Genomic DNA, 72,089 nt, shown 5'->3' on the forward strand with positions numbered 1-72,089 from the left:
GGAAAGAAGAAAAGCAAAAGGCAAGGGAGGAAGGGAAAGATATACCAACTGAATGCAGATTTCCAGAGAATAGCCTGGAGATAGGGGAGATAAGAAAGCCTTCTTCAATGAATAATGCAAAGAAATAAAGGAACACAATAGAATGGGAAAGACTAGCAATCTCTTCAAAAAAGTTGGAGATATCAAAGGAATATTTCTTGAAAGGATGGACACGATAAAGAACAGAAATGGTAAGTACCCAACAGAGTCAGAAGAGATTAAGAAGAGGTAGCAAGAATACACAGAAGAGCTATACAAGAAAGATCCTAATGACCCAGGTGACCATGATGGTATGCTCATTCACATAGAGCCAGACATCCTGGAGAATGAAGTGGGCCTTAGGAAGCATTACTGTTAATAAAGCTAGTGAAGGTGACAGAATTCCAACTGAGCTATTTCAAATCCTAAAAGATGATGCTGTTGAAGTGCTGCACTCAGTATGTCAGCAAATTTGGAAAAGTTAGCAGTGCCCACAGGACTGGAAAAAGTCAGTTTTCATTTCAATCCCAAGGAAAGGCAATGCCAAAGAATGTTCAAACTACTGAGCAGTTGTACTCATTTTACATGCTAGCAAGGTAATGCTCAGAATGCTTCAAGCTAGACTTTATCAGTACATAAACTGAGAACTTCCAGATGTACAAGCTTGGTTTTGAAGAGACAGAGGAACCAGAGATCAAATTACCAACATTCCTTGGATCATGGAGAAAGCAAAGGAGTGCCAGAAAAAACATCTACCTCATTGACTATGCTAAAGCCTTTGACTATGTGGATCACAACAGACTGGAAAATTCTTAAAGAGATGGGAATACCAGACCACCTTACCTGCCTCCTGAGAAATCTGTATGCAGGTCAAGAATCAACAGCTAGAATCCAACATGGAACAACTATCTGACTCAAAATTGGGAAAGGAGTACCACTATGCTGTATATTGTCACCCTAATTATTTATATGCAGAGTACATCATGCAAAATACAAGGCTGGATGAATCACAAACTGGAATTAAGATTGCCGGGGAAGATATCAACCACCTCAGATATGCAGATGATACCACTCTAATGGCAGAAAGCGAAGAGGAACTAAAGAGCAACTAATTGATGAAAGTGAAAGAAGAGAGCAGAAAACCTGGCTTGAAAGTCAACATTCAGAAAAACTAACATCATGGCATCCAGTCACATCACTTCATGGCAAAGACAAGGGAAAAAGTGGAAGTGGTGACAGATTTTACTTTTTTGGGCTCCAAAGTCACCACCGACAGTGACTGCAGCCATGAAATTAAAAGACTCTTGCTCCTTGGAAGAAAGCTTAGACAAATCTAGTCAGGATGTTAAAAAGCAGAGACATCACTTTACCAACAAAGGTCCGTATGTCAAAGCTGTAGTTTTTCTGGTAGTCATGTACAGATGTGAGAGTTGAACCATAAAGAAGGCTGAGCACTGAAGAACTGATGCTTTTGAATTGTGGTGCTGGGGAAGACTCTTGACAGTCCTGTGGACTGTAAGGACCTCAAACCAGTCAGTCCTAAAAGGAAATCAACCCTGAGTATTCACTGGAAGGACTGATGTTGAAGCTGAAGCTCCAATACTTTGGCCACCTGATTTGAAGAACTGACTCACTGGAAAAGACCCTGATGCTGGGAAATATAGAAGGTAAAAGAAGAAGGGGGTGACAAAGATTAAGATGACTAGATAGCCTCAGGGATCCCAAGGATATGAATTTGAGCAAACAGAGGTTGTGGAAGACAGGAGCCTGGTGTGCTGCAGTCCACGGGGTTGCAGATACAACATAACTTAGCAACTGAAAAACAACAACGACCACCTGTCTGAACTTTGATCTGAAAGGAGATATTATATTTACATGTGTGTGTGCATATGCTCAGACACAGCTGTGTCTGACTCTTTGATACACCATTGACTGTAGTCCACCAGGCTCCTCTGTCCATGGGATTCTCCAGGCAAGAACTGCAACTGGAATGGGTTGCCATTTCCTCCTCCAGGGGATCTTCCCGACCCAGGGATCCAAACTGTATCTCTTGCATCTCCTGCGCTGGCAGTTTATTATACTGGACAGTAAACAAACCTTCGCTTTATTCCAGGAAGATGCTATTTTTACCTTTCAAGGATAATTACTATACAGACATCCTTGTAAGGATCATGTACAAAAAAGGCTGTCAGTACATCTGGTTCACAAGATGTGCAGAAATTTAAAGAACTTATGAGTAATTGTCTATCAAGATAGGGAGGCAGATACAGCTAAAACCTAGCCTCATTGTGATCCCAAGGGACTTGGCCTTTTACACTTTCATATCATTCAACCTTTGGCTGCCATTCACCCTGATATGAAATTACAAACTTGGGATTATTTTCAAGGGAAGCCACTTCTTTTAATTCTCAGAATGAGGGTGCAGCTGTGAGCTGTTAGTAACCGTCACTTATAGTAGCTGACTAAGCACAAATGGGAGAAGGCAATGGCACCCCACTCCAGTACTCTTGCCTGGAAAATCCCATGGATGGAGGAGCCTGGTGGGCTGCAGTCCCTGGGGTCACTAAGAGTCAGACACGACTGAGCGACTTCACTCACTCTTCACTTTCATGCATTGGAAAAGGAAATGGCAACCCACTCCAGTGTTCTTGCCTGGAGAATCCCAGGGACGGGGGAGCCTGGTGGGCTGCCGTCTCTGGGGTCGCACAGAGTCAGACACGACTGAAGCGACTTAGCAGTAACAGCAAGTACAAATAGCAGCTGAGCAAAGGATACACTAAATAAAGGGGATCTGTGTGGGACACCAACAGTGTTTATTACATTGATTAATTCTCACAAAGTTAATATACTCCAGTAACCACAACACAGAATAAGAAACACAGCATTGCCAACCCCTAGGCATCACCTTTTATGCCTCTTCCAGGTTAAAACCAACCCGTGTCTCCCTAAATATAACTACTATCCCAACTTCTGACAACATTGATTGGTGCCTGTGCTTGAACTTTATACAACTATACAGCTGAACAATGTGTGCCCCTTTATGTCTGGTGTTTTTCACTCAACATTATTTTTGTAAGATTCATGAAAGCTGATGCATGCAGTTGTAGTTTATTTTCTTTGCTGTATAATATTCCACTTTGTGCATATATCACATTTTATCCTTTCTTCTGTTTATAAGCATTTAGTTCATTGTGGTTTTTTTCTATTATGACTAAAGTTCTGTGATATTAACTTTACGTTCACATTTCTGTTGAATGTATATTTTGTTAGAGTGGACTTGTTGATTCATAAACTGTGCATGTGCTTAGCTTTTGTCCCTGCTGTCAACCACTTTCCCTAATTTACACCGCCAGCCAGCAGTGTAGGAAAGTTTCATTTACTTTATGGCTTTGCCAACCTTTGGTCTTTGTTGTTTACATTTGTGCCATCTTGGTAGGCAAGTATGTAGTTGTCTCTCACTGTGTTTATAATTGGTATTCCTCTGATGATTCACAAAGCTGACCATTTTTTATACACTCGTTGGTCATTTATATACCCTCTTTTTAAGTGTTTGTTCCAAATGTATTGCTCTTTTTTCTGTGTTGTCTTTTATTAGAGTTTTTTTGGAGCCTATCTTAAAATTGCAACATGTGTCCTCAACTTATAAATTTTAACACAAATTATATTTTTTACATTTCCTGAAAAAGAAAAGATCTTAGAATGCTTTAACTCCATTAACCTATCCTATCTTGTGTGATTCTAATATGGTATCATATTTTTGTGTGTGTGAAGAACTCTCCTTTTTTCTAAAGAACTTTTTTTATATATTTCTTTTAATGTGGGGTTTGATAGTGATAAATAATTTCAGTTTTGGTCTTATTTATTTTAATTTTATTTCAGCTTTTTCAACAATGTTTATGAGATGAATTGGTGAATAAAATTCACCAATTTTAAGTATGTAATTTAGTAAAATTTGACAGATGTGAGTTTGTGTAACCACTACAATGATCACAATATAAAACATTTCCATTTCCCTTGTGTCTTTCTGTAGTCAAGCCTCTGCTTACAACCCCACTCCCTAGCAACCATTGATCTCCTTTCTGTTCCTTAACTTTGCCTTTTGTAGGATTTCATATTTATAGAATCATATCATATATAGTCTAGTATCTGCCTTCTTTCACTTAGCATAATGCTTTTGAGAGTCATCCATGTTATTGTATGTATCAATAGTATGTTCCCTTTTTGTATTGCTATGTATGAATAATTAATTAAAAACTATAATATGTATATCATTAGTTTATTTTGTTTATTATTTTATATACAATAATTTATGTATCCATATACCAACTGATAGACATTTGGATTATTTCTGAGTTTTGGCTATTATGAATGAAATTGCTATGACTTTCACCCGCAAGGTTTTTTTTTTCCTTTTCAAAAAAATGAACACATGCTTTTATCCCTCTTGGGTAAGAAAAACACAGGAATGTAATTGTTGAGTTATATACCTGTTACGTTTAAAAAACTGCCAAACTACTCTCCAAAATGGCTGTACAATTTTGTTCTCCTATCAGCAGTATATGAGAGCTCCAGTTATTTTATATCCTTGCTCACACCTCACATTTTCAATCTTAAATTTTTAGCATTCTAGTGAGTATGTAGTAGCACATCATTGTGATTTTAAATTCATTTCCCTAATGACTAATGAAGCCAAGAATCTTTTCATGTGTTTATTTGCCATTAGTATATCTTCTCGGTTAATGTATCTGTTCAAGTTATTTGCCCATTTAAAAAATTGGGTTATTTCTCATTATTATGGCATTGTAAGAGTTTTTTTCTTAATGTATTCCAAATATAAGCTCTTTATCAGGTGTGAGTTTTGCAGATACATTCTCCAAGTCTGAGCTGCTTTTGCATTTTTCTAACAGTGTCATCTGAGAGCAAAAATTTCAACTTTTTATGAAGCTCAATTTATTTTTCTTATTGTTTATATTTTGTTTCTTATTTAAGAAATTTCTGACCTTTGATTCAAGGACATCTGGATCTATAGATAGATAGACTCTGTGTCTATGAGTCTGTTGAGTTTTGTTTTTGTTTTTTAGATTCCACATATAAACAAAATCACAAGGTATTTGTCCCTCTCTGTCTGACTTATTTCACTTAGCATAATACCCTGTAGACCCATTTGTGTTACTGTAAATGCAAGATTTCATAGTTTTTTTTTTTTTTTTTTGTAGATGAATAGTAGTCCAGTGGGTGTATGTTTGTGTGTGTGTGTATACACTTAGGTCACTTCCATATCTTGGCTATTGTAATGATGCTACAATGAACATAGGGGAGTATATTTCTTTTCGAATTAGTATTTTTGTTTTCTTAAATACTAGAAGTAGAATGGTTGGACAGTATGGTAATTCTACTTTTTAAAAATTATAGTTGATTTACAATATCATATTTATTTCAGGTGTAGGGCAAAGTGATTAAGTTAAATATTATATATATATTCTTTTTTGCTGATAGAGTCCATTTCTGTTTTATATATAAGTTCATTTGTGTCACTTTTTGGTAGTTTTATTTTTAAATTTTTGAGAAATCTCCATACTGTTTTCCATAGTGGTTTTATCAATTTTCATTGCTACCAACAGTGCATGAAGTTTCCCTTTTCCCCACATCCTCTCCAACACTGGTTCAGTCAGCCAGTCAGTTTGGTCACTCGGTCATGTCAGACTCTTTGTGACCCCATAGACTGCAGCATGGCAGGCTTCCCTGTCCATTGCCAACTCCTGGAACTTGCTCAGATTCATGTCCATCGAGTCGATGATGCCATCTAACCGTCTCATTCTCTGTCGTCCCCTTCTCCTCCTGCCTTCAGTCTTTCCCAGCATCAGCGTCTCTTCTAATGAATCAGCCCTTCCCATCATGTGGCCAAAGTTATTGGAGTTTCAGCTTCATCATCAGTCCTTCCAATGATTATTCAGGACCGATTTCCTTTCAGATTGACTGGTTTGATCTTCCTGCAGTCCAAGGGACTCTCAAGAGTCTTCTCTAACACTACAGTTCAAAAGCATCAATTCTTCGGCACTCAGCTTTCTTTATGGTCCAACTCTCACATCTGTACATAACTATTGGAAAAACCATAGCTTTAACTAGATGGACTTTTGTCAGCAAAGTAACATCTCTGCTTTAAATATGCTGTCTAGGTTGGTCATAGCTTTTCTTCCAAGGAGCAAGTTCTTTTAATTTCATGGCTTCAGTCACTGTCTGCAGTGATTTTGGAGCCCAGGAAAATAAAGTCTCTCACTGTTTCCATTGTTTCCCCATCTATATGTCATGAAGTGATGGGACCAGATGCCATGATTTTGGTTTTCTGAATGCTGAGTTTTAAGCCAGCTTTTTCACTCTCTTCTTTCACTTTCCTCAAGAGGCTCTTTAGTTCCTCTCCATTTTCTGCCATAAGGGTGTTGCCATCTGCATATCTGAGGTTATTGATATTTCTCCTGGCAAACTTCATTCCAGCTTGTGCTTCATCCAGTCTGGCATTTTGCATGATGTACTCTGCATTTAAGTTAAATATGCAGGGTGACAATATACAGCCTTGATGTACTCCTTTCCCAGCTTTGAATCAGTTCGTTATTTCATATCCAGTTCTAACTGTTTCTTCTTGACCTCCACACAGATAAGGAGGCAGGTAAGGTGGTCTGGTATTCCCATCTTTTTCAAAATTTTCCCCAGTTTGTTGTGATTCACACAGTCAAAGGCTTTGGCATATTCAATAAAGCAGAAGTAGATATACTTCTGGAATTCTCTTGTTTTTTTTTTTCTATGATCCAATGGGTGTTGGCAATTTGATCTCTGGTTCCTGTGCCTTTCCTAAATCCAGCTTGAACATCTGGAAGTTGACAGTTCACGTACTGTTGAAGCCCTGCTTGGAGAATTTTGAGCATTACTTTGCTAGCATGTGAGATTACTGCAGTTGTGTGGTAGTTTGAACATTGTTTGGCATTGCCTTTCTTTGGAATGAAAACTGACCTTTTCCAGTCCTGTGGCCACTGCTGAGTTTTCCAAATTTGCTGGCATATAGACTGCAACACTTTAACAGCATCATCTTTTAGGATATGAACAACTGGAATTCCTCCACCTCCAATAGCTTTGTTTGTTGTGATCCTTCCTAAGGTCCACTTGACTTCACATTTCAGGATGTCTGGCTTTAGGTGAGTGATCACACCACCGTGGGTATCTGGATCATGAAGATCTTTTTTGTATAGTTCTGTGTATTCTTCCCACCTCTTAATATCTTTTGTTTCTGTTAGGTCCATACCACTTCTTGTTGTCTTTTTGATGATAACCATTCTGACAGATAAGAGGTGATATCTCATTGTGGGTTTGATATGCATTTTCCAGATGATTAACAATGTTGAACATCCTTTTAAGCATCTATGTATCATTTGTATGTCCTCTTTGAAAAATATCTATTCAAGGATTCTGTTCATTTAAAAATTAGATCGTTTGTTTGCTATTGAGTTGTATATGTCCTTTATATATTTTGGATATTAACCCTTTTGAGATGTATATCATTTGCAAATATTTTCTCTCATTGAGTAGTTTACCTTTTCCTTTTGTCGATTGTTTCTTTTGTTGTACAGATTATTTTTAGTTTGATGTTGATTTTTGCTTTGCTTGCCCTAGCTCTGAAGAGAGATCCAAGGAAATAATATTAAGACTGATGTCAAAGAGTTTACTAGCTATTTCTTTTAGGACTTTAATGATTTGGGGTTTTATATTTATCTCTTTAATCAATTTTCATTTTATTTTTGTGTATGTGTAAGAAAGTGGTCAATTTCAATCTTCTTCTTGTAGTTGTCCAGTTTTCCAATACCATTTGTTGAAGAAACTATCTTTTCCCCACTGTATATTCTTGGCTTATTTATAATAAATAAACTGACCATATATGTGTGGGCTTATTTCTGGAGTCTCTATTTTTTCCATTGATCTCTATGTCTTTCTTGCCAGTACCATACTGTTTGACTATTATAGCTTTGTAATATAGTTTGAAATAAGGGCACTTTATATCTCCAACTTTATCCTTCTTTTTCAAGATTACTTTGTCTATTCAGGATCTTTTGTGGTCACATACTAATTTTAGGATTACTTGTTCTAGTTCTGTTACAAATGCCACTAGTATTTTGATAGGAATTGCACTGAATCTATAGATTGCTTTAAGTAGTACAGACATTGTAACAATGTTAATTCTTTCAATCCATGAGCACAGAATTGTTTCCCTCAGCTATTATCTTCTTACACATTCTTCTTGGGTTACAATTACATGTATATTAAATATATTCAGTAAGCCTCATATGACTCCTTTTCTCTATATTTTCTAGTAGTCATACTACTTCAAGTTGCACACTTTTTTGCTAATTTATATTTTAGATCTCTAATTTTCTCTTCAGCTAAGTTTTAAGGTCTAAAGTACCTATTTGATTCTTTTACAAGTTGATTCCATATCACTGATAAAATAGTCATCTCTTTTCAGTTATTTTAAATTCCAGATTACCTATAGCTTTGTTTTTACTTTTCTGTTTTTGCCTTTTGTTTTTATCCTTGCTATATGAGATAATTTTTGACTGAGTTGGGTATGATAAATTGTAGAGGCTATAGATGAACTTATCTTCCTCCAGAAAATTTTCTTTAGCATTTAGCAGGAATCAGAAGCATGTAACTTTAACCTATTGAATGACTGATTTGATAGGACTGAGTTTCAGTCTTTATAAGTTATGATCTATTCCTGATTCAGCCTTATTCTTAGAGTTTAATCAATGTAGGATTCCAAACAAAAGTCTAGTTTTTACCATGCCCTCTCTACTTAGGAGACCTTCACTTCTAATTTGTATATCTCCAGCACCATGAGACAATTGAGAGCCTCTTAGTTGACATTTTGTTTAGCTTTTCTATTTAATTAATAAAATTTATATTTTAGAGTAATTTTAGATTTATAGAAAAATTGAGTGGCAATTTCAAAGTTTTCATATATGTCTTCACATGTGTACATCATCCCCTATTATTAATATGCTGCACCAGTATAGTACATTTGTTATAATTGATTAGCTAATATTGACACATTATTATTAACTAACACTCATAGTTTACCTTAGGGTTCCTTCTTTATGTTTTATTATATTGATATATGGGTTTTAACAAGTGTATATTATCATATAACTGTTTTTATGATATCATACAGAATAGCTGCACTGCCTTAAAAATCCCCTGTGTTCCATTTACTCATCCTTTTACCCCTCCCCGCAAGTTCTTGTCAACCACTGATCTATTTACCATTTCATAGTTTTGCTTTTTCTAGAATATCATATAGTTGGAATCATATAGTACGAAGCCTCTTCAGCAGGCTTCTTTCATTTAATAATAGGTATTTAAGATTCTTCCACATCTTTTTCTGAGTTTATAGCTCATTTCCTTTTATTTGCTTAATATTTCATTCTATGGATGTTCCACAGTTTGTTTATACATTCACTGTTGAAGACCATCTGGTGGCTTCCATGTTTTGGCTATTAGTAATAAACTGCTATAAACATTTGTGTACTGTTGTGTGTGTGTTTATGTGTGTGTGTGTGTGTGTGTGTGTGTGTGTCTGAATAAGTTTTCAAATCTGTTGGGTACATACTAGTAAATACTATTGCTGAATTGTATAAGAGCATGTTCAGTTTTGCAAGAAACTGCCAAACTATTTTCCTAAGTAATTGAACAATGTTGCAGTCTCACCAGCGAAAAACAATAAGTTCCTATTACTTTAATCCTAGCCACCATTTGGTGTTTTCAATGTTTCTGATTTCTGCCATTTTAATAGGTGTGTAGTGGTATCTCATTGTTATTTTAATTTGCAATTCCCTCGTAACATGATATTGATTATCTTTTCATATGCTTATTTACCACCTATATATCTACCTACCTTCTTTGGTGAAGTATCTCTTCAAATAAATATCCCTTTTAAAACTAGGTAGTTTGTTTTTTTATTATAGAATTTTAAGAGTTGTTTGTGTATTTTGGGTATCAGTCCTTTATAAAATATATGTTTTGTGAGTGCCTTCTCCTAATCTTTGCTTGTTTTTTTCATTTTCTTAACTGTGTCTTTCACAAAGTAAAGTTAATAATTTCAGTGAAGTCCAGCTGATCAGTTTCATAAATCATGATTTTTTGGTATCACATCTGAAAACATTATCCCTAAACCCAAGGTCAGGTAGACTTTCTACTCTGTTATTTTCAAAAATCTTTTAGATTTGTGTTTTAAATTTAGGGCCATGTTTCTGCTTAGTTTTTAAAATTATCTACCTTCCCATCTTGTGAATCTTCAAATAACCTTGATAAGATACAATTATTTTCACCTCCCTGCCATTCCCTTCTCTCCAGAATCTTGATCTCTCAAAACTTAACTGCCTTGGTATCCTTGAACTCCGATTTTTGTCTCTCCAACACAATAAGATTCCTGAAAGCTATGCTTAATTTATTTGTCTTTCAGCATCTGTTTTTCTCTCTCTACCCAAGATATTTATGAACTGGAAGTTCCTTGAGGGAAAAAGAAATGTAGAACATTGTGTTTACCTCAATAGTTTCCCTTCTTTCTGACACTTTGGTTCTTCAAGTCCTGGTAATTCGGTAGCTCTACAGTATGTTCACAAAGTTCTTTAAAATGTTAAATCTATCCTTTCTAGTTCTTTTTTTTTAATCTTTTTTTTATTTTAAAATCTTTAATTCTTACATGCGTTCCCAAACATGAACCCCCCTCCCACGTCCCTCCCCATAACATCTCTCTGGGTCATCCCCATGCACCAGCCCCAAGCATGCTGTATCCTGCATTGGACATAGACTGGCGATTCAATTCTTACATGATAGTATACATGTTAGAATGCCATTCTCCAAAATCATCCCACCCTCTCCCTCTCCCTCTGAGTCCAAAATTCCATTATACACATCTGTGTCTTTTTTGCTGTCTTGCATACAGGGTCGTCATTGCCATCTTTCTAAATTCCATATGTATGTGTTAGTATACTGTATTGGTGTTTTTCTTTCTGGCTTACTTCACTCTGTATAATCGGCTCCAGTTTCATCCATCTCATCAGAACTGATTCAAATGAATTCTTTTTAATGGCTGAGTAATACTCCGTTGTGTATATGTACCACAGCTTTCTTATCCATTCATCTGCTGATGGACATCTAGGTTGTTTCCATGTCCTGGCTATTATAAACAGTGCTGCGATGAACATTGGGGTACATGTGTCTCTTTCAATTCTGGTATCCTCAGTGTGTATGCCCAGCAGTGGGATTGCTGGGTCATAAGGTAGTTCTATTTGCAATTTTTTAAGGAATCTCCACACTGTTCTCCATAGTGGCTGTACTAGTTTGCATTCCCACCAACAGTGTAGGAGGGTTCCCTTTTCTCCACACCCTCTCCAGCATTTATTGCTTCCAGATTTTTGGATCGCAGCCATTCTGACTGGTGTGAAGTGGTACCTCATTGTTGTTTTGATTTGCATTTCTCTGATAATGAGTGATGTTGAGCATCTTTTCATATGTTTGTTAGCCATCCGAATGTCTTCTTTGGAGAAATGTCTATTTAGTTCTTTGGCCCATTTTTTGATTGGGTCGTTTATTTTTCTGGAATTGAGCTGCATAAGTTGCTTATATATTTTTGAGATTAGTTGTTTGTCAGTTGCTTCATTTGCTATTATTTTCTCCCATTCAGAAGGCTGTCTTTTCACCTTGCGTATATTTTCCTTTGTTGTGCAGAAGCTTTTAATTTTAATTAGATCCCATTTGCTTATTTTTGCTTTTATTTCCAGAATTCTGGGAGGTGGATCATAGAGGATCCTGCTGTGATTTATGTCTGAGAGTGTTTTGCCTATGTTCTCCTCTAGGAGTTTTATAGTTTCTGGTCTTACATTTAGATCTTTAATCCATTTTGAGTTTATTTTTGTGTGCGGTGTTAGAAAGTGATCTAGTTTCGTTCTTTTACAAGTGGTTAACCGTTTTCCCAGCACCACTTGTTAAAGAGATTGTCTTTACTCCATTGTATATTCTTGCCTCCGTTGTCAAAGATAAGGTGTCCATATGTGTGTGGATTTATCTCTGGGCTTTCTATTTTGTTCCATTGATCTATATGTCTGTCTTTGTGCCAGTACCATACTGTTTTGATGACTGTGGCTTTGTAGTAGAGCCTGAAGTCAGGCAAGTTGATTCCTCCAGTTCCATTCTTCTTTCTCAAGATTGCTTTGGCAATTCGAGGTTTTTTGTATTTCCATACAAATCTTGAAATTATTTGTTCTAGTTCTGTGAAAAATATGGCTGGTAACTTGATAGGGATTGCACTGAATTTGTAAATTGCTTTGGGTAGTATACTCATGTTCACTATATTGATTCTTCCGATCCATGAACATGGTATATTTCTCCATCTATTAGTGTCCTCTATGATTTCTTTCATCAGTGTTTTATAGTTTTCTATATATAGGTCTTTAGTTTCTTTAGGTAGATATATTCCTAAGTATTTTATTCTTTTCGTTGCAATGGTGAATGGAATTGTTTCCTTAATTTCTTTTTCTACTTTCTCCTTATTAGTGTATAGGAATGCAAGGGATTTCTGTGTGTTGATTTTATATCCTGCAAATTTACTATATCCATTGATTAGCTCTAGTAATTTTCTGGTGGAATCTGTAGGGTTTTCTATGTAGAGGATCATGTCATCTGCAAACAGTGAAAGTTTTACTTCTTCTTTTCCAATCTGGATTCCTTTTATTTCTTTTTCTGTTCTGATTGCTGTGGCCAAAACTTCCAGAACTATGTTGAATAGTAGCAGTGAAAGTGGGCACCGTTGTCTTGTTCCTGACTTTAGGGGAAATGCTTTCAATTTTTCACCATTGAGGATAATGTTTGCTGTGGGTGTGTCATATATAGCTTTTATTATGTTGAGGTATGTTCCTTCTATTCCTGCTTTCTGGAGAGTTTTTATCATAAATGGATGTTGAATTTTATCAAAGGCCTTCTCTGCATCTATTGAGATAATCATATGGCTTTAATTTTTCAATTTGTTAATGTGGTGAATTACATTGATTGATTTGCAGATAATGAAGAATCCTTGCATCCCTGGGATAAAGCCCACTTGGTCATGGTGTATGATCTTTTTAATGTGTTGTTGGATTCTGATTGATAGAATTTTGTTGAGGATTTTTGCATCTATGTTCATCAGTGATATTGGCCTGTAGTTTTCTTTTTTTGTGACATCTTTGTCAGGTTTTGGTATTAGGGTGATGGTGGCCTCATAGAATGAGTTTAGAAGTTTCCCTTCCTCTGCAATTTTCTGGAAGAGTTTGAGTAGGATAGGTGTTAGCTCTTCTCGAAATTTTTGGTAGAATTCAGCTGTGAAGCCATCTGGACCTGGGCTTTTGTTTGCTAGAAGATTTCTGATTACAGTTTCAATTTCCGTGCTTGTGATGGGTCCGTTAAAATTTTCTATTTCTTCCTGGTTCAGTTTTGGAAGATTGTACTTTTCTAAGAATTTGTCCATTTCTTCCACATTGTCCATTTTATTGGCATACAACTGCTGATAGTAGTCTCTTATGATCCTTTGTATTTCTATGTTGTCTGTTGTGATCTCTCCATTTTCATTTCTAATTTTATTGATTTGATTTTTCTCTCTTTGTTTCTTGATGAGTCTGGCTAGTGGTTTGTCAATTTTATTTATCCTTTCAAAGAACCAGCTTTTGGCTTTGTTGATTTTTACTATGGTCTCTTTTGTTTCTTTTGCATTTATTTCTGCCCTAATTTTTAAGATTTCTTTCCTTCTACTAACTCTGGGGTTCTCCAATTCTTCCTTTTCTAGTTGCTTTCGGTGTAGAGTTAGGTTATTTATTTGACTTTTTTCTTGTTTCTTGAGGTATGCCTGTATGCTATGAACTTTCCTCTTAGCACTGCTTTTATAGTGTCCCACAGGTTTTGGGTTGTTGTGTTTTCATTTTCATTAGTTTCTATGCATATTTTGATTTCTTTTTTGATTTCTTCTGTGATTTGTTGGTTATTCAGAAGTGTGTTGTTCAATCTAATCTTAATGCATTATGGACAGAAAAGATGCTTGGAATGATTTCGATTTTTTTGAATTTATCAAGTTTAGATTTATGGCCCAGGATGTGATCTATCCTGGAGAAGGTTCCAAGAGCACTTGAAAAAAAGGTGAAATTCATTGTTTTGGTGTGAAATGTCCTATAGATATCAATTAGGTCTAATTGATCTAATGTATCATTTAAAGTTTGCGTTTCTTTGTTAATTTTCTGTTTAGTTATCTGTCCATAGGTGTGAGTGGGGTATTAAAGTCTCCCACTATTATTGTGTTATTGTTGATTTCCCCTTTCATACTTGTTAGCATTTGTCTTACATATTGTGGTGCTCCTATATTGGGTGCATATATATTTATAATTGTTATATCTTCTTCTTGGATTGATCCTTTGATCATTATGTAGTGGCCTTCTTTGTCTCTTTTCACAGCCTTTGTTTTAAAGTCTAGTTTATCGGATATGAGTATTGCCACTCCTGCTTTCTTTTGGTCTCTATTTGCGTGGTATAACTTTTTCCAGCCCTTCACTTTCAGTCTGTATGTGTCCCTCGTTTTGAGGTGGGTCTCTTGTAAGCAGCATATAGAGGGGTCTTGTTTTTGTATCCATTCGGCCAGTCTTTGCCTTTTGGTTGGGGCGTTCAACCCATTTACGTTTAAGGTAATTATTGATAAGTATGATCCCATTACCATTTACTTTATTGTTTTGGGTTCGGGTTTATACACCCTTTTTGTGTTTCCTGTCGAGAGAATATCCTTTAGCATTTGTTGGAGAGCTGCTTTGCTGGTGCTGAATTCTCTCAGCTTTTGCTTGTCTGTAAAGCTTTTGATTTCTCCTTCGTATTTGAATGAGATCCTTGCTGGGTACAGTAATCTGGGCTGTAGGTTATTGTCTTTCATCACTTTAAGTATGTCTTGCCATTCCCTCCTGGCCTGAAGAGTTTCTATTGAAAGATCAGCTGTTATCCTTATGGGAATCCCCTTGTGTGTTATTTGTTGTTTTTCCCTTGCTGCTTTTAATATTTGTTCTTTGTGTTTGATCTTTGTTAATTTGATTAATATGTGTCTTGGGATGTTTCACCTTGGGTTTATCCTATTTGGAACTCTCTGTGTTTCTTGGACTTGGGTGACTATTTCCTTCCCCATTTTAGGGAAGTTTTCAACTATTATCTCCTCAAGGATTTTCTCATGATCTTTCTTTCTGTCTTCTTCTTCTGGGACTCCTATAATTTGAATGTTGGAGTGTTTCATATTGTCCTGGAGGTCTCTGAGATTGTCCTCATTTCCTTTAATTCGTATTTCTTGTCTCCTCTCTGATTCATTTATTTCTACCATTCTATCTTCTATTTCACTAATCCTATCTTCTGCCTCCGTTATTCTGCTATTTGTTGCCTCCAGAGTGTTTCTGATCTCATTTATTGCATTATTCATTATATTTTGACTCTTTTTTATTTCTTCTAGGTCCTTGTTAAACCTTTCTTGCATTTTCTCAATCCTTGTCTCCAGACTATTTATCTGTGATTCCATTTTGATTTCAAGATTTTGGATCATTTTCACTATCAATATTCGGAATTCCTTCTCAGGTAGATTCCCTACTTCTTCCTCTTTTGTTTGGTTTGGTGGGCAACTCTTCTGTTCCTTTACCTGCTGAGTATTCCTCTGTCTCTTCATCTTGGTTATATTGCTGCGTTTGGGGTGGCCTTTTTATATTCTGGTAATTTGTGGAGTTCTCTTTATTATGGAGCTTCCTCACTGTGGGTGGGGTTCTATCAGTGGCTTGTCAAGGTTTCCTGGTTAGGGAGGCTTTGTTGGAGTTCTGGTGGGTGGAGCTGGGTTTCTTCTCTCTGGAGTGCAGTGGAGTGACCAGTGATGGGTTATGAGACATCAAAGGTTTTGGAATAATTTTGAGCTGCCTGTATATTGAAGCTCAGGGGAGTGTTCCTGTGTTGCTGGAGAATTTGCGTGGTATGTCTTGTTTTGGAACTTGTTGGCCCTTGGGTGGAGCTTGGTTTTGGTGTAGGTATGAAGGCATTTGATGAGCTCCTATTGCTTAATGTTCCCTGAATTCAAGAGTTCTCTAATGTTTTCAGGCTTTGGATTTAAGCCTCCTGCTTCTGGTTTTCAGTTTTATTTTTACAGTAGCCTCTAGACTTCTCCGTCTATACAGCACCGATGATAAAACATCTAGGTTAAAGATGAAAAGTTTCTCCACATTGAGGGACACTCAGAGAGGTTCACTGAGTTACAAGGAGAAGAGAAGATGGAGGGGGTAGTTAGAGGTAACTGGAATGAGATGCAGTGAGATCAAAAGAGGAGAGAGCAAGCTAGCCAGTAGTCACTTCCTTATGTGCGCTCTATAGTCTGGACCGCTCAGAGGTATTTACGGAGTTATACGGGAAGAGGAGAGGGAGGAAGTAGACAGAGGTGACCAGGAGGATAAGAGGAGGAATGAGAAGGAGAGAGACAAATCCTGCCAGTAACCAGTTCCTTAGGTGTTCTCCACCGTCTGGAACACACAGAGATTCACAGAGTTGGATAGAGAAGAGATGGGGGAGAAAAGAGACAGAGGCCACCTGGTGGAGAAAAAGGAGAGTCCAAAGGAGAAGAGAGTGGTCAAGCCAGTAATCTCGCTCTCAGGTAAACTTGGGTAGTGAAGTTTGGGTTTTTAAATGTACAAAATTGACAACAAAAACCCGAAGAGCAAAGATTAAAAATCTAGAGTAGAGGTTGGATTTTCATAAATACAATATTAAAGAAAAGAAGCAGAAGGAAAAAGGAAGAAAGAAAAAAAAAGAGAGAAAAAAAAAAACAAGAGTTATTTAAAAAAAAACCACCAACAACCATCCAAAGACTACACATGTTGTTTGCCTTAAAAAAAAAAAAGTCTTTTTTTTTTTTTTAATAGTAATAGTAGGTTATAGAAATAAAAATTAGGGGAGAAATAGAAGACTTAACAATTAAAAAAAAGTTAGAAGAAAAAAAAGGAATGATTTTAAAAATGGTAAAAATATATCTGGCCCTTCTCTGATGTTGTGGGCCGTGTGGGATCACTTCCAAGGTGGTTTCCTGTGTTTAACTTCTTCTGTTTGCTGGTTTTTTAGGCTCACTAGTTCAGTCGCGCTGTGGGGAGGGGGGATGCTGCAAACAAATGGCACTGTCGTGTGCACACAGTGACTCAGCCCCGCTTGACCTGTCCCTTCTCGCAGCGCACAAACCGCTCCGGCTCTACGATGCTCAGCCGGGAACCATTTGAGGCCAGCCCTAGGCTGCATGCACTTCCCCGGTCCAAGCCGCTCAGGTTCGGCGCTCAGGCAGCCCTCAGAGGCACAGATTCGGCTGGGACTGCGCTTTGTGCCCTTCCCAGGTCCGAGTAGCTCAGGAGTTTGGCGAGAGCAATCGCCGCGACTTGTCACCTTTTCTGCCGCTGCTGCTCAGCTTTCTGGGTGGACCGCTGGTGCCCCCCGTGAGGCAGATGGTGACTGTCCAGCACCCCCAGAAGTCTTAGCAAAGAAGCCTGCTTGCAGTTAGGTAAGTAAAGTCTCTCCGGGTCTGCAATTGCCCCTTTCCAGTCCTTACGGCTCTGGCTGCCTGTCCCCGGCGGGGGATGGTCTGCAGCCGGCTTTTTCCGCTCCGTCCTTTGTTCTGTGCTTGGTCCTGGAGGTGTCTTATGTTCGAGCTTTTCATGCGGTAGCTATCACACAGTCTGGTTTGCTAGCCCAAGTTAGATCGTTCTGGTTGCGCATGGGGCGTTCCTGCCCGATTCTTGCAAAGCACTGCAGCCTGCGCCTCCCGTGCTTCCCTGCCCTGCCCCCACTAGCTTATGGCGGATGCAGGCGTCTGTGCTGCTTTTCCGCTGGGGGAGTTACTGTTGGGCTTGTAATCTGTTGGTTTTAATTATTTATTTATTTTTCCCTTCCTGTTATGTTGCCCTCTGTGTTTCCAAGGCTCGCCACAGACTCAGCAGGGAGAGTGTTTCCTGGTGTTTGGAAACCTCTCTTCTTAAAATTCCCTTCCCGGGACAGGCTTCCCTTCCCGGGACAGGCTTCCCTTCCCGGGACGGAGCTCCCTCCCCACCTCCTTTGTCTCCTTTTTTGTCTTTTATATTTTTTCCTATCTGTTTTTGAAGACAATGGTCTGTTTTTCTGGTTGCCTGATGTCCTCTGCCAGCCTACAGAAGTTGTTTTGTGGAGTTTGCTCAGCGTTGAAATGTTCTTTTGAGGAATTTGTGAGGGAGAAAGTGGTCTTCCCGTGCTATTCCTCTGCCATCTTTACAGTTCCCCTTAGTATCTTTTCTAGTTCTTGACAAAAAGTTTGGTCTGCTGTGAGCCAGTTTTCCAAAACTGGAAAGTACTGTTTAAAAACTCAGTTCACACATATCTTCTTTGCCTAATATCCTTTGAAGGCTCCCCACTGCCCACAGATCTGGTATACATGGAATAGCATTGCCTATTATGCTCTTTATACTCTGTCTCTTGCCTGTATTTCTGGGCCCAATAACCACCTCAGGTGTGCTATTGTCAAGCAATATTATAATTCTCAATGTTTTCTTATGTTTTGTGGGCTTTGCCTGTGTTCTTCCTTTTATCCACAAGAATATTTTTCTTATGTTCGTTCAAATTACCCAATTGCTCGTCTTTCTACCGTAAATCAAATGTCACCTTTTCTGGAAAACATTATCTGACCTCTCTTTCTAGGTAGAATTAACACTTTGTTCATTCACATTCTCATTGATTATTTTACAAACCCCAATCATGGTACTTCTACATTTGTTGTTGTTTTTGTTGTTGCTGAGTTGCTAAGTTGTGTCCAACTCTGCAACTTGCTGGACTGCATGTGATTAAATGTTTGTGTCTCTATCTTTTTCTTTAGACTGTGAGGATTACTATCATTAGTGCATGGCAGGACATGAAACTGGAGGAAGAAATGGCAACATACTCCAATATTCTTGCCTTGGAAATCCCATGGACAGAGGAACCTGGTGAGCCACAGTCTGTGGGGTCACAAAACAGTCCATCACAACTTAGGAATTAAATAACTATAAGGACATGGAATATAATAGGAGTTTAACAGATAACTGTTGAATGAATAAAGTATATGAATTCTAATAAATATATTAAATCATCTGGTTTATCTCACTATAGTTCCTCACTTTCTTATGTTTTCTTCACATATTTCTCAGCAATAAAGTTACTTCATTCATCTAATTATTTTTTTCATTGACTCATTCATCATTTACTGATCACCAAGTGCGTCAGGCACTTTTCTAGGAAACTCAGTAATGAATAAGATAGAATCAATTATTGCCTTCTTGCAGCTTCTAATCTACCAGTGTTAAGCATTTCTTTTGAAAACATGCTTCTCCTGTTGTTTAGCAGAAAGTAGTTTCAGCCAGAATGCTTCTTTCTTGGGTTTTTTCTTTGCTCTTTGATCTAGATCTGTTAAACTAAATGTCGTTATTTACAGCATTCCACTCTTAACTATTATTGCATCCTATGCCATGGAAAACAGAAGGACTCACACACTGAGACTTCTCATCTCTAAGAACAATTAAAATATTTTAGGATAGCCTCTGTCAATCAAGTCACAGAGAGTGTTTCATTAATCAATATAATTATTTTTTCTTCATTTTAAGTGACTAAAATGCCAAATCTTTGATGTTAATTGATGTTGTCAATTGAAAGGTTGATAAGAAAAATCTTTCATTTGGTGACAAATAGCTATTTTGATGTTTGGACCTTTTTTCCTCATTGAATTGACTCATTTTGGAGGGCAAAGGCATGGAAGGTGTTGGATATCTGAATTCTATAGTAATTTCATTGTATGTGATAGTGGAAATAAAATCCTGAACATATTATTTCAAATACTTAAAAGTTTTTTATGTGATATTATAACTTTTTTATTGAATTTATTACATGTATCTATATCTCTGGAAATAACATTCATGGGAATAAAGATTATAGGTTATGAAAGAATTTTTAAAAATAATCTCCTAAATATTCAATTTAAAGATTACAAAATTTAAATTATGATTTTAAAATTCTTATACTTAATAATTCTTGCAATATTTTATGTGACTTATAAATCTAAATGTAATTATTGCTTTTTTCAAATCTTCATTTACCACAAGTAACACATGAAACCAACAAAGCTTGGGAAATTTGTAGTTTTGCTAGTTTTTAGTCTAAGCCAATGTTCTCACTATTTAATAAAAGTATTACTTAGGATTTTAAACATTGCTCTATAAAATAACTGAGAACTTAAAATATGTTTAGTATAAGTCATTATACAATAATCAGAAGAACCACACAGGGCATCTTTTAACAAGTTGGGGAGAAAAATCATTGACCCTAGAGTTTGTAAGTATTTCTTTACATGAAAACATTAAAGCGTTCTCTATGGGAGAACTAGAAAGTCAGACCAAAATATTTGAGGGACAGTAAATAGAGGGTATTGGAGAAGGAAAACAATTCTGAAAGGAGTGAGGAAGATGTCTCTAAAACATACACAAGTAACACCTTGCTTCAGGTTTTATACTAATAACTTTAAGTTAACATTTGATAGTCAATTTCCCCGTGATGACACTACAAAGAGGAGCGAGGAATGGAACCCGGTGATTCTGTAGTATAGGAGATGGGTTCAGAGTAAAATTGTATGTGTATCGCGGTTAGGGGGGAGGTAAAGTTCTGCACACAGATGTGTAAGAAAATGAGATGCAAGTGCAAGAAAAATATAACTTATCACAGAGCATGGCGCAGTTCGCCCCTCAGCTGCAAGACAACTGCAAAGCCTCATTTGGCCACAGGAATACTCAGTACCAAAGGGCCTGTGTAGGCCGGGGAAATTAACTAGCATGTATTGTTTAGAAGCTGCAGAAAAGATAATAGACGGTGACTTCTGAAATATTTACAGTTCACCTTGGGCTTTCCCTAAAGTATAAACTTTCCTCAGCTTGAACCTGGTGAAGGATGTGAAGAAAGCACAGTAATCCAGTGGGATATTAGTTGAGAAGGCTCCTTCTCTCTAATTAACGGGGAATAAAGAAAGCACGACTTTGGATCAGCTTTGTGCGAGGGAATCTGCATGTGGGAAAGTTTTAAAGTAAGGACAAGACACTTTACTTAGTTAAAATTCAATGCTTTATTAACCTTCACCCCAGTTCAAGCTCAAGCTCTGTGCTGGGACATCAGGACCTATGGCTTATGTTTATACTCATGTTAAGATATCTCACATTTCCCAGGGTTCTCCAGTTATAGAATTCTCCTGGTGGCCTTGCCCCTCCATCCCGAGCACCTCTGCTCCTGCCCCAAGATCTCCCTGAGGTTCCTCAAGCACAAGCCTGAGCACCTCTGGTCACACTGCTCCTTCTGCTGAGGTATTTTCTCCCTATCTCTCTGCAGTGCCACACATCACTCAGGATGGACCTCACTGCCTTGTTTTTCATATCCTTCCCACATTCCCTAGTTTCTGAGTCCTTTGGGCTCCCTGGGCAGTGATCATACTGTACATACTTCTGATTTTCCACTTAAAGTTCCTTGAGAGTCTGGACCGTGACTTGTTTATTTTTGTATCCCTCACAGACTAGCCAATAACAACATTTACAGAGGGTTCTAGAATGCATAGCACTCACATACCCTTTCTTCATTAGTGCCTCACAGCAATATTGCGAAGGCAGTACAACGGGTAGTGATTTCTCTAGTTTGAAGAAGCAGAACCTGGGGTTCAGAAAGATAAAGCAAATTATCTTCAGTCACAGAGCTATGAGCTGGAAGTTTCTAGACTTGAAGTCAAGTCATTTGACTCTGTATTCTAATTTTTCCTTGCCTTGTTCTACTTAACACCGAATTAAAGGAACCACTGGCCTACATCTTAACAAAAGAAGAAAATACACTCTAAACAACTACTTATATTTAGGTTCATGCTGGTGGAAGAGTGCATTGAGAAGACCCTTGGTTTATGATTTGGGATTTTCAGCTGCCCTGAACCTATAACTGAATTTGACTTTGGATCAGTTAAAAGGGATATTTTCAGCCTCATTTTGCTTGGGGTTTGTGTGAGCTTTGATTATATGCAACCAGTCTCTGCTCTTTCCTATTCATCTTGTCATACAAGAGGCTTTCCTTTCCTGCATGGGAGGAACACTTGAATCTTATCAAAGTAAAATAGCAGGGGTTTTACTTAACACATATGGCAAACCAAATAGAGAGGGCAGGAGATCTCCAGGAATGAATCCAGAGAAGCTCCTAACAAAGAGAACAGTCAATTTGTATATGTAGGACTAGAGGAAAAATCATCAGCAACACTGGCAATATCAGCTGAGAAAGCACTTTGAAGGAGATAAGCTTCAGCCTCTTAGTGCCTTGTAGCAGAATGACATGCACATGGAACTTGGAAAGAGGCATGCATGGGGCTCCTCCTGGATGCAGGCTGGGCAAAACCCCTCCCTCCATGTGCTTTTTTGTATGGAGTTTGTAAAGCTAGAGGAAACTTTGAGGGTATTCTTCTTAGAAACAAGTTTTAATCTCCTTTTATTGGAAACTTCTCAGACAAAAATAAGAACACATCCTCTTTTGATGTTAAACATCTGAATTCTCTAGGATGTAGATCCTAAGTTAGAATGTTTATGTCTTTTATTTGCTAATATGAGTTTCTGTTGGGCTAATACCACATCAGTGATGGCACAGTCAATGAAATATTCTCTGCCAACAGTTGGTAACAAAACAATTTTGAATATTTGCCTCACAGCTCCCTTGCCTTAGGCTTAAATCTGGTAGATGCCACATAGAAAATTTTTAGAAGTCCCAGACACAAAGTTCCCAGGAGAGTTTTGCCACATCTCAACACTATCAATAAATTTTCCCTATTATTTATACACATTTGCATATAAATAATATATATACATTTTGGGTACTGTAAGATAAACTTGGAGACCACCGGCCACTCTAGCCTAGGGTTAGAAGAGGGTCTCATGAGGAATGACAACCTTGCCTGTCACTTATTCTTGGAGGACCACCAGCAGTCAATGAAATTCTGTGTGATGATTTCCAGGAAGGCTCAGCACTGTTCATGAATAATAACAGGGCATCTGATGGGCGCTACTGACTCACGTCCTTCTGCTTTAGTGTTCCTTGTAAGGTCTGCTGTTCTATCAGCCATGCAGATGATCCTTTCTTCTGGGCTCTCCCCTCTGCCTGTGTGCTCAGTTGTGAAGTCACGTCTGACCCTTTGTGACCCCATGGACTGTAGCCCACCAGGCTCCTCTGTCTATGGGATTCTCCCCAGGCAAGAATCCTGGAGTGCGTTGCCATTTGCTCTTCTGGGCTCTTCCCTCTGCTGCTGCTGCTGCTAAGTCGCTTCAGTTGTGTCCGACTCTGTGCGACCCCATAGACAGCAACCCCCTAGGCTCCACTGCCCTTGGGATTCTCCAGGCAAGAATACTGGAGTGGGTTGCCATTTCCTTCTCCAAAGCATGAAAGTGAAAAGTGAAAGTGGAGTCACTAAGTCCTGCCGGACTCAGCAAACCCATGGACGGCAGCCTATCAGGCTCCTCCGTCCATGGGATTTTCCAGGCCAGAGTACTGGAGTGGGTTGCCATTGCCTTCTCCAGCTCTTCTCTCTGTCCACCCACAAACATTGGGCACCATGGCCCAAGTCACTGCAGCATTCTTGAGGCTCCACAGCTGTTTGCAGTTCCCTCCATGGCTGGAGCACAAAGTAGGCAGTCCATGTGCCCTCCTGTGTTACACTCTGCTAGCAGGGATCCAAAGCAACACTTCTTTTGTGCCTGCAGCTTTACGGTGGTTTTATCGAAAACAATTATTTCAATTATTTCTTTGTAGCCACCCCCCAAGAACTCCTCCCCAGGGGCCTAGATTGGGAACAAAAGCCAGTGACAAACATCATGTACACTCTTCCTCGCTTCCCCCTGCCCCCAACCCATTTGAAGTTTTGTCATGAGGCCCATCTTGCTCGCATCATTCCCTCTAATACAAGTTCCAGACATATTTCAGAATACGTTACAAAGTCATTTTTGGAGGGGTAATTTATTTTATTTATTTATTTATTTTTTATTGCTGCTGTAACAAATTACTATAAATTAAGAGGCTTAAAACAACCCAAATGTATTGACTTATAGTTCCAGAGCTCAGAAGTGTGAAATGGGTCCACGGGGTTAGAATCAAGGTGCTGGCAGGAGGCTCTGGGGAGAATCAGTTTTGTTTTCTTCTCCAGCTTCTAGAGGCTTCCAGCATTCTGTGGCTCATGGTTCTCTTCCATCTCCAAGCCAGTAATGGCTTGTCAAGTCTCTACCATCTTTCTGGTTCTTTCTCTTCTGCCTTGTTTCCACTTACAAGGACTCATGTGATTACATGGGGTCACATGGAGAATCTGAAATAACCTATCTATCTCAAGTTCAGCTGAATCCTTAATTCCATCTGCAAACTTAATTCTTCTTTTCCATGTAATATAACCTAGTCACAGGTTCTGGGAATTATGGGCATGAACACCTTGCAGTATTCTGCTTACCCCAAGTGTGTTTTTTGGAAACCATAGCTCAGTGATAGCTACTTCTGAGGGCTGTGCAAGAAACATGGGCAGGATGGGCCACATGAATGAATGTAAGTCAGTGTGACTTGGGGCTTCTCCATAGACCTGCCCTTATCCCTGAGCATATATCAACCACAGTTCAGCTACCCTAACTAGGGTGACCACTTTTTGTTCTTGTAAAACTTCACTGCTGTCATATATATGATCTCTTTCTTGAAATCTTCCATCCCTCAAACCCTCTGATCCCCTAATCTATCAGCTGTTGTAGATGTGTCCTCATTTTGACTGGCCTTTTTCAAGGTCCCCAGACCCAAAATTATACTCTCATCTACATATTAGATGGCAATAGGTGGACAAATAAGGGGCTACTGTTTTTTAATGTCTGAACAGTGTCTACCTACTAGTCAGCATGTTTTATTGTGACCTGGAACTATCACATTAGTTATACCAATTGGTCCTTAACTTGACCCAGCATAGACCTTTCTCAAAAAGTAGGCGTGAAACTTCCATGCTTTTTCTCTCCATTGATTTAAGGCTATGGACTTCCCTCTGATAGGCCACTGAGACTGACCTCAATTTACCTTCACCTCAGCAAAGGAAACTTCATGGTACAGGAGAACCAAGATGATGCTTATGAAACCATGACAGGTAAATGGGTTAAAGAAACAAATTAGTGGAATTCTTTCCCTCACACCCATCCTGCACTGGAGATCTAGGCAGGTTGTCAGTTTATTTTAGCCCCCCAAGACCATTCTTGAATCAGTGATATTTTATGAGATGTTGTGGTGCTGACATGTATAGGCTGTCCGCTCTTTGCAAGGCATTTTCATGATTGGTCAATGAGGTGATGCTACCTGGCTTTCTCTTGTACCTTTCCTGAGATCTTTCATCCTGTTTCATTTCTGTACCTGTTTTGATTTTGGTGTGTGTGCATGTGCACGCGCGCACACACACACACACACACACACACACACACACAACTCTAACATTAATTCCAGGGCTAGTTCTTGATAGCACATATTAAAACAAAACAAACTCCAGCCATACAAAACACCAGCAATTTCCCCCTGATTCTGAGATTCCAGCTCATTTTCTCTGAAAGCACATGATATTCAGAGTAAGGATCTCTAGAGAATACCAGAAATCTTGCAAAAATCCCCATCTTGGCATAATTTTGTTCTGATTTGTATAAGAAATATGAGAACTTTAACTTAATTTAAGAAGGAAATGTAACCTATTTACAATATCTGTACACCATAGATGAATAATCAGTTGTCATTCTCATGTGGTGCAAATTCATCTCCCAAGTTTGAATTTTGAGGATTTCTCATTTTGCAAATCCCTGAAGAAGGAGACTCTCAAGAGGAAAGTAAGGAGCAGTGAGAGGCAGCAAGTGGATTGTGTGCCCCACAGCTAATCTGAGCATCAGTGATACCCTAAGCAGCATCCTGCTGCCACCTGTAATGAAGAACATGCTTATTCCTAATTTGTAGCATTTCTCCCCTTCCTGATTATACAAGATGGGTTCATTCATTATTAATCTGGTTTGTCAAACAGCACAGCCCTCCAAGTGTCAGGCTTCCTTGTTTTTAGCCTGTGAGTTTGTGTAGGAGTAGTGAAATTTCAGAATGTACAGATAAGCAAGCTCTTGTCTGCACCTGATTAAAGTTAGATAGACTAACTTAACAGCCTTAAAATAATTCTACATAAAGCAGCAGGAGACCTTTCTCTGTTTGTCCTTATTATTGAAAAATAAATGGTCTAAAAATCATTTCTTTTCTTCCAAATTGTACCTGATTTGAAAGGGAGTAGGGGAAAGAAAATGATTCCTCTTTGTCTACACTGAATATCTTAGGAATCAAAAACAACAAAGGAGATACGACTCCAAACTTACTATTAAAAAAATCAGTATTTTAATACACTTACACATGTGTGCACACCCACACGAACATACACATACACACGATGATTCTTGCTTTGTGGAGCTTAGAGCAATGTTAACCAGACTGTGATATTGTGTTAGTGGAAAGAGTGCTGTACTTGCCAATGAAAGTTCATATTGATATGATTCTTAGGCAAGGGACTTGAACAAGAGATCTGTTCATGGGTCATGTGGCTGGTCTCTAAGACTCAACTGAGAGTAGAAAAAAGTTATGCATTATGGGAAATAGACACAGGTACTATGCATTCCAAAACAGTAATTATTATGTAAAAGACTGAGAAATAGATTCTAGCTGGTTTCCAAGTCATTTGAGTGAGCACTGAATTATTTTTCTTTTGTAACCACCTAATTTTTGAGAAAGTGGGTAGATAAAAGGATTGGGTGATTAAGTCTTGAGCTAAACACAATGAATACATTTCCATCTATGCCTGTTGAGAGGATTTTATTTTTTTAATAAAGGTGTCTCTTGACTTTTTCTTCTACATATCATTGGAAATCTAGGGCTTTTGTAAACCAAAAGATCTCTGGACTGGTTCTTGCCCCTGAGATAGAGATGCCTGCGTACATGGCAGGAAAATCATTTACAATTATGATTTTTGGACTAGCAATATCCCCAGAGAGTGTTTTGGAAAAGAAAAAACAACAGTGGTATGAGTCTGTTGAGGGATTGTTTATATGGGCTCATCAGCCAGAAAAAATTCGTGGACACTAGATAGAGACTGAGCTGGCATTGGGACAAAGAGGGCAGATTGCAAACTATTGGGTATATGCAAGAAGTCTCATTTGCCTAAAGAGTGTAGTGGAAAAACCTTGACACAAGCTGCCAAAAGTTCCATCCCCTGAATTTAAAGGAAAAAATAATTTCTAGTTCTACACCAGTGGTTCTCAACAGCAGGAGGGAGAGCAATTTTGCCTTGTAGGGGACGCTTGGCAATATCTGAGGACACTTTTGGTTGTCACAGTTGGGAAAGAGAGCATTGCTATGAGCCGAGAAGGAAAGAGAAAGGTGTTGGGGAAGAGTTAGACAGTCTTTACCATAATCTCATTGAGCATCAATTTTCTTATCTGTATGATGGACATCATAACAGGTACCTTATTTAGTTGTTATAAATACTGAGATAAAGTATGTAAAGTACCTTATCACAGTGCCTGGCACATAGTAATACCTTAACAAATGATCAATATTATTTGCATTATTGTGTGATTCTTGGTAATGATATTTCATTATCAAGCCAAGGGAAAACGACTTGAGAAATTGAGGAGTGGGGTGCATTTCAAAATGAATTTCCAACAAACCCTAAGCAAAGGATGCTAGTGGAAAAATTAAGTGAAGGGGGAAGTGAGTGTGGCAACAGTGGAAGCTCCTTACTGAATCCTATTCAGTAGAATTTTCACAAAACTTGGAAGGATGTATTACCAAGGAAAGCTTTTTTGAAAGAATATAAAACTGAGAGGACATTCTTGACGACTAAAGCCTAGAATAACACTGTTCAATAGAAATGCAATGTGAATCCCACACAATTTAAAATTTTGTAGTAACCACATTAAAAAATAAAAAAGAAAGAGGATGATTAACTTTAATAACATTTTATTTAACCCAACATATCAAACATATGATAATTTCAACATGTTACCAATATAAAAAATTACTAATCAGATATTTGCATTCTTTTCTTCATCAAATTCTCAAAACTGAGGGTGTATTTTAGACTTACAGCCTATCTCAGTTTGCACTTGCCATGTTTCAAGTGCCTTATAGCCAAATGTGGCTGGTTGGCTACCTTATTGAACGGCAAATATATAGAAGATGATTGTCAAAATGTCAGAGATGACGAAAATAGGTCCTTAAGCCATATCCAGAGTGAGGAGTGTAAGAAAGAAAACAGAAACCTGCTGACATGGGAAGAAAATTTAATGTTAGTGTTCCTTAATTTTTTTTTAACTTACATCCTCCCCTTTATGAAACTTATTACCCAGCAAGTATGATTAGATCTCACTTTAGTATAAGGTATTTGAAGGCAAAGTATGTAATAAACTATGAGGAGATGATTTTGAGTGCTAATAATGAATTAAAATATCTATAGTTGGACTAAATAAGTTTTAGGGAACAGAGAGACTCTTGAGTAGGTTGGAGGAATTGTGAGTGGCAACAGGGATATGAAGAGACTAAGAATTAAAAAAAATATATGTCGTCTCAGAAGGAGGAGGACTTGTGGACTTGAGTGAAAACTTGTTATACTTCTCTATTGTTTCCTGTGAGGGCCTCCCTGGTGCCTCAGGGGTAAAGAATCTGCCTGCCAGTGCAGGAGATGCAGGTTTGATCCCTGGAGAAGGAAATGTCAACCCACTGCAGTATTCTTGCATGGAGAATCCTATGGACTGAGGAGCTTGGTGGGCTACAGTCCATGGGGTCACAAAGTGTCAGACATGACTTAGGAAAAAACAATAGCAATAATTTCCCTATGAAAGCTAACCTCTGGCTCTTAGGTTTCTCAGCTATGGGCTGAGATTGAATCACATGAATTCCATGGCCACTTTATGTTTTGTATTTTTTTTTAATTTTTATTTTTACTTTATTTTACTTTACAATACTGTATTGGTTTTGCCATACATTGACATGAATCCACCACAGGTGTACATGCATTCCCAAACATGAACCCCCCTCCCACCTCCCTCCCCATAACATCTCTCGTAAGCTCATCCAGACTTGGAGTTTGAACATCGAGAAAGGGAACAGATTATCATTAGGGTCCAGCAATAGCTTATGAAAAACAAATAACAGTAGTCTAATCTCATTTTCTCTTGGAAGAGAGTCTTTAGTCTCACTTTGTCAGGGGGGCTAGGATCATAGCACATTTGGATTTTGGTGAGACGTTTGGCACTTATATTTAATTAGTACCTACTATTTGTGTGGCATTGGTGATTTAGTTGCCAAGTCATGTCTGACTCTTGCAACAGGCTGCCAGGCTCCTCTGTCCCTAGGATTTCCTAAGCAAGAATATTGGAGTGGGTTTCCATGTCCTTCTCCAGGGGATCTTCCTGACCCAGGAGTTGAACCCAGGTCTCCTGCATTGCAAGCAGTTTTTCTTTTTAACCAACGGAAACACCAGGGAAGCACAATATTATTTATTTAACATTAATTCAGCAGATGCTTATTGGTAATCTACTATGTTTAAGAAACTGAGGATGTAACAGTAGAGAAGATGTTTCTTTAGAAACTAATTACACAAACTTGATTATGGAATTATGTAGAAGTTATAAGAAAAGTATATTTGAGGAGTTACTTAACTTGGTCATGAGACATTGCAGGAGGCTTTCTCTAGGAAATGACATCTATATAGCCACCAAAATATGTTAGTCAGGAAAGATGTTGAGGTGTGAGACTAGGAAGAATATCTCAGGAAGAAGAAATAATGTTTCTGAATGGTCAAAAGTTAGACCCGAGCTAATATGTTGCAGAGTAGTGCTTCTCAAACCATATGTGCACATAAATGCATTAAAATGCAGATTCTGATTCTAAAAGTCTAGGTGGGATCTGAGATCCTGCATTTCTAATAAGCTCCCAGATAACGCTGATGCTGTCAGCCTGTGGCCCTCACTTTGAATAGCACCAGCATCAAGTACACAAAGGGAGAGGTCAGAGAGATTGCTACAGAGGTGACCACAGGTTGGATCATGAAGGACTTTGTAAGTCATGTGAAATTAAACAACATGCTGCTGAAGAACCAATAGGCCAAAGAAGAAATCAAAAGAGAATTAAAAAATACTATGAGACAAGTGAAAATGGAAATACCCCCAAATTTATTGGTTGCAACAAAAGGAGTTCTAAAAGAAAAATTCATAGTGATAAGTGTCTACCTTATGAAATAAGAAAAATCTCGAATAACCTCCAGAAACAAGAAAAAGAGGAATAAACACAGCCTAAAATTAAAGCAGAAATAAATAAAATAAAGACTAAAAAGACAATAGAAAAGACCAATGAAAGTTACAGATGATTCTTTGAAAAGATACACGAAGTTGAAAAACTTTTAGCTAGACTCACCAAGAAAAAAAAGAATTAAAATGAATGAAGTCAGGAATTAAAAAGGAGATATAAAAAGTGATAACACAGAAATACAAAGGATAACGAGTCTACTATGAACAATTATATGCCAAAACATCTATTTCTGCTTTACTGACTATGCCAAAGCCTTTGTGCGGATCAGAATAAACTGTGGAAAATTCTGAAAGAGATGGGAATACCAGACCACCTGACCTGCCTCTTGAGAAACCTGTATGCAGGTCAGGAAGCAACAGTTGGAACTGGACATGGAACAACAGATTGGTTCCAAATAGGAAAAGGAATACGTCAAGGCTGTATATTGTCACCCTACTTATTTAACTTATATGCAGAGTACATCATGAGAAACGCCAGGCTGGAGGAAGGACAAGCTGGAATCAAGATTGCCAGGAGAAACATCAATAACCTCAGATATGCAGATGACACCACCCTTATGGCAGAAAGTGAAGAGGAGCTAAAAAGCCTCTTGATGAAAGTGAAAGAGGAGAATGAAAAAGTTGATTTAAAGCTCAACATTCAGAAAACGAAGATCATGGCATCTGGTCCCATCACTTCATGGGAAATAGATGGGGAAACAGTGGCAGACTTTATTTTTGGGGGCTCCAAAATCACTGCAGATGGTGACTGTAGCCATGAAGTTAAAGATGCTTACTCCTTGGAAGAAAAGTTATGACCAACCTAGATAGCATATTCAAAAGCAGAGACATTACTTGCCAACAAAGATTTGTCTAGTCAAGGCTATGGTTTTTCCAGTGGTCATGTATGGATGTGAGAGTTGGACTGTGAAGAAAGCTGAGCGCTGAAGAATTGATGCTTTTGAACTGTGGTGTTGGAGAAGACTCTTGAGAATCCCCTGGGCTGCAAGGAGATCCAACCAGTCCATTCTGAAGGAGATCAGCCCTGGGATTTCCTTGGAAGGAATGATGATAAAGCTGAAACTCCAGTACTTTGGCCACCTCATACGAAGAGTTGACTCATTGGAAAAAACTCTGATGTTGGGAGGGACTAGGGGCAGGAGGAGAAGAGGACGACACAGTGTGAGATGGCGGGATGGCATCACTGACTCGATGGACATGAGTCTGAGTGAATTCCGGGAGTTGGTGATGGACAGGGAGGCCTGGCATGCTGAGATTCATGGGGTTGCAAAGAGTCGGACACGACTGAGCGACTGAACTGAACTGAACTGAGAGGAAATTGATAAATTCTTAGAAGCATACAGCTGAATCATACTGAACCATGAAGAAAAGAAAATTTGTACAGACTGATTATTAGTAAGAAGATTGAATCAGTAATGAAAAATCTCCCAACCAACAGAAGTCCAGGACCAGAAGGCTTCACTGGCAAATTTTACCAAACATTCAAATATAAGAATTAATTTAACCCTTTCTTAAACTCTAAAAAAATAAAGAAGGGAAAAGGAGGGAACTCTTTCAGATTCACTTTATGAGGCCAGCATTACCCTGATATAAAAACTGGACAAGGATGCCACAACAAAAGTGAATTGTAGATTCATATCCCTGATGAACACAGATGCAAAAATCCTCAATAAGACACTAGCAAACTGAATTCAACAATGTGTTAAAAGCATCAAACATCACGATCAAATGGGATTTATCCCAGGGATGCAAGCCTAGTTCAATATCTGCAAGTCAGTCAATGTGATATACCACATTAAAAAAATGGACACAAATAATATGATCATCTCAATAGATGCAGAAAAAGGATTCAACAAAATTCAAAATCCTTTTGTGATAAAGAAAAAAAAGAAACCTCTCAACAAAGTGAGTATAGAGTGAATGTACCTCAGTATAATAAAGGCCATGTATGACAAGCATACAGCTAATGTTATACTCAATAGCAAAAATCTCAAATTTTCTTCTAAAAATCAGAAACAAGACAAGGATTCTCATTCTCACCACTATTATTCAAGATACTATTGGAAGTCCTACCCAGAACAATAGGCCAGAAGAATTAAAAGGTATCCAAACTGGAAAGGAAGAAGTAAAACTGTCACTATTTGCAGATGATATGAGACTATATAAAGAAAGCCCTAATATCTCCATCAAAAAACTATTAGACTTATAAACAAATTCAGTAATGTTACAGAGTATAAAACCAACACACAAAAAATCTTTTGCATTTCTACACATTAATAACAAACTATCAGCAGAAGAAATTAAGAAAACTATCTCATTTACAACTACACCAAAAAGAATAGAAGTACCAAGGAAGAGATGTAACTAAGAAGGTGAAAGACTTGCATACTCAAAACTTCAAGACTTTAAGGGAAGAGATTGTAGAAGACATGAATAAGTGGAAAGATAGTCCATGCTCTTGAATTTAAGGAATTAATATTGTTAAAATGACCCTACTATCCAAAGCACTCTACAATTTAAATTCAATCCTCATCAAAATTCTAACGACATTATTCACAGAAATGGAACAAATAATTCTAAAAATTGTTTAGAACCATAAAAGATTCCAGATGGCCAAAGCATTCTTGAGAAAGAATAACAAAGCTGGAAGCATCATACAATCTAATTTCAAACTCTATTATAAAACTATAATAATTAAAACAATAAAAACAGACACATAGGTCAGTGGAACAAAATAAAGAGCCCAGAAACAAACCCAAAATATACTGTCAATAAATTTATGACAAAGCCAAGAATATACAATGAGGAAGGTATGGTTCATTCAGTAAATTGTGCTTGGAAACTGGACAATCACATACAAAGGAATGAAACTGGACCACTAGCTTATATCATCCACAAAAATTAACTCAAAAAGGATTAAAGACTTGAACATGAGACTAGAAACCATAAAATCACTAGGAGAAAACATAGGTGGTAAGCTCCTTGGCGTAAATCTTGGTGATGATTTTTTGAATCTGACACCAAAAGAAAAAGCAACAAGAGTAAAATTGAAGACGATTACATCAAACTATAAAGCTTCTGCACAGCAAAGAAAACTATCAACAGAATAAAAAGCAATCTACTTTGCTTTGGGGATGGGTGGGAGAAAATATGTGCAAATTATATATCTGACAAGAGGTTAATACCCAAAATACGTAAAGAATTCACTCAACTAAACAGCAAAGACACAAAACAAAAGCAATCCAATTAAAAAATGGACAGAAGACCTGAATAGACTTTCCCAAAGAAGACATATAAATAACTCGCAGACATATGAAAAGATGTTCAATATCATTAAACATCAGAATGATGCAAGTCAAAACCACAATGAGGTATCAACTCACACCTGTCAGAATGACTATTAGCAAAAAGATAAGAAGTGTTGCCAGTGATGTGGAGGAAAGGAAACCCTTGTGCACTGCTAATGAGAATGTAAATTGGAGCAATAACTATGAAAAACAGTACAAAGTTTCCTCAAAAATTAAAAATAGAACTACAATATTATCCAGCAATTCTACTCTGAGTACTTCTCTGAAGAAAATGAAAACATTAACATGAAAAGAGACGTTTACTCTCATGTTCCTTGCAGCACTATTTATAATAGCCAAGATATGGAAACAGCCTAAGTGTCCATTGGTGAATGAATGAATAAAGAAAGTCAATGGAACATTATTCAGCAATGTAAAGAATGAACTTTCACTGTTTGTAACAACATGGATAAACCTTGGGAGCATTATACTAAGTGCAATGAGTCAGACAGACAAATACCATATGATCGTTTTCGTATGTGGAATAAAATAAAACTCCAAGCTTATAGAGAAAAATGGGGTTTTGCCACAGAGATGGGGGTTAGGGAGTGGGTGAAGAGGGGCAAAAGGGATAAAAACAGACCTCCCAGACAGTTCTATGTGCAGCTGGATTGCTTAGATTATTCTGAGTTGCCTTCCAATTCTGAGTGTTTGAAGTAACCTTTCATCATCCCCAAGTTCCTAATGTGTACATTTGCGCAGTCAAAAGCACCCCTCAGCCTCATGATAAGAAGTTTCCTACTCTTCCAGTTTCTAGTTTCTAGTTTCTGGGGCATAGGTTCTTTTGTGATGCCACCTAGTGGATAGCCAACTGTGTATATGAGATGGTGTGGTGGGTCTTACCAGAAAGGCTTGTTAAATGGGAAAGTCATGTAGTTAACAACCACAAGACTCAGTGGCACAAAGGTCAACCAGCTTTTCCTTAATTGAAGAAAAAGCAAACAAGCATGTTCCTTATATAAACACCAATATTTAACATTTAACTCAACCCTCATGATTCATTAAGGAAAGGAAATTCAATAAAGTTGGGTAGATGTGACTACAGGAAAAACTACCTCCAATGAATCCAGCTGTTTTCAGAAATCTGAGTTAAAAAAAAATTAATTTTTGAAATAAAATGCTAAATGTAGATGGTGACTATCATTATAAATATATTGTTTTTAATCCTAGAGTGACTAGCTTTTGTATCTTAAACTACCGTGTTTCTTCAATGACATGGAATACTTATTAAAGACTCTCACTGTGTGAACTTTAAACTCTTGGGTCAGAAAGTGAACAGGGATGGCAAAGATGCTAGCTATTTCTGATTCCCAAAAATAAGAATTGAATTTTAGGAGACATATTTTGTGGGTCAGAATTTGTGGGAAATGAAGTAGGCACAATGAGTTGATAGCAGAGAGAAGGCAGAAAATAATAGAAAACAGACATAAGAACTGGAAAAGTATAGCCGTCTGGGACCATTTAGTGAAGGGGCAGACAGTTCTACACACCTTAACAGTCCCTAGGGCATCCTTGGGTAAAAGGTCATAGTCTATTTTATAAAGCTTTACATCCAAATAAGTTTTAAAAGATGCCATTTAATAGTGTTTGTAACTAAAAGGCATAAAAGGCACTTTGTGGAGAATGAGCAAGGGATGCTTGGGAGGAGAGAGACATTTAGGGATTTAACAGCCCTGAGGTTTTGAGAGGGATTGGAAACACGAAGTAGTCAGCACTAATATTTACATTCTCTAACATTACACAGCACTAGGCACATTGTTTTCAACAGTCAGCTGTGCGAAAATTATAAAGAAAATGAAAAGCATAATCACACACTAAAAAGTGGCCAAGTTGCAGTTTAACCTTCTCAACTGCTTATTGATACCTAAGCAATAAGAGGGTGGCAGGCTTCCTCGAAGCTTTCAAGGCTTCCCCTTGGAATTAAGAGCAGCAAGCCCACCACTTCCTCTTCCAGCCAAGTCTTCATCCTGCTGAGCCAAATAAATACCATTGAGGTCATTTTCCTTTTCCCTCACTCTAATGCAATTAGGGACAAGAGGGTGTGAGCTTGGAAGATGAAGGCCGACAGCTGAAGTCTGAAGGACTCTGTCAAGACTGCAGCAGTGATGCTGGCCTACCAAAAAGCAGGTCAGAGACTTAACACAGAAATAGAAGCAACCCCCAAACTGATGGTTAATGAAGTGACAGTAGATGGGACCATGCCAATATCCCATCTACACTGTGAACTCAGGACTATTTTAAATGATGCTTACTGGTTCCTCCATTATCTAGGTGGTCTTGTGCATGCCATGTCTTCCTAGGTAACCCTGCAAATTTTGTAAAGAACGTGACTGGGATCATTATAATCCATTGCAGTTAATTATTCCATTGCTTCCCCCAGCAGAAGCACATCAGACTTAGCAGAGTTCTTAGTCGCCCTTAAAAAGTACGTGTGGTACTTTTAAAATTATAGTTTGGAAACTCAAAACTTTCAGGGAAAAATTGGAAGGGATCTTAAGGCCATGTGAACTGGATGCAGAAAAGAGCAGAGTGTGTAGTTTATGGTAGAATACTTCATGTCTTGTACCCATTTCTGGTTTCTTTCTGTTTAATTTGCAGGGGAACTTTGTTATAAAATGTGTCAGGATACTGTGTGACTCAAGTATGATAGAATATTTCAGTGAATTTAAGGGTTCATTGCAAGACTGAAGGGTGAAATCTCTTCTTGCTTTCTCTCCTCCCCTCTTCCTTTTGCCTTTCCTTCATTCTTTATACGCCCATCTCTCTTTTCCTCCCTCGTTCCTCTATTCTCCTTCAAAATTTTTTGTGTTTTGGTAAGCAATGTGTTCAATCTAGAAGTACAAATCTAGGTCTCTGATTTCATGTCTTGGTATGATATAATCAGACTTGAGTTTCATAGATGGTGTCTGTGTAAGAGGTTTAAGCTGAAAATAGGGCTAAGATGGTCAGACCATAATGTTGTGACAAGTGAGCTTCCTCATCTAATGTACTTTAAAGAATCAGTCAAGATTTTGTATGCAATGCAAGTTATTATATTAGATTTAGGTTTTACGACTTTTATTTTTGAAGGAAATGGTATTACACCACTGATATGCTCATGGACATCAGTTCATGTTTGTTCTCTTTTGCTTCCAGTTTACCATGGCACTCTACACATCCCTCATCCAAAAATTTTCATGGAATCGTTAACTATGGTAGAGTTAGAAAAATCTGCTGCAATTAGAGTTTGTTATCAATGATTTACTAAAAACTGTTATACATTTTTTCCAATGTTGTAAAAAAATTATTTATCAGGGCATAATTAACTGGTTAGATACAGTTCTTTGTTACAGAAAAGCAGCAAAGTTTAGAGGGAAAAGCATTGGTTTTGGACTCAGCTGGGCCAAGTTTTGAATTTTCTATGTGATCCTAGATGAACTGCTTATGTTATCTGAGGTTCTTTTTTTTTTTAATTATAAAGTTTGAACCACAGGTTCATTTAAAACTTTTTAAATTTTTATACATCCTTTAGAGTTACTTTCCATTTACATTTATTACAAAATATTGGCTGTATTCTCCAAGTTGTATAAATACATCCTTGAGCCTATCTTCACCCAGTAGTTGGTGCTTCCCACTTCCCCACCCTTATGTAGCTCCTCCTCACTTCCCACTGATAACAAGTTCATTCTCTACATCTATGAGTCTGCTTCTTTTGCGTTATATTCACAAGTTTGCTGTATTTTTTTAGACTCTATGTATGAGTTCTATCATATTATATTTATTTTTCTCTGACTTATTTTACTTAATATCCTTAAAGTCCATCTATATGATAAAATGTTGTTCTTTTTCATGGTTTAGCAGTATTCCATTATACATATATACATATATATGCACATGCGCATACTCAATTTACATCTTCCTTATCCATTCACCCATTGACGGACACTTAGGTTGTTCCCATGTCTTGGTAGTTTTAGATAATGCTTCTATGAACATTCAGAGAAGGCAATGGCAACCCACTCCAGTACTCTTGCCTGGAGAATCCCATGGATGGAGGAGCTTGGTAGGCTGCAGTCCATGGGGTCACGAAGAGTCGGACACGACTGATTAACTTTACTTTCACTTTACTTTCACTTTACTGATTAACTTTTACTTTCATGCATTGGAGAAGGAAATGGCAACCCACTCCAGTGTTCTTGCCTGGAGAATCCCAGGGACGGGGGAGCCTGGTGGGCTGCCATCTATGGGGTTGCACAGAGTCAGACAAGACTGAAACGACTTAGCAGCAGCAGCAGCTGCTATGAACACTGGGGTGCATGTATCTTTTCAAATCAGTGTTTTTATATTTTCAGATATATATACCGAAGACTCATTTTGAGGATTACATTAAATTATTTACATAAAGCACTTTGTTAGTATTTGCCATGTAGTAGTAGTGATGATGACGGTGATGATGGTGACAATGATGTCAGTGAAGAATGTGGGGTACGTTTTGAGAGACAGTAACAGTGGTTAAAAGCATAGATTTAGGAGCCAAGCTTCTTGGGTTCTACTCCCAAGAACTATACCAGTTATGTAATCTTGGAAAAGCGTGTTAGTTATCTTTTGCTTCATAACAAACTACCCTAAAATGAGTGACTGAAAACAACATATATTATCTCATAGTTTTGGTGGATCAGGAATTGAGGAACATCTTAGTTGCATGGTCTGCTTCATAGTCTCTCAAAGACGGTGGTCAAGGCATTGGCCCAAGGTTTGGGATCTCATCTGAAGCTCCACTGGGGAGGGATACACTTCCAAGCTCACTCAGGTGGTTTTTTGGCAAGACTCTGTTCCTTGAGAACTGTTGGATTGAAAGCCTACATTACCTGCTGGCTATTGGCTGGAGACTGCTCTCAGTTCCTTGTCCTACGGGCATTTCCAACAGAGCAGCAATCAAAGGCAGCAGAATGAATCTGCTAGTAAGTCAAATGTCACAGGCTTTTGTAATCTAGCCATGAATGTGACCTCCTGCTACTTTTTTTCTCTGTATTCTATTTGAAGTGAGTCATTAGGTCGAGCCTTCCAAAGGAAAGCAATGACACAGAGTGTGAACACCAGTTGGGGCCACCTTAGAAGTCATCTCCATAGCAAGTTACTCAGTCTCTGCTCCTCAGTTCTTCCAAGCATTAAATGGAATGAGTAATCGTAACTATTTAATTCAGTTCAGTCATTCAGTTGTGTCCGACTCTTTGCAACACCATGAACCGAAGCATGCCAGGACTCCCTGTTCATCACCAACTCCCGGAGTTCACCCAAACCCATGTCCATTGAGTCGGTGATGCCATCCAAACATCTCATCCTCTGTTGTTCCCTTCTCTTCCTGCCTCAATCTTTCCCAGCATCAGGGTCTTTCAAATGAGTCACCTCTTCGCATCAGGTGGCTAATGTATTGGAGTTTCAGCTTCAGCATCAGTCCTACCAATGAACACCCAGGTATGATCTTTAGGATGGACTGGTTGGATCTCCTTGCAGTCCAAGGGACTCTCAAAGGTCTTCTCCAACACCACAGTTCAAAAGCTACAATTACTCGGTGCTCAGTTTTCTTTATAGTCCAACTCTCACATCCATACATGACCAATGGAAAAACCATAGCCTGACTGGACGGACCTTTGTTGACAAATCAGTGTCTCTGCTTTTCAATATGCTGTCTAAGTTGGTCATAACTTTCCTTCCAAGGAGTAAGTGTCTCCTAATTTCATGGCTTTGGCATAGTCAATAAAGCAGAAATAGATGTTTTTCTGGAACTCTCTTGCTTTTTCCACAATCTAGCGGATGTTGGGAATTTGATCTCTGGTTCCTCTGCCTTTTCTAAAACCAGCTTGAACATCAGGAAGTTCACGGTTCACGTATTGCTGAAGCCTGGCTTGGAGAATTTTGAACATTACTTAGCTAGCATGTGAGATGAGTGCAATTGTGTGGTAGTTTGAGCATTCATTGGCATTGCCTTTAATTGGGATTGGGATGAAAACTGACCTTTTCTAGTCCTGTGGCCACTTCTGAGTTTTCCAAATTTGCTGGCATATTGAGTGCACTACTTTCACAGCATCATCTTTCAGGATTTGAAATAGCTCCACTGGAATTCCATCACTTCCACTACCTTTGTTTGTAATGGTGCTTTCTAAGGCCCACTTCACTTCACATTCAAGGATGTCTGGCCCTAGGTGAGTGATCACACCATCGTGATTATCCAGGTCATGAAGATCTTCTTTGTACAGTTCTTCTGTGTATTCTTGCCACCTCTTCTTAATATCTTCTGCTTCTGTTAGGTCCAGACCATTTCTGTCCTTTATGGAGCCCATCTTTGCATGAAATATTCCCTTGGTATCTCTAATTTTCTTGAAGAGATCTCTAGTCTTTCCCATTCTGTTGTTTTCCTTTATTTCTTTGCATTGATCGCTGAAGAAGGCTTTCTTATCTCTTCTTGCTATTCTCTGGAACTCTGCATTCAGATGCTTATATCTTTCCTTTCTTCCTTTGCTTTCCGCCTCTCTTCTTTTCACAGCTATTTGTAAGGCCTCTCCAGACAGCCGTTTTGCTTTTTTGCATTTCTTTTCCATGGGCATGGTCTTGATCCCTATCTCCTGTACAATGTCATGAACCTCATTCCATAGTTCATCAGGCACTCTATCTATCAGATCTAGACCCTTAAATCTATTTCTCACTTCTACTGTATAATCATAAGGGATTTGATTTAGGTCATACCTGAATGATCTAGTGGTTTTCCTTACTTTCTTCAATTGAAGTCTGAATTTGGTAATAAGGAGTTCATGATCTGAGCCACAGTCAGCTCCTGGTCTTGTTTTTGTTGACTGTATAGAGCTTCTTCATCTTTGGCTGCAAAGAATATAATCAATCTGATTTCAGTGTTGACCATCTGGTGATGTCCATGTGTAGAGTCTTCTCTTGTGTTGTTGGAAGAGGGTGTTTGCTATGACCAGTGCATTTTCTTGGCAAAACTCTATTAGCCTCTGCCCTGCTTCATTCTGCATTCCAAGGCCAAATTTGCCTGTTACTCCAGGTGTTTCTTGACTTCCTACTTTTGCATTCCAGTCCCCTAGAATGAAAAGGACATTTTTTTGGGTGTTAGTTCTAAAAGGTCTTGTAGGTCTTCATAGAACCGTTCAACTTCAGCTTCTTCAGCATTACTGGTTGGGGGCATAGACTTGGATTACTGTGATATTGAATGGTTTGCTTTGGAGATGAACAGAGATCATTCTGTCGTTTCTGAGATTGCATCCAAGTACTGCATTTCGGACTCTTTTGTTGACCACGATGGCTACTTCATTTCTTCTAAGGGATTCCTGCCTGCGGTAGTAGATATAATGGTCATCTGAGTTAAATTCACCCATTCCAGTCCATTTTAGTTCTCTAAAGCTGAAACTCCAGTACTTCGGCCACCTCATGCGAAGAGTTGACTCATTGGAAAAGACTCTGATGCTGGGAGGAATTGGGGGCAGGAGGAGAAGGGGATGACAGAGGATGAGATGGCTGGATGGCATCACGGACTCGATGGATGTGAGTCTGAGTGAACTCTGGGAGTTGGTGATGGACAGGGAGGCCTGGCATGCTGCGATTCATGGGGTCACAAAGAGTCAGACACGGCTGAGTGACTAAACTGAACTGAACTGAATTGAATTTCATGGCTGCAATTACCATCTGCAGTGATTTTGGAGCCCAGAAAAATTAAGTCAGCCACTGTTTCCACTGTTTCCCCATCTATTTCCCATGAAGTGATGGGACCAGTTGCCATGATCTTCATTTTCTGAATGTTGAGCTTTAAGCCAACTTTTTCACTCTCCTCTTTCACTTTCATCAAGAGGCTCTTTAGTTCCTCTTCACTTTCTGCATAAGGGTGGTGTCATCTGCATGTCTGAGGTTATTGAGATTTCTCCCAGCAATCTTGATTCCAGCTTGTGTTTCTTCCAGTCCAGCATTTCTCATGATGTACTCTGCATAGAAGTTAAATAAGCAGGGTGACAATATACAGCCTTGACGTACTCCTTTTTCTATTTGGAACCAGTCTGTTGTTCCATGTCCAGTTCTAACTGTTGCTTCCTAACCTGCATATAGGTTTCTCAAGAGGCAGGTCAGGTGGTCTGGTATTCCCATCTCTTTCAAAACTTTCCAAGGTTTGTTGTGCTCCACACAGTCAAAGGGTTTGGCATAGTCAATAAAGCAGAAATAGATGTTTTTTTCTGGAACTCTCTTGCTTTTTTGATGACCCAGCAGGTGTTGGCAATTTGATCTCTGGTTCCTCTGCCTTTTGTAAAACTAACTTGAACATCTGGAAGTTCACAGTTCATGTATTGCTGAAGCCTGGCTTGGAGAATTTTGAGCATTACTTTACTAGCATGTGAGATGAGTGCAATTGTGTGGTAGTTTGAGCATTCATTGGCATTGCCTTTCTTTTGGATTGGAATGCAAAGTAACATTTTCCAGTCCTGTGACCACTGCAGTTTTCCAAATTTGCTGGCATATTGAGTGCAGCACTTTCACAGCATCATCTTTCAGGATTTGAAACAGCTCAACTGGAATTCCATCACCTCCACTAGCTTTGTTTGTAGTGATGCTTCCTAAGGCCCACTTGACTTCACATTCCAGAATGTCTGGCGCTAGGTGAGTGATCACACCATTGTGATTATCTGGGTCGTGAAGATCTTTTTTGTACAGTTTTTTTTGTGTATTTTTGCCACTTCTTCTTAATATCTTCTGCTTCTGTTCGATCCATACCATTTCTGTCCTTTATGGAGCCCATCTTTGCATGAAATATTCCCTTGGTATCTCTAATTTTCTTGAAGAGATCTTTAGTTTTTCCCATTCTGTTGTTTTCCTCTATTTCTTTGCGTTGATCGCTAAGGAAGGCTTTGTTATCTCTCCTTGCTATTCCTTGGAACTCTGCATAGGAATTTATGATCTGAGCCACAGTCAACTCCCAGTCTTGTTTTTGCTGACTGTACAGAGGTTCTCCATCTTTGGCTGCAAAGAATATAATCAATCTCTTTTCCGTGTCAACCATCTGGTGATGTCCACATGTAGATTCTTATCTTGTGTTGTTGGAAGAGGGTGTTTGCTATGACCACTGCGTTCTCTTGGCAGAACTCTATTAGCCTTTGCCTTGCTTCATTTGGCCCTGTACTCCAAGGCCAAATTTGCCTGTTACTCCAGGTGTTTCTTGACTTCGTACTTTTGCATTCCAGTCCCCTATCATGAAAAGGACATCTTTTGGGGATGTTAGTTCTAAAAGGTCTTGTAGGTCTTCATAGAACTGTTCAACATCAGCTTCTTCAGCATTACTGGTTGGGGCATGGACTTGGATTACCATGATATTGAATGGTTTGCCTTGAAAACGAACAGAGATAATTCTGTCGTTTTTGAGATTGTGTCCCAGTACTGCATTTCAGACTATTTTGTTGACTATGATGGCTACTCCATTTCTTCTAAGGGATTCCTGCCCACAGTAGTAGATATAATGGTCTTCTGAGTTAAATTCACCCGTTCCAGTCCAACTTAGTTCGCTGATCTATTTAATAGTGCTATTGTAAAGATTAAAAAAGTTAATATTGCTTAAAAGTTTAAAGTTAATAGACAAGTAAAGTATCTGGGCCTGTCACATTGTATGCACTCAATAATATTTGAGAGTATTTTTGAATGATAGTAATTTATAGCTTTTCAGCTATTATCAAAGTATTAGCCCAAGCTGCTTAGTAGCCTTTGTCACTCTGTATCAAAATGCGATTGTTGCATTGCCAGTTTATACCAAAAAATGGCAACAAATTTCAGGGCCAGAGGGTGTATGGACACACCAAAGGAGCACTGTAAAATGAGGCTCAAGTCCAAATACTGTTTTTCTCTTAATAAGATGTGAAGTGTGGGAAAGTAATTTTATCTCACTGGATCATTGTGTCTTTGTAGCTAGTATCTCCTAGTAGCTCCTGAATTATGGGAATTGCCCAGGATGGGCCAGATTCTGTTAAATGAGTGCTTTAGATGTTATCAGGAATGATATTTGTAGTATTTGGCAACTTCTTGGGGCCAGGTGCTGGCCAATCAGAACAGGGGCTGCCATTAACACGGCGCAGCCATGCTCAGGTGAACTGGCTGCATACAGTCCCTTCTGGTCTCAGCCATGTATGATCCCACAACCCATTTCCAAATCACTTAATGATGCTGTGGTGCACACAGCTCTTTAGTTTTGTTCCCCTTATTTTTATAACTTTACCAAGGTAGCTTACAAGCCAGAATCCTAAAACAATTTAAATAAAACTTAATATGATATGATCATCCTGTTTTATGAGTTTAAACAGTGTGAGCAAATGTGTCTGGAATATAATCAAAGTATATGGTTCAGAAGCTAATCCCATTAAGTGTGTTTTTTAAAACTCACCCAATGTTGTTTCAGAGACTCATTACCAGATTGAAAATTCTAATCTCTGTTTCTTGCAGGCCTTCTGATCCTTCTCAAGAAGCTCACATATGCCTCAAACAAAAATGTCACCCAGCAAGGTAACAATGTCATTGCTCCAGTGTCTGTTGTCTCCCAGACTCCCTGCGTGACCCGCCTCTTTCCTAATGCCTGCTAAGTACTTGATACTTTCCTACACAGGAAGCTTATATGAAGTAATTAACATTTAATGAGAGGAAATCAACTGATTAGAATGCTTTTCGTGGTACTTTAGCTAATAAATGTTGTATATACTTTTGACTGCATCTAGTCAGCATGTGGCCTCCTTTCCCGACTACACCCATTTTTTTTCCTCCCCCCTGCAGTTCTGTCCCGCTCTAGGGCTTTCTGCAGTAACCTGGGTGAACGGTTTTGCCTTAGTTAATTTGAGGAAACTTTTGGACCAAATTATTGAGATAAATATTTTGATTAAATTTTGCTTAGAGCAGTAAGTGCATGAAGCTTCTGAATCCAAATCAAGGCTGAATCGTTCCAACCAAGCTTGATGGAGAACAGCAAGAGTCTGATGAAAGCAAAATCTGCCCAGGAGAGTCCCAGGCAGCTGAAAATGATTTTGCCTGTGTTTACAAAGGCAATTAAGGTTGTGCCGGTACAGCTCTGGAGGCTCAAAGACAGGGGTGGAGAGGTGTAACATCAGAGGCCCAGGAGTACCCCCATGGAAGTCTGGATCTAGCCTTTCAGTATCTACTAGTAACTCCTGAATTGTAGGACTTGCCCTAGGATGGGCCAGACTCAATGTTCTCCAGATTTTTTGGCCAGGTGTTATCAGTAAAAAATTGTGGAGCAGCAGCCCCAATTTCCTTATCTGCATGCATTTCAGTAGTGACTGTCTCAAAGGACAATGTATACTTGGGTTGAAGTGCATCGTTGATGATGGTGAATGAGTCCATATTTTGAAGAGTCTTGATAATGTCTATTATATTAGAATAAAGTGTCATGTTTTTCTCATGATATAGTAGTAGTAGTAGTTTGGTTACTAAGTTGTGTCCGATTATTGCGACCCCACAGACTATAGCCTGCCAGGTTCCTCTGTCCATGGGATTCTCCAGGCAAGAATACTGGAGTGGGTTGCCATGCCCTCCTCCAGGGGATCTTCCCGACACAGGGATCAGACCTACATCCCTCACATCTCCTGCATTGGCAGGCAGATTCTTTACCATTAGCACCACCTGGGAAGCCCAAACCTCCTTATATGTAGCCCTATATATCCTATGGCTTCTGTTTCTCTGCAGAACCCTAACTAATGCAACCAGATAACATAATGAATAAATGCACTTAAACAGGGCCATGTAAACTGAACTGGGTTGCAAACAAAAAAGAGAAAGAATTAATATGGGCTCAGCTCTCAAGCATGGAACTGCCACTTTTCCTCAGGACATGCTGCAGTGTTGCTTGTCTGGTGTGACATAGGAATGGAGGAGAGTACTGGTATGAGTCTATTCATTAGATGTTAGAAACACTTAACTTATGTCTTATTTTAAAATGGAATTACTATGCTAGGAAAAGTTGTTATATGTTCTTCCCCTTCCCCAGTGTGTTGTCATGAGCATCCTTCTAAAAAACCATTGGTTTAGATTTTTGTCTGAAGGCATAACCTGGCCACTTCTCTTTATAAAGGAATAAGTCTCAAATGGTCCCGTCTACTCCTGTCAGATCCCAGCTCCTTGACCAAACTTCAGAGAGCTGAGCTGGCACTGTATTTAGTTGGGAGATTGATGTTCCCTTGCCACATGTACAGAGAATGTGGTTGCAATCTCCCTGGAGCTCTTCACTTTAGTTCTGATCACCCTCGTTTCCCAGAAACCACAAGTAAACTAAAAGTTCAGCGTGGCTCAGTACACAGCATGACCTCTACAAACAGGTATCTTCTTATGCAGGGGTGATCAGAGGGCTCAAAAGAAGCCTCTTCAGTGTATAGCAATCTAAACTTCTCACTATTAGACATTTGTTCTTTTTTTGCCATCAGGAATGAGAGTGTGGGTTTGGTCATCAGACAAAAGTGAGTTCAAGTCCAAATAAGAGCTGTATAATCTAGGACAATCCCAGACTCTCTGAGCTTCAGTCTCTTCCTCTTTTAGTGGGTATAACAATATTTACTGGATTTTGGTGAGATTTAGGGATAATGTAGGCCTAATAGTAGGCCCTCAGTACACACTAGCTATTGTTACTCATCGTTATTTTTGAAATTGTTCAAATTCCTCTCTTGTAAATAGAATGTTCTCACATGAAGTGAATTTTTATCAGAAATAAATTTTATTTGTTATATATTACCTAGACCCTAAGGCTGAAATGGATCAGAGATCATGGACAAGGATCTGTAGGAGGTTGGTGGGGAAGGACTGGCTATGGTATAGGTCCCAGAGGCTTGCTGAGACTCAGTGACTGACAGACATCGAGCCAAAGGTCTGAATGTAAAATGGAGCGGAAAGCCAAGGTCCGACTGGGAGTTGTAGTTATAGTTAAAGGAGAGAAGTGCAGAGAACCTGAGAGGAAAGCTAAGCCTCACATGCACTTCGTGAATGTGGAACATAGCATTTGTTGGGTGCCAGATTTTAAAGAACCTAGAATAGAACCAGAGGCAGGAGAGCAGAACATCTTGCCATGGTGTTCATCCTTCTATCGTCCTGCATTAGTGAGAATAAGTAAAACTAGACTTTATAACAAATGAACTCCTGGTTGTAAGGCTTAACACAGAAGGCTTATTTTTTTACCCACTTCATAGTTCAGTGTGAATTGATGAGCAAGATGCCTTCCACATGTGCCTTCAGGGCCCCATATTCCTCCCTTTTCATGGAAGATCCTCTCAATTCAGTTACATATTGGGGGAAACCAAGGGTCACATTTGGGAAATATTTATGGGCAAAGTTTAGAAGGAATGTATGGAACTTCTATTCACATTCCCTTTGCCAAAACTCAGTCATATGGGTTCGTCTAACTACAGAAGAGGCTTCAATGATATACTCATGTTACCACAAAGGAGAATTTAGAAATATTGTTGAATACTTGTAGTTTGCCATAAATGTCTTATAAACCTTTTGGACTACAACCTACAATAAGCAAGCACTTTCCTATCAGTACCCAATACACACACACACACACACACACACACACACACACACACACACCCCTTGTGAAATAATATTTGTTCCTACTACATACGACACCCTTTGATATTTTTCTGTTCTATTGTATATTACTTAAAAATACTGATCGTGCTATGTTAATTCACAATCTGGCAGAGTGGAAAACACTATTCTGAATTGTAAGCCTAACTATAATATTTTACTAGTTATTACTACAGGTAGATAATGAGGCCCTGCCTACAGTGATCAGGATCTGGGTTGCCTGAAAGCACTTTCTGGGGGACCCTGTATAAAAAATATTCTGTCTGCAGACAGCAAAATTCTGTGACACCACCTGCGTGGCATAGGGTTCAACATGGGATGAGACACAGTGTTCAAACATTTCCCTTTCAACACAACAGCCTTTAAATGTAGTTAAAAATAAAGGCAGGACAAAACTAAACATAGAGCCCTGATGCTGGGTGAATGTTTCTCCTATCTCCGCCAACATTTATAAGTTGTGAAACAGAATGCCTTTCTCATTAGCTGTCCTTCATACTCCATATCTCCCTACCCACATCCAAGTGAGGAATTGGTATCCTATACTTCAGATACCACTATTTTAAGAAAGTGACCCATGGACCAGTGAAACTGGAAAATTGCTTTGTAGGATGAATCATGGATGTACATGATTTATACTTGTGTTTTTACACTGCAATGTAAATATGCAAACCTCTGGAGTTCGTTACATGGAACTTGCTTGGTATTAGAGGTACTAACTTCCTATGTGGGAATTGTACTAGAGAGCCTTTTTGAGAAGGAAAAAATAAAATCAGGCATACTAAAAGAGTTTATATATATGTTTTTGCTCTTTGCAGAGAAATTCTAGGTACCAAGTCCTATTCACATGTCTAAATCATAGAGTGCATGTGAAGTGACTTGTGCAGCATCTAATCTGGGAATATCCTTGCAAAACCCTCCCTGCTCTCCTTTGACTAGTCAGCTAGCCTTAGAAGAAAGTTCATTTTCCCTGCATGGTTATAGTCTACTGTTGAATATTAAAGTAACCTGGCTTTATATATGGGTTGCTGATTTTCTACTCTTTACAGATCCATTACAAAATGAACTACTAGCTGAGGGGCAACATAAAACAAAACCGAAATTGGCTATATGAAAATAACAGCAGTGTGTGTAATGAGTACAAGTTAGCTTTCACCTAACAACACTTCACTTTAAGGTGTGTGCTTAATGAGTAGATGACTTAAATCAATAGAAAGAGTCAGAGGTAAAATTTCAAGTGACTGAGACGGTCAAACCACAAGGTCTGATGAGTAGAGACCCTGTGCAAGTTGCATCACATAGGCTGTGGATCCCTAAGATGCACCACCAGGAAAACACTAAGTTACATCATTCTGGTCTCTTCTTTACATTAGATTTAGTATCATTGCAAATCGGTACTAAATGATTTTAGCCATGCTGACACCAGTCTCTCTTTAGGGTAGCTTCACTTGAACCAGGCTAATCTGCAATGCCTGGGATTTTGCTTTTATGATTAACAGCACTATATTCAGGGTTAAGTCGGCCCAATGAAAGCCTTCCTCAGGCTCCTCCCTCCTGAAAGAATAACACTGAACACTGTTGTCTCCATCAGTGACAACATACTATAATGAGAATGGGGAAATCTTCAGTTTAAGTTGAGAACCACCCGGCTTCCTTTGCCCTCTGGAGTCTTCATGGAAACATAAAACAACAGGAAATGGTAGCAGTTGATCATTAAAACTTTGAAGCTTTGATTGTATTTTTTCAAGTGATAAAAAGGCATTGAAAGTGTTAGTCACTCAGTCACCTCTGACTCCGTGACCCCATAGACTATATAGCCCACCAGGCACTTCTGTCCATGGATAACATATGCTTTATCAGTCAGCCTTTCAAGTGTCTAATTTAAGACTTGAAAAAATAGTATATTGTTGAAGTTTAATGTTAAAATTTTATTGTGCCCTTGCTCTCAACTGTCCATTCATTCATTTACTTATTTAACAAATATTTGTCAAGCTTACAATGTGTTAGACTCTATTTTGGGTGCAAGGGGTACAAGTTAGACAAAGCCCTTGCCTTCCAAGACTTCATACTCCAGCAGGCAATAGATGAGCAAATAAAATGGGAAATACGTTAGTGCTGAAAACTAAGGAGAATAATAAAGAAAGGAAGAGGTAGAAGTGAGAGTATGGGGTTGCAATTTGAGACAGTATACCCAAGGAAAGATATGATGATACAATGGCATTTGAGTAAAAACCTTAAGGCAGTGATAGACTGAGCCATGGGAAACCTGGAGGAGAAGGAGGTCAAGCACAAAGGCTGAGGTGGGGGTGTGCTTGGTGTGTGTGAGGAACATCAGGGTGGTTGGTGAGTTGTCTAGGGTGAAGGTAGTGAAGGGATGGGTGGGGTGGTAGAGAGGTGACGGGGGCAGAGCCTAAGGGTTCTGTAGAACTTGGTAAGTACATTGGTTTTTACTTGAGGGCTTCCCTGGTGGCTCAGAGGGTAAAGCATCTGCCTGCAAGGTGGGAGACCCAGGTTTGATCCCTGGGTTGGGAAGATCACCTAAAGAAGGAAATGGCAACCCACTTCAGTACTCTTTCCTGGAAAATCCCATGGACAGAGAAGCGTGGTAGGCTACAGTCCGTGAGGTCACAAAGAGTTGGACATGACCGAGTGACTTCACTTCACCAAGTGTCGTGGGGAACCACTGGAGGGTTTTGAGCACAGGAATAATGGACATACTTTTAGTATTTATAGGACCACTCTGGCTTCTTGGTGAGAATAGACCACTAGACCACTTGGGAGGCCAGTGCAACAGCCTAGCAGCCAGGAAGAGATGATGATGCCTGGGATTCAAGTAGCAACAGTGTGGATGTGAAGGCTGTTTGGATGCTGGAGAGAGTCTGAAAGAAGAACCACCCTGATTTGTTGATGGATTAGGTATGGGCTGCGAGAGAACATCAAGCATAAAGGGTGCTTGTTGGGTGGGAGACTATGGGAGGAGCAGGTGTGGGAGAAGGGGGAAGCTCAGCATTAGTCCTGTTAAAACTGGGTGCGGATGTCAAGTAGACAGTTTAGCTGTGTGTGCATGCGTGTGTGCTCAATCGCTCAGTCATGTGGGACTCTCTGTGACCCCATGAACTGTGTAGCCCGCCAGGCTCCTCTGCCCATGGGGTTCTCTAGGCAGGAATACTGGAGTGGGTTGCCATGCCCTCCTCCAAGGGATCGTCCCAACAGGGATCAAACCCACGTCTCCTGCATCTCCTGCATTGGCTGGTGGATTGAGCCACCTGCGAAGCAGGTAGTCGGCTGCATGAGGCTGCAATTTAGGGAACAGTATGGTTTACCTCGAGGTTTTTCTAATCTGCTCACATATCAGGTAGTAGAGCTATTGTAAATTAGGGGTGGGGCAGCTGCTTCCTCAAAACAAGACAGTCTAACAACAGCTTAAAGGTCGAGTTTCCCTTTCATAAAGATTAATTACTATGCAGGTGCATTTCTTAAATTCTCAACTTAATAGCAGGGCTCCCCCAGCCAGTTGAATAATCACAAAAAAATTCTCTTTTTCTTTATTCTCTCTTTATTAGTGAAGTCTGTTTAATAACACAGCCAAATTAGCATCTACAACTTCAGTTATTGACATAAAGATCTATGACATGGTTATAGCCTCTTTGTCCATGATGCAATAATTTTGCCCTAGTTCATATGGCTTCTTAACAGAACCTGTGAAAGGCTGTTCTTTGGGTTTCTGCAGGGTTTTTACAAACCCGCTAATTGAAATATAATCAGCACCAAACAACTTGTCAGGAAAAGTGTTTTGTTCTAAACTGAGCCAGGCAGGGCACCAAATGTGGGCATCCGAGGTGGCTGAGAATTCACACTCAGAAACATCAGAGAACCTGGGCCCAGCCCTTGTGATAAGACACAGCACCAAATGACCGCTGGGCTATCTTGAAGAGTGGATTTTTTTTCTTTTGTGTATGATAGGAGGTTGATGGATTGTGTCTGTTGCAGACACACAAGGAGAAAAGGTGACTCAAATCCCAAAATAGCCCTTTTGAATGCATTAAGAGAAAACATCTCTGACACAGACAGGAAGAAAGGGAAGAGGGGGCAGGAATCAGTGACAAAATGTTCATAGTGTGCTGGTCACCAGCATTGATTCACATGAAGTTATTGTCCTCTGCTAAGAATGACACTGTCCTTTGCTTTTATGTTAAATTAGAAAACCCTCTAAAACTGTACAATTACCTGAAGATTAAATTGATTGTCCATTATCTTATTTTAACAACACACTTGGTAAATGTTTCCTATCATTTCTTGATCAGTTCACACCCGGTTGGGGTTTGGAGTGGGTCACATGCACAATTCATTTTGATAATGTGGTGGTTATATATGTGAATTCTCCATAAAAGTAAGAATATCAATATTGAAGTGAGAAAAGGAAAAAATCTCATATAAGTTTACTTTAAATAGACAAACAATATCTGAAAGAAACTTTAAGGGGAGAAATTATCCCATTCACAAGGCAGCAAAGCCCATTACATATCTCAAATTAAGCTCAACAGGCAATGTGCAGGAAATTTGCAAAGAAAATCCAACAAGTAGTAAAGGACATGAAAGGAGACCTAGTAAATAGGCAGAAAGATGATAAATTTGATGCAGTTTTAATAAAAATCCCAATAAAGTTTCTTTTATTTTCCTGGAACATTTCTTGTTTGTTTAGGAATTTGTCAAGAGTACTGAGAAAAAATAGAAAAAGACTACTGATGAAGAAGTACCACATATTAAATGTATTATGAAACTATAATAATTAAAACTGCACACTGTCAGCACAGACTAAAAATTTAGACCAATAGAACAGATTTGAGAAATAGACCTAGCTTTATATTAAAATTTCATATATGACAAACCCATGATTTAAAATCAATGGAAAAATGATTTTTAAATAAACAGTTTTAGGGACAACTATCTATACATCTGGGAAAAGGCTAAAAGCGAATATACTCAATCACCCTCTTAACAGAAAGGTGACTCAAACACAAACATAAAAAAATGAAACATAGGAATTCTAGAAGCAAACAGTAAGGTTTGTTTATAATTTGAAATGGTGGAAGCCTCTCGAAGCAAGAAAACAAACCCAGAAGCCATAAAGTTAAAGGTTAATAGATTTTACTACCTAAAAATTAAATTTTATACACAGCAAAAATATCATTGTAAGTACAGTCAAAAGACAAATGACCAACCAGAAAAACATTTTTAAAATATATTACTGACAAATGATTAATTTTCTCAATATATAAAGAGTTCTTTCAATGTTATAAGTAATAGGAACATGAATTCATGTTTAAGAATAAAGGTTTATAAGTACATGAAAAGACTCCCACTCTCACTAATAATAAGATAAATCCACTTTAACAGATAACATTTTTCAATTTTCAGATTGAGAAAGAAAAAAAAAATGAGACAGAATCTAAGCACTCTTTCACTGTAGATAGGAGTACACAGTTGGTTTGACCTTGCTATGATCTTGCTATGATTGTGGCCTCCCAAAATTCATGTTGAACTCTTAATGCCCATGTGGTGATATTAGGAAGTATGGTTTTGGGGACATGATTAGGTCATGAGGGTGGCACCTTCTTGAGTGATATTAGTGCCCTTATAAAACAGGACCCAAAGAGCTCCCTTGCCCACTTCTGCCATGTGTAAATACAATGAGAAGCCTCTAACAAGGAAGAGGGCCTCAACTGAACATGATGGAAAGTTAATCTTGGACTTTCCAGCATTTAGAACTGTGAGCCATAAATTTCTGTTGTTTATAAGCTACCTAGTTGAGACATTTTGTCATAGCAGCTTGAATGGAGTAAGGCAGCCCTCCTTAGAGGACAGTTTGGTAATATCTACCAAATACAGGTACATATACTCTTTTGGCAGATGACACTTTGGGGAATTTGTCCCACATTTTATGTATACATGTGCAAGAAATATGAGGTGAGATATTCATTATAGGGTTGTTGGTCATTGAAAACTGAAAGAGTTGTCAACAAACAGGCTATTTGTTTAAGCAAATTACGGTACCTACACACAATGGAATACTATGCAATTATGAAAAAGAATGAAGTAGGTCTGTTCATCTTATGAAGAGTTTCAAGATACAGTGTTTAAAAAAAGAGAAACTAGGTGCCAAGCAGTACGTGTAGAAGGCTCTAATGTATGTAAACATAAAATGGGATACCCATACATGTATACATCTATGTATTATACATGTGTCTCACACATGTACACACACCTATGCTTGCGTATTCCTAGAATGACGTTCTGGGAAAATTCTTCCTCTAGGGAGGGGAAAATGTTGGTGGAGACTTACTTTTGTATTGTACAATTTTTCATGCTTGCATCCTTTATTACCATGTGCATATATTATTTTTGCAATAAAAAAGTTCTAAAAAATAAGTGGGAATTTATAATATATAATTTATAAATGTAACACTTCAAATTAGTAGGGAAAATGAATTATCTGATATATTGTATTGACACAACTGGATGGCCATTTAGAAGAAAGTTCAATATACTAGAGTAAATTCTATATGGATGAAAATTTTAAAAGTAAAAAATAAAAATAAAACCTCTAAGATGGTGATACTTTCTTATAATGTTGGATCAGAAAGTAATTTCTAATCATGTGGTGAAAATACATAAAAACTGAGCAATTTTACTATTAAAAGTAAACTTTGGCTCAGTTAAAAATATAAACAAAATTTAAAAGCAAACAAAATTTAACAAATATTTATAAGACAAATGATAGATCACAAGTAAATATTATTGACTAAATATTCTTACAAATCAATAAAGAAAAGACCAACAATGAAAAAGGCACAGGACATGAACAGATGATTCACAGAAGTAAAAATTTAGCACATTAAAAGATTTCCATCATGCTAATAATCAATAAAGTGAATAAATTTAGTTTTTCACCCAGAAGAGGGACAAAATTAAATGTTTAAGTTAATGTAACTTGGTGTTGTTGAGCATTAGTTATCCCACCTTAGTGGAGATGAAAATGAGTGCTTTTCTGAAAGTCATTTTAGTAATTAAGATGTACAATGTGTATGCTATTATCCCAGCAAACCTGCATGTATAATTTACTACAAAGAGGTAATCTTTCAAGTTCAAGCTAATAAAATTCAGTGATGTCCATCACAACATTGTTTAGAATAGCACACACACACAGCTGAAATGTTTATCAGTGGTGTACTCATCCTGTAAATATTGGCACCTACTACAGGTGGCGATAGTGGTAAAGAATCTGCTTGCCAAAGCAGGAGACAAAATAAGACACCAGTTTGTCTCTGGGTCAGGAAGATCCCCTGGAGGAGGGCATGGCAACCCACTTCAGTATTCTTGCCTGGAGAATCCTATGGATAGAGGAGCCTAGCAGGCTACAGTCCAAGGGGTGGAAGAGTCAGACATGACTAAAGCAATTTAGCACATATGCACAGTGGAATGTAATGTAGCCCTTTAAAATAATGACAAGCATCTATGTGTAGAAATATGCAAGTTTCTCCTTTTTCCATTGCCAAATGCTTAAAAGCAGATTGAAAAAATGAAAAGCACAAGATATTGTACAGGAGAGCTCTCAGAAGACTGTTCATACAAACATTTACAGTGGTTTCAATTTTGTAGAACTTTCAGTAATTTTTATTTTATCTCATATTTTTAAGATTAAATTAGAGTATGTATCATTTTGGGCTTCCCTGGTGGATCAGACAGTAAAGCATCTGTCTGCAATGCAGGAGACTCAGATTTGATCCCTGGGTTGGGAAGATTCCCTGGAGAAGGAAATGACAACCCACTCCAGTATTCTTGCCTGGAGAATCCCATGGACAGAGGAGTCTGGCAGGCTTCAGTTGATAGGGTTGAAAAGAGTCAGACATGACTGAGTCACTAATTACATGTATCATTTTACCCCCACCCTCCAATGAAATGAATAATGTGCTGATATTAAAAATAATGTAGAAGAAAATTGAATACCAAAGAAAGATGTTTACAAGTTATTAAGTAGAGAAATATAGGTTGCAAACTAGTATGTCCAACATTATTTCATTTTTAGAATAAAGTATAGGACTCTACAAAGCTTCTCTACTGACTCAGAGTAAACTCAGTGCAGGAGACATGGGTCCACTCCCTGGGTCGAGAAGATCCCTTGGAGAAGGGAATGGCAACCCACTCTAGTATTTTTGCCAGAGAATTCCATTGACAGAGGAGCCTGGCAGGCTATAGGCCATGGAGTTACAAAGATTTGGACATGATTGTCCAAAATCACTGCAGATGGTGACTGCAGCCATGAAATTAAAAGATGCTTACTCCTTGGAAGGAAAGTTATGACCAACCTAGATAGCATATTCAAAAGCAGAGACATTACTTTGCCGACTAAGGTCCGTCTAGTCAAGGCTATGGTTTTTCCGGTAGTCATGTATGGATGTGAGACTTTGACTGTGAAGAAGGCTGAATGCCGAAGAATTGATGCTTTTGAACTGTGGTGTTGGAGAAGACTCTTGAGAGTCCCTTGGACTGCAAGGAGATCCAACCAGTCCATTCTGAAGGAGATCAGCCCTGGGTGTTCTTTGGAAGGAATGATGCTAAAGCTGAAACTCCAGTACTTTGGCCACCTCATGGGAAGAGTTGACTCATTGGAAAAGACTTTGATGCTGGGAGGGATTGGGGGCATGAGGAGAAGGGGACAACAGAGGATGAGATGGCTGGATGACATCACTGACTCGATGGACACGAGTCTGAGTGAACTCCGGGAGTTGGTGATGGACAGGGAGGCCTGGCGTGCTGTAATTCATGGGGTTGCAAAGAGTAGGACACGACTGAGTGACTGAACTGAACTGAGCACCTATATACAGGCACATACATACATTTGTGCCTGAAAAATACTGACTTAAACATGTTAATAGTGATTATCTCTGCATGGTGAGATTTCAGGTCTTTTTGTAAGATATTTTCCATTTTCTTTAATGAAGTTGTATCACTTTTTAGTGAAAATTATCCCTGCTATTTCTTTAAAAATTATTTTAAGGATAAAAATGTTAAAATCTGGGCTTACTGTTAAATTATTCTCTCTTTTTAACCCGATATTTATTTATTTGGCTTCCTTGGGTCTTAGTTGCAGCATGTGGGGTCTAGTTCCCTGACCAGGGATGAAACCTGGGCCCCCTGTGTTGGGAGCAGAGTCCTAACTACTGGACTACCAGGGAAGTCCCTTTACCCAATATTTATTTTAATTTTTTTTAAATTGAAGAATAATTGCTTAACAGAATTGTGTTGGTTTCTGCCAAACATCAATATGAATCAGGTATAGGTATACATATGTCCCCTCCCTCTTGAACCTCCCTCCCACCTCCCAATATTTAAAAGCCAGGTTACAAAATGGCAAGGGAGGAGTTGGATCACAATAGGGAAAACTGTATTATTTGCAGAGCCACCATCATAGGCTTCAGTTCAGTTCAGTTCAGTTCATTATAGTCGCTCAGTTGTGTCTGAATCTTTGCGACCCCATGAACTGCAGCACGCCAGGCCTCCCTGTCCATCACCAACTCCCAGAGTTCACCCAAACCCATGTCCATTGAGTTGATGATGCCATCCAGCCATCTCATCCTCTGTTGTCCCCTTCTCCTCATGCCCCCAGTCCCTCCCAGCATCAGAGTCTTTTCCAATGAGTCAACTCTTCCCATGAGGTGGCCAAAGTATTGGAGTTTCAGCTTTAGCATCAGTCCTTCCAATGATCACCCAGGACTAATCTCCTTCAGAATGGACTGGTTGGATCTCCTTGTAGTCCAAGGGATTCTCAAGAGTCTTTTCCAACACCACAGTTCAAAAGCATCAATTCTTCGGCTCTCAGCTTTCTTCACAGTCCAACTTTCACATCCATACATGACCACTGGAAAAACCAGTGGCTTAGCCATTATGAAATTAATCCCTTTTCATGATATCAGTTAAAAGAAAAAGACAGCAACTACCTTGTGTTGAGTTTATCACTTGATAAACTCTCTCAGTAGCATCAATGACCGTATGTACAGATAAGCTTCTACCTAGACTGGTGAACAATTTGAGTTCTCACAAATTCGTGGCCACATGAATGTTTTCAGCTTCATGAGCCAAGAAAGATAAAAGGTTAAACTGGGCATCAAAACTGCAGAAAAACCTGGCATTTGTTTTCATACGAGATCCTAAATCTCACTCTCTTATAAACCAGCATTTGAACAGTAGAAGCCCTTTTCATAGAGAACCATGGGTTTTCAAGTTCTGATTTTATTTCTGATTTGTTTTTCATTATTTCCTAAAGCTATTGATGTTTCAGAGGCAGTGGGGGAAGTGAGGGAGCCCTGGGAGAGTTTCAGGCTTTGAATTTTGGAACTCAACCATTCAAAAGTTCATACTCCTGTTCACAAAAACAATGTAGCAGGGTCACTTTGGCCATTGGAGCATCTTGTACAAGGGCTGGAGCTTGGGTTCTGTGTGTGTTTGCTGCAGCAGCCTTTCACCCCTTCCACACTTTTCTTTTTCCCTTTCTTTTTCCCTTTACATCAACATGTTGTAGCCTGTGACACCAGCTAAATTAATCACTCACTGCGCTCAGGGAAGTCACCGCAGGATATAGAATAACAAAGACAACAAAATTATTGCAAGGCTGGAGAGAAGGGACTGACTTGTGAATACAGTCAGCGTACTCTCACCAGCTGTGTCCTCACAGGGGCTGGAGCGGCAGATTAAATTGGGACTGCTTTTTATTCTATTTACGTGGATCTGAGAATGGCCACAATACAGTGCCAAGGACCCCTGATGAAGGGAAAGCCCTTCAGAACGCTCAGTCTACTGTCAGAACTGAGGCTTCCCCAAGCTTCAGGGTTACCCAGGGGCGCCCTCTTTGGGTTCCCCTTGGGCAAGCTCTGCTTGGGCAGATTCAGCTGAGTAATTGCTGAGCCTCCGGGATCCAGAACATATGGGATTGTTAGGTCAGAACCAACAGAAAAATCAAATCTCTAGCAGCCAAGGAGCTGTGGCTCAAATCCTCGTATACAAACCATGTGCACAATAGCCCAAGAAAAAGATACGAGAGGATGGGGATGTCAGCTTCCTTGACCCTGGGGGAAAAGCAACTCCTGATGACAAATGTGGGTTGGATGATGAATGGTGAGTTCAAAGAAGGGAAAGTGTTAGTCACTCAGTTGTGCCTGTCTCTTTATGGCCCCAGGCAAGAATACTGGAGTGGGTAGCCATTCCCTTCTTTAGAGCATCTTCCTGACTCAGGGATCAAACTCAGGTCTATGGTGAGTTTAGCAGTGTTCTATTATACACGTGAATTGATGGACAGATGTCAACCTGCAAGGAGCTGTCCAAGTGTGACCTAGAACTCTGTAGGACCTTCCTGCTAAGCATATTTCACAACAATTTGGATAAAGGCACGGAAGGCAACCTCATTAAACCAGAGGTGGACATACAGCTGAGAGGACTAGTAGGGATATAAGACAGCAGCATTAAGATTTGAAAACTACTTTAAAGTCATAAAGAAGAAGTCAAAAACAATAAGAGGAAATGTAATGAGGATAATAATAAACATGTATTTTATAACTAAAAACAACTGTAAATATAAACTTCTGTGTTTGGGTTCAGAAAATCAATTAAATGAGAGAGATTTAACAGCAAAGCCACCCCAAAGAAGTTCTAGGGTCAAGAAGAGCCAGTTGAGTGACTTAGGCATTAAACTCTTGCCCATGGAAGAGAAAGGTTTGGAACAAGGGGAGTAAGAGATGTGTGGTCCTCATCGCTGATCAGACCACAGAAGAAAAAGTCCCACCTTTGGATGACTGGCATGAGCAGGGAAGCATTCAGTACATTCTGGAGACTAGAGAGACTAGAATTAAGGCTGGTCTGGGAAAATTAAAAAGAGAAAAGTTTGGACTTGTGAGCTGAATTCTGCCCCCACAAACTCATGTGTTGAAACCCTAACACCCAATACTTCAAATGAGACTTATTTGGAAACAGGGCCTGTACAGGAGTGACTGGGCTTCCCACGTGGCTCAGTAGTAAAGAATCCACCTGTCAATGCAGGAGATGCAAGAGACATGGGTTCAACCCCTGAGTTGGGAAAGTCCCTTAGAGAAGGAAATGGCAACCCACTCCAGTATTCTTGCCTGGAGAATTCCATGGACAGAGGAGACTGGCAGGCTATACAGTTCATGGGGTCACAAAAGAGTCACAACTTAATGACAAAACAACAAGAGAACTGATTAAATTTAAAAGAGGTCATGAGGCCCTAATCCAATCTGACTAGTATCCTTGTAAAGAGAGGAAATTTGGATGCAGAGAAAGGGTGCACTTGCACAGAGCAAAGGCAATGTGAGGATCCGGGGGCGGGGGGAACCATCTGCAAGTCAAGGAGAAAGGCCTCAGCAGAAACCAAACCTGCCAACACCTTGATCTTGCACTTCTAGCCTCCAGAACTGTGAAACAATATTTCTGTGGTTTAAGCCACCTAGTCTGTGGTATTCTGTTATAGCAGTTCTTGAAAACTCTTCCAGAGTTCAAAAGAAAAGTTTCTTAACAAAGTGGAAGAGAAAATCTAGGCAGAGGTGACAAATGACAAGAAGTCCTTCCTTGGCCAAGCTCAGTCAGGTCCCCCTTCTCATCTAGACCTTGACTGTGGCCTGCTGGGCCCAGTTTTCACAGAGAATCCCATCAAGCCAGTTCATCGCGATTTCCCCTGTCCTTGATGTCTAGTGAAGTTTCCCTGAGCACTCGTCCATCCACTGAGTCTCCTCACTCTGCGCATTGACTATAAGTCTTTCCAGTTGTCTTTGCTGTAGTGGGGGTTGAGTTCAGTTCTATACTGACATCTCTCTTCCCTACTGCATTAGCTCAGATAAAATCTGTCTTGCCATCTTTTAGTGTCTAGTACAGAATTTGTCTTTGACACAAACGACCTCAAACTCTCAGTGTCTTAATGATACGTGTTTGGTTTTCTTTCGTGGGTCAGCCATGGACTCACTCACTGCAGTCACTCAAGGAGCCAGCTTGATGTTGCGCCATCTCGAGGCGTGCTTCCACAGTCCTTGTATCAGGGGGCAGGGCTGCGCTGGAACAAGCACTGCCCCGTCAAGTTTTCTGCCAGATGTGATCTTTACTTCTGTTCAGATTTCATTACCCAAAGAAAGTCACATAGCCACACGTAACCTCAATAGGACTGGAAAAGTGAACTTCTACTTGAGCCTTCAAGAAGGAAATTTGAAATATTTGCTTTCATCCTAAAGTCTACAGCTAGTTTTAAAAAATTGAGTTCATGTTTGCACTCTAACAGGTTGAGATTCCACTAAAATATGGTTTTATTAAGATACATAAGATGTGATGATGCTCATGATCCAGAGGAGGAGACGGACATGTCTACACCTAAATTTAAGTCAGTGTGGTACCCAATGTTTCACTGTCAGCCCTGTCATCCTTGTCTCCTAGAGACTCTACTCTTCCCTCGACCCTCTGGCGAGGTTGCCTTTGACTGCCACTGCTTGGGCCAGAAGTAGACTCCTCATCCAGGGTGACTTGATGGAAGTAAGCCAATTAAATTATTATTCTTGGAAGTTGGAACTAAAAGATAAAAAGTCTAGCTACTTAGTGTGGCCTGCTCACACCTTATAGTATGCTTTGGGGGACCACAAAACTGGCCTCAGTGACTTGGGTCTACATTCCCTTTCTGTATGTGGCTCCAACAGCCTGAGCCCCATCAGCAGACCTGATTCTACTTGGGTAGCTTCAGAAAAATGATGCTGGGACAGAGCTGTTAAAGACAGGGATTTTTAGTTGGGGAGATAGTGTGAGGAGACAGTCTACGCATCCTTTTCCAACTCTGAGAGTATGAGTACTATTACTCAGACTCCTTGCCAGATTTGAATGTGTGCTAGGATGTGATGCCCATTGTAGTAAGATGGGACACTCTTATGAACAGTGTTCACTTCAATTTTTTATATTCCTATAACCTGATCTCTACATCTTGTCACTGACTAAGTCACCTTCAGTGAAATGTAGATATTTAACTCCATGCAATGGGAACTTGAAGGAAGGCACCAGACTTTGATATATTTTTTGAACTTTCAGGAACTAGTAGGAATATTAATGCTCACTTTCCTGAGATACATGCCACTGATTAGTCCGCACAGTGTGAACTGGTATTTGTGAGTGTGTGTGTGTTTGGCTCTGTGACTGTTCCTGCCATCAACGCCACCTCCCTCTTGCCAACATGGCTTGTTGGAGTCCTTTTATGTTAACGTCCTCTGTAAGAAGCCTTCAGTTTGGTAGCACTGCTCACTCCCAACAAATGCATCAGAAAACAATGCACACCCCTGCCTACCAGTAATCAGAGCAATTACTTAACAAGCACATCTCTATTTCCTCCAGGGTGGACTAATTAAAAGGCTTCCATGCTGTTGTCAGAAATGGACAAAAAGTGTGTTTTGTACTACTTTTTGGAAAAATTAAAAGCTAACATTGGGTTCTACGTTGAAACATTTTTAACACTGTTCATAGGAGTTGTCTCATTTCCACCCTTCTAGGATGGGCTCAATTGTTGGCCATGATTGAAAAGGCAAGGCAAACAGTAAGGGTGTGTCTTGCACCTTATTCTGAAGACAGGTTGTCCAAAGTTATAGAGTGGTGGTTCTCAAACTTAAGCACCCATCAGTGTCCCTTGGAGAGCCCATTAAATGACAGGTGGGATGAATTGGAAAATTAGGATTGACATATATGCACTACCATGTGTAAAATAGATAGCTAGTGGGTAAGTGAAAGTTGCTCTGTCGTGTCTGACTCTTTGTGACCCCATGGACTATACAGCTGATGAAATTTTCCAGGCCAGAATACTGGAGTGGGTAGCCTTTCCCTTCTCCCGGGGATCTTCCCAACCCAGGGATCGAACCCAGGTCTCCCACATTACAAGCAGATTCTTTACCAGCTGAGCTACTAGGGAAGCTCAGCTGAGTGCTCTGTGATGACCTAGAGGGATGGGGAGGAGGTTCAAGAGTGAGGGCTTATATGCATACATGAAGATGATTCATTTCATTGTACAGCAGAAACTAACATGATATTGTAAAGTAATTATACTCCAATAAACGAAAAACCCCAAAACAAAATAACAACAACAATAAACAGCCTGCTGACCCCTCCCCAGAGTGTCTGACTCAGATGGGGCCCCAGAACTTGCTCTTCTAACAAGTTTCCAGGTATTGCTAATGCCACTGGTTTGGAGCCCACACTTTGAGAGTGCTTCTGCAAAGAAGCTCTTTTCTTTACCTTCCCCGTTGCTCCTTAAAAGCCGCAGGAGCACAGCTTTTCCAGTGGAGCTCGAGGGAGAGAATCAACCTTGGACATTGTTATTTTACACCACTGAACCAGATCCAAATGCACTTGACTCAGGTGGAAAGGAGGTAAGCTCTGGGTTCAAATCCCGGGTCTGCCACTTGGTTGTTAAGTGACCTTAGGTTGATGACTCTGTTCTCTTATTCAATCTGCTGTGAGGCTGCCTGAGTCCGTGGTGTAGGAGGAGTTATGCCCTCAGTGTTCAGTGAAAGAGAGCCTGCTCTGGTTTCTTCCTCTCACTTCTGCCCACATTTCCCTGGGCCGTTTTGAGTGATTTGTTTATTCCTCAAGGTTCGTGTGATGAATGTCAAGCACAGTTTGCTTTATGCAATAATGCAGCCCTTAAAAAGATTTAAGGTGAATCAAGTCTTAAGAGATAAAGGATAAACTTTACTTTGCCACAGACTTTGTATGCAGGGAACTTTTTTAATAAACAGAAAAAAGAAAATAGAAAGCTTCACAATTTACTTTCTTCCATGGAAACATGTTAGCAAGAGAGAAAAACAGTATTTTATTACAGTATTACTTTTTTTTTTTTTGCATTGAAAACTGGAACACATATTCAATTTATACCAAAAAAACTATAGTGAAAATATTTAAGTACATAAACTCAGTGACAAAAGAAAATTCTGGAAAGAAGAGTATAAAAGGGTGTGGAGTCATACAAGTCTCTGTGCTCATATCCTCTGCCTTCTCAAACCGAGTCAAGGTTATTTATTATGCTTTTGGTGCAGGTGAAAGAAAATATCCTTAAATAGAATACCTCCCATACTTCTTGCCAAGCCTACTCAGATACTCAGTTTTAGTTAACTATGACTTCAAGGTCTTTATCAACAGCTCCATTTTATTGAGCCACTATTATGTGACTGACCTGAGGCTATGTATTTGGTATACATTGTTGTCTTGTCCCTCAGTCATGTCCAAATCTTTTGCAACCCCAAGGACTGTAGCCTGCCATGCTCCTCTGTCTATGGAATTTCCCAGGCAAGAATACTGGAGTGGGTTGGTACACATCATCTTAGATAATTCTCACAACAACCTTGAAAAGAGGTAATAAAATTTCCCCCAATTTACACTGCAGAAACTGAAACCTGGAGAAGAAAATGTTCTGCCCAAGTTTGTAAGAACTAGACACTCAGAACTTAAACTCAGGCCTGTCTGACACACTGAAAATCTACAACGCCTTTGTAACCTATTCATCACTCTCTCTCCCTCTCCATTCAAAGGACACTAAATGCTGGAAAGATAGTCTTATAAAAAATCAAACCAAATTGGATTCAACTATTCTTCTCTTAGCACAAGAAACTTTGTTTTTCATGAGTCTGGAAACGATGTCCCAGTGAAGTGTGAAGATACCCAAAGGTTAGAACTGTACTTAGGGGTTGATGAAAGAGGCATTAGATTGGTTGATTGATTAGACTGATTGATTGATTGATTGATTGATTGATTGATTGTTAGAACTGGACATGGAACAACAGACTGGTTCCAAATAGGAAAAGGAGTACGTCAAGGCTGTATATTGTCACCCTGCGTATTTAACTTATATGCAGAATACATCATGAGAAACGCTGAGCTGGAAGAAGCACAAGCTGGAATCAAGATTGCCAGGAGAAACATCAATAACCTCAGATATGCAGATGACACCACCCTTATGGCAGAAAGTGAAGAGGAACTAAAAAGCCTCTTGATGAAAGTGAAACAGGAGAGTGAAAAAGTTGGCTTAAAGCTCAACATTCAGAAAACGAAGATCATGGCATCTGGTCCCATCACTTCTTGGGAAATAGATGGGGAAGCAGTTGAAACAGTGGCAGACTTTGTTTTTTTTGGCTCCAAAATCACTGCAGATGGTGATTGCAGCCATGAAATTAGAAGATGCTTACTCCTTGGAAGGAAAGTTATGACCAACCTAGATAGCATATTAAAAAGCAGAGACGTTACTTTGCCAACAAAGGTCTATCTAGTCAAGGCTATGATTTTCCCAGTGGTCATGTATGGATGTGAGACTTGGACTGTGAAGAAAGCTGAGTGATGAAGAATTGATGCTTTTGAACTGTGGTGTTGGAGAAGACTCTTGAGAGTCCCTTGGACTGCAAGGAGATCCAACCAATCCCTTCTAAAGGAGATCAGTCCTGGGTGTCCTTTGGAAGGAATGATGCTAAAGCTGAAACTCCAGTACTTTGGCCACCTTGTGTGAAGAACTGACTCATCGGAAAAGACTCTGATGCTGGGAGGATTGGAGGCAGGAGGAAAAGGGGACGACAGAGGATGAGATGGCTGGATGGCATCACTGATCGATGGATGTGAGTCTGAGTGAACTCCGGGAGTTGGTGATGGACAGGGAGGCCTGGCGTGCTGCAATTCGTGGGGTTGCAAAGAGTTGGACACAACTGAGCGACTGAACTGAATTGAACCGAAAGGCGTTAGACCACAGATATCTCATTCATGCCTAAATATCTTTAACCTCTCTAGGGCAGCACCTAGCATTTTCTAAAGAGACTAGCAAACAACTGAAATGCATGGAATGTCTTCTGGGAAAATCTAACCCTTTAAGAGTCAAGGTCTTAAAATTGAAATGAAAAATAAAGGTTGATATGTAGAGCTGCTTAGTATTCAATGGCATAGCTTCCCAAATACACACAAATTTGATGCACTTTTGATTGAACCCATAATTACAAAATTTGTTTAAAGCTGTTATATTATCTTCTTATTTGACACAATATGGCACAATTTTGTTATAGGATTGAAAACCAAATAAGACAACTACAGTTGGTAGCATTTCAAAGAAATTTTCCCTTTAAGATGAAATCAATCCTGTTTCAAGTTTATTCCTGTTTTATGATTGAGGCTCTAGGGGTGTATTTTGCTGAAAAATGTCTTTTTGATTTTTTAGAAATTCTTTAGATTAATATGCAGCTGTCATTGTAAGGCAAATCTAGATCCGCTTTTATGTTTCCTCTTTCCCCAGGCTGCAACTAGTGTCTACCTCTCTAGGAGAGACAGTCCACTTATTTCTGACTGGGGCTTGATACTCCAGGTCAGACAGCAAAGAATTCATCTACTCATCATCATTTAGAGCATGTCACACTCTGTCTGTTTACTTTGACTGAATACATTTCTTTGCTTAGTATATCCAATATCTTGGTCTTAACATTTTGTTGCTGTCTAATTTTAATTCCTGTTCACATACACATATACACATACTCACACCCGCTGTGAATCATACCATATTATCACAATTCTCAACATAACAAGAAAACGATGCCATGTTTTGATGTGTTTCTGAGTATAGTTTCAGCATTTATTTAATTTTATTCAAGGCTTTCTTTCATGTTTTTTCCTTCTGTTTCAGTTTAAAGGGCAATGGACTTTTCTCTTTAACTACTGACATGCTTTCAATTCTTTCCCTCTTTAATTCCTCCTTCATAGATGCAAGCTTGTTTATCTAAGCATTTTGTCTCAAAGGTAGATTTACACTTTGTCCCCATCAAAAACACAAGGAGGTATACAATAAGAAAAAAATATCCTGGAACTGCTTTGTCATACATGATGAAAACAAAACAATTTTTAAAACACCTAAGCAATCAAATATAGCTGGCTGTCAATGCCACAGCACTTGAAGGATACCCATTTGTATGGACTCATTTAAAGAGGGAGCATCTTCATTGTACTTCTTTAGACTGAACGTGGACTCTGGCTCTGAATTGAACAGTATGTGTAGATGACAGAAAGCTTGAGAGAAAAGCTTTGTAAGAAATGAGCGCGTCTTTCCATGATACTAGTTACAGTGTAACTAGGGCCAACTGCCTGTCTTTTGCTTCTTTTAACGCTTGAAGAGAAATCTGTAAAGTATAAATTCCATTTAGCCAGTTATCAAGAGAAAATATTAAAACACTAGAGTGGGGGTTGGTACACCACAGACAAAATCCTTTCTTCCTACTATTTTCGTAAATACAGTTTTGTTGGATTACACTGTTTTACGTATTATCTAGATGCTTTCAAGCTATAGCAGGAAAGTTCAGTAGTTGACACACAGGCTGCATTGCCCACAAAGGCTGAGATTCTTACTCTCTCTGGTCATTTACAAAAAATTCATCAGACTCTGATATAGATGTTCAGAGATGGTGATATCTTAAAGCCTTTCTTTCCAAAGAAGAAGGTCAGTTGGTCTTTGCTCATAGGTCTAAGAAAACATGGATTATTAGAGATGTTGTCTTAAACATTCCACAACAGGGCAGATTGTTCACAAAAGAATGACACCTGCCTAGAATTTATAAACCCATCTCATTATTATTCAACCAAGACAGGAAAAAGTCTCTAAAATGGGGTAAGCATATAATTTATCATTTAAATCAGAGTGCTTTAGAAAGTAAAAGGGGTACTATTAATAATTAAGCTGAGACAGCAGACATAAACTAAGATTGTCCCAGGCAAACCAAGATGGGTGGTCACCCTAAAAGGGTACATCACTGCACCAGATCCAGCATAATCAGTATGTGTGAGATAAATACATATGGATTTAAGTTCATTTCTTCCACTGAAGCATATTCATTATCAGAGCCTTTGTAAGTGGAATCTTCACCTAACTGGTAAGCATCAAATGGGTGTTCCCAATTCATTTGGGGAGTTAACATAAGCTCCTTGGACCATCAGAAAACATTATGCAGCAATCAATAAAGCTTTGAAAAGAAAATTGAGCTTGAATAATTCTTGCTATGATTGCCCACCTGGACAATGAGGAAGTAACAGATATAAGTTATCTTGATCTTTACTGACACTTTCAGTTGTGTCCCAAATGATTGGCAAGCTATAAAAGAATGACTTTGACCTTTCTGTCATGCTCTTCAAGGGCAATGGATCAGATTCCACTGATCCATGCCAGCGTGGTAAGGCAAGAAAGGAGCCAGAGAGAACCAAGAGTACAAAGATCCTTAGATTCACTGCTTAGAATTCAAGATCTTAAATATTTATTCCTTCTGCACCTAAACAACCCTGTATAAAAAATTATAGCCTATGACTATTATTCTGATCCATTTATATTTTACAATAAGTTCTCTAATCAAAGATTAATTTTACCCTTGATAGAAGAAATTGGAAACCACTACATATTGGAATCTTTAAAATTTTCTCTCTTATAATTTTATCTAGTATCTCTATGGATAAAGAGTCTTACTTATAGTATGTCTCTTGTGATGCTATTCATAACAAGGAACATCTGTGTGAGATTTATCTCTTAAAAAGTACTTTCAATCCTATGTGATTCTCACTAACTCCAATAAGCTAATAAGATAGAATTATGAGTACCCTTGTTTGTTGTGGATAAAACAGAGAGAGGGTCAGAGAATTTAAACATCTTGTTCAAGGTCACACAACTAATGATGGTAGTACTAGTGTTAGTCAAAGGCTTCAAATCACAAATCCTAGGCCATTCAACTCTGCCATATTGTTCTCTAAATTGTTATGAATTAATAATATTATTAATACCTCTGGAAAAAATTGGGCTTCCTAGGTAACTCAGTGGCAAAGAATCTTCCTGGCAATGCAGGAGATGCAGGATACATGGGTTCAATCTCTGAGTCAGGAAGATCCTTTGAAGGAGGAAATGTCAATCCACTCCAGTATTCTTGCCTAGGGAATCTCATGGACAGAGGAGTTGGGCAGGCTACAGTCAATGGGGTCACAAAAAGCCAGACACAACTGAGCACACATACACTGAAAAAGTTAATTCAAACGGAATTGACCTTGACCTGTTAGAGAAGAGGCAACAAAAAGCATAAAATGTAACACTAGCTTATTATAAAAACTAATGGAAATATATAAATATTGAAAGTTGTGTGAACCATCATTGTAGGTTTACTGTCATTTAAGTCAACGTGATAATAGAAATGAAAGGAAACATAATTTATGAGTGGTTAAGGAATATACACTAATTATTTATTAATATCAATAAGATTAAAGTTTACCACATATTTTATCCAGTTGAAGATATCTTCTGGGCCTGGCTGCATATAATAGAAAGTGTTCAAGTAACAGTGATTTAAACAAGGTAGAAGTTTATTTGTTCAGTAAAAGAAGTCTGGATGTAGTGGATGTAGTCAAGTGAGGCCTTCACAGAACCTCAAACCCCTTTCAGCTTTCTATTCTGCCATTCCTACCATGTGGCTTACATCCACAGAGTTGAGGATAGAAGCAGATGCTCCAGTTATAACATCTGTGTTCTGAGCAACAGGAAGAAGAGAGGAAGGAAGAAATGAAGGAAGATGCTCATTCTCCATTTCAGGAAACCCTGGGCTTCCCTGGTGGCTCAGACAGTAAAGAATCTGCCTGCAATTTGGGAGACCCTGATCCCTGGGCCAGGAAGATCCCCTAGAGAAGGGAATGGCTACCCACTCCAGTGTTCTTGCCTGGAGAATACCTTGGATAGAGGAGCTTGGCAGGCTACAATCCATGGGGTTGCAGAGAGTTAGTTGAGCAACTAACACTTCCACTTTCTTTCACTTCTGAAAGTAGACACATGACACTTTAGCTTACATTTATTGGCAGAATTTTTTTTTCATATATCTGTATATAGCTGCAAGAGAGGCTAGCAAATGCAGTCTTTAACTGGACCAGCTCAAAATCAGTGCCTTTTTATTAGAAAGAAGGGAAAGAAAAGATGTAGACAGGGATAGGCGAATAACAATCCCATCCATGATCTCCTTTAAAGAGTGGAGTAACTTCAGAGTTTTAGAGAATAGGCAAAAAAAAAAAAAAAAAATTGTTGTGTTTTTTCAACTTGCACCAGGCTGTGTACATATGTCTTACAACAAACTGAGGACAGCTACTTTAGTCCATATTAAAAAGAAAAAAAAATAAAAGTTACAGAGAGGTTATACTTAATGAATGTGGTGTGGAAGCTCATTTTTTTTCTTTTATTAATGAAAGTATGAAGCAAAGTTACTCAGTCGTGTCGGACTCTTTGCGACCCCGTGGACTGTAGCCTACCAGGCTCCTCTGTCCACAGAATTCTCCAAGCAAGAATACTGCAGTGGGTTGCCATTTTCTTCTCCAGGGGATCTTCCTGACCCAGGGATCGAACCCAGGTCTCCTGCATTGCAGGCAGACTCTTTACCCTCTGAGCCACCAGGGGAGCATATATAATGAAAGTATAGTTGATTTATAATATTGTGTTAAGTTTCAGGTGTACAGCAAAGTGATTCAGTTATACACATATATATATATATATATATATATATATTTATGTATATATGTATATTCTTTTGGAGGCTCCCCAGGTGACTCTAGTGGTAAAGAACCTGCCTGCCTATGTAGGAGACTTAAGAGACATGGGTTCGATCCCTGGGTCAGGAAGATCCCTGGAGGAAGGCATAGCAACCCACTCTAGTATTTTTGTTTACAGAAGCCCATGGTAAGAGGAGCCTGATGGGCTATGGCCCACAGGGTTGCAAAGAGTCAGACATGAATGCATGGCTTAGCAGGCACCCATATTCTTTGTTATTCTTTTCCATATAAGTTATTACATGATATTGCGTATAGTTCCTTGGGTTATACAGAAAATCCTTGCTGCTTATCTGTTTTATATTTGATAGTGTGTATCTGTTAACCCCATGCACCTAATTTATTCCTCCTCCTGCTTCCCCTTTGATAACCATAAGTTTGTTTCCTATGTCAGAATCTGTTTCTGTTTCGTAAGTGAGTCCATCTGTACCATTTTTTCAGATTGTACATATAAGTAATACCATATAATATTTTTTTGTCTAACTTCACTCAGGATGATTGTCTCTAGGTACATCCATGTTGCTGCAAATGGCACTATTTCATAATATTCCACTGTATATATGAAAACCACATCTTCTTTATCCAATTGTTAATGAACACTTAAGTTGCATCCATGTCTTGGCTATTATAAACAGTGCCACTGTGAACATTGGTGTGTGTGTATTTTTTCGAATTAGAGTTTTTGTCTTTTCCAGATTGGGGTTGCTGAATTATACGGTAGCTCTATGTTTAGTTTTTTAAGAAACCACCTTACTGTTCTCCATGGTGGCTGTATCAATTTACACTCCCAACGGTAGTATAGGAGGGTTCCCTTTTCTTCACACTATTACCAGCATTTGTTATTTGTGGGCTTTTAATGATGGCCATTTTAACTGGTGTGAGGTGGTATCTCATTGTAGTTTTGATTTCTATTTCTCTAATAATTAGCAATGGTGAGTATCTTTTCATGTGCCGATTGGACATCCATATGTGTTCTTTGGAGAAATGTCTGTTTAGGTCTTCTGTCTGGTTTTTGATTGGGTTGCTTTTTTATATTTAGCTGTGTGATCTGCTTGTATATTTTGGGAACTAAAACCTTGTTAGTTGCATCATTTGAAAACATTTTCTCTTATCCTATAAATTGTATTTTCATTTTGTTTATGGTTTCCTTTGCTAAGCAAAAGCTTATAAATTTGATTAGATCTCATTTAACTATGCATTTTCTTTCTACTATGCATCCTAATCTCCCTAGCTTTTATGATGAAAAATTAGTAAAGTGAAAACAATTGAGAGAAATTTAATTTCTTGGTCAAGAGAACAGGGTTTAGAAGAGGCATGCATGCATTAGTTCATTCGATAGATATTAGTGGCTCCTTCTATGTGACAGGCTCCTTCTTCTGCCTTTAAGTAGAAGGTTGTTTGCTTTTCAAGAGAAGCCAAAATATCAGTATAAGGGAATTGAATCTTTGAGGCAAAGGGATTTGTAGATCATTGCATTGGTCTTTCTCATTAAGGAGAAAAGGAGAAGATGATGTCTGGTAAGATGAAGTCATTGTCTTCTATTTTTTGGAGGCAATAGATCCTTCTTTAAGTTAAAACAGATGTATTGTGTCCCAGGATCATGTGATGCTGAAACATATCACTGAGGGTAATTATGGAACCTCAAAGCCTGGAAGGCTTCAAGAAAAAACTAGAAAAGTTTCTGTTCTAGAAATTTCCCATTTTCTTGGGCAAAGAAATGATTGCTTCAGACCACTTATAATCCTATGATGCCATGAGTTATAGGCATTGTGATGGCACTAAACCCCACTTGTGTTCAAACTAGAAATTTAAACAACAGCTTGGTGTGTTCAAGCGCACGGTTAGAAAGATATTATTGAATAGAAAAAGACTAAAATAGGAATTACCTCCTTCTCATATTTCTAACAAATAGGTTGCTAGAAGTAAAAACACTACACTAAGTGATTAGAATTTCATT

This window comes from Capricornis sumatraensis, chromosome 1, assembly GCF_032405125.1.
Source record: "Capricornis sumatraensis isolate serow.1 chromosome 1, serow.2, whole genome shotgun sequence".
Classification (NCBI taxonomy): Eukaryota; Metazoa; Chordata; class Mammalia; order Artiodactyla; family Bovidae; genus Capricornis; species Capricornis sumatraensis.